This window comes from Eulemur rufifrons, chromosome 4 (genome assembly GCF_041146395.1).
Source record: "Eulemur rufifrons isolate Redbay chromosome 4, OSU_ERuf_1, whole genome shotgun sequence".
NCBI lineage: Eukaryota > Metazoa > Chordata > Mammalia > Primates > Lemuridae > Eulemur > Eulemur rufifrons.
This window is the reverse complement of record NC_090986.1, coordinates 79,784,749-79,856,837: the sequence shown is the minus strand read 5'-3', so window position 1 is coordinate 79,856,837 and position 72,089 is coordinate 79,784,749. Positions and strand designations below refer to the sequence as shown.

At 43.5% G+C, this 72,089-nt stretch overlaps 1 protein-coding gene across 1 annotated transcript; it reads right to left on the bottom strand.

Annotated features, from left to right (window-relative positions):
* Positions 1-19,282: 19,282 nt before the first annotated feature.
* WASF3 (WASP family member 3) lies at positions 19,283-66,479 on the bottom strand. Its single transcript, XM_069467438.1, has 9 exons — positions 66,470-66,479; positions 53,493-53,635; positions 37,804-37,938; positions 35,471-35,624; positions 32,320-32,437; positions 24,307-24,473; positions 23,193-23,462; positions 21,517-21,881; positions 19,283-19,440 (listed from the first exon to the last, which is right to left on the bottom strand). The coding sequence occupies exons 2-9, from the start codon at positions 53,623-53,625 to the stop codon at positions 19,283-19,285; spliced, it is 1,500 nt and encodes a 499-aa protein (XP_069323539.1). The 5' UTR covers positions 53,626-53,635; positions 66,470-66,479.
* Between the last annotated feature and the right edge of the window lie 5,610 nt (positions 66,480-72,089).

Sequence of the window (72,089 nt, the reverse complement as noted above, 5' to 3'; positions counted from 1 at the left end):
CACCACTTCCAGGTGGCCCTCCCAGCTTCCCCAGGGCCCCTCTTCCCTGCTGAGGCAGAAGTAGTCACTGCTCTGTCTCCTTATACTGCCTCCTGGGGCGGTGGGGGGTGGGGGGATGATCGGAGAATGTACCTTTTGGGGGAAGGAGATCCTTGGAAAAAGTTATCTAGGTCAAGGGACTCACGTGGAAAATGGAACCATGGACTTTGAGTGCCAAACCAGCCCTGGACTACCGAACTCGGCTTGAAAGTAAAGGATGTCAGTATTCTGGGTTTTCCCCTAACTCTCACATGCACTCAGTCTTACTTGTACAGACCCGCAGGCTCTGCACCTAGAGCGTTCACCCAATTTCCAAGACCAGTTGAGCCCTCTATGAAGGGGGTCCCCTGGGGCCGGCTTGGACTGGCTGTGTTAGTTAACTGCAGTGAAATGCAGGCGGGAGACACCCTTTTCAACCCCTCTCTCCCCGCCCTCGTCGCACAGCTAGGATTGCAATGAGGTGGACCCAGTGCTTCTCAGATGGGATTTGCATAATGCATTTTGATTAAATTCGCTGGCTAATAAGTTCATTCAGCTTGATGGAGGAATACTGCAGTCAGGCCTTCAGGGAAATGCATCCTGGCCCGCAACACATTTGAGTCTTGTGAGGACATATCCGTTTGCTAGGGTTGCTGGAACAAATGACCACAGAGTGGGTGGCTTAAAATAGCCACATTTATTCTCTCACATTTGGAGGCCAGAAGTCCAAGTTCAAGGTGTCAGCAGGACCATGCTCTCTCCGAAGCCTCCAGGGAAGAAGACTTCCCTGCCTCTTCCAGCCTCTGGTGGCTGCTGGTGTTCTGTTGCTTGTGGCAGCTTCAATCTCTGTCTTTGTCTTCACAGGACCCGCTCCTTTGTGTCTTCTGTGTCCTCTCCTGGACAGCTGTCCCTCTCTCTGGCCCAGAGCTGCAGGGAGTCTGCCCAGGGAGATGTTTTTCCTCGGCCCTAAACATGTACGTAGCTGGAAGGGAACGCCAGGCTCTCCCTGGTGTGTGGCCCCTGCTCTCTTCTCGTCTGACCCCCATGGGTCTGCAGAATTGTGACCTAAGACTCCGCCCAGGCCACCCCGGCTGCCACCCCAGCCCAGGCCCGACAACAGGGCTCTTTCCCAGATCCTTATCTTAGCAACGTCCTCTCTCAGTCAGAGTTCATATTTACAAGAACAGAAGCCCACCCAGAGCAGTTCCAGCAGAAAGGAGACTTTTTAACAAAGGTATTAGGAAGCTCTGGGAGGTCTGGGGAACCAGGATGGATGCTGCCTGCCAGAGCAACGTCTGGATCTTCTGCCACTGGCCCGGGACACAGACTTGACCTGCTGTCATGGGCCCTGGACACGACTGCTGAACCTCTGTCCTTCTGCCTCTGAGATCTGGGATCCCGCCTGACCGTGGTCCCCACACACCTGTGCCCTGTCTGCCTGCTTCCCCATGATCTCTGAATAAAATGAAGTGGGGTATCGTAAATGTCTATCAAAGGGAGAATGATGAAATACCATGCAACTATTTAAAATATCTGTATTTATTTCCATGAAAAAGAGTCTCGTGGCATACTATTGCGTGATAAAGCAGATTATCATCATAAACTGAAGTATTTAATGAATAACAATTGTATGTAAGTACATGCACACACATATATGAAAGATATCTATATGACTACTTATCAAAATGCTAACAGATAAATAGTGTATGATCCTACTTATATGAAGTATCTAGAAGACAGAAAGCAGAACAGAGGTTACCGGGGCTAAGCAGGTGGGGGCAGGGAATTATTGCTTAATGGGTACAGAGTTTTTGTGTAGGAGGATGAAAAGGCCGGAGCTGGTTGGTGGTAGTGGGTGCTCAACATGGTGAATGTACTTAATGCCATTGAATTGTGTACTAAAAAACGGTTAGAACAGTAAATTTATATTATATACATTTTACCACAATAAAAAATCAATTTAAAACTTTAAATGGACTCCCTTACTGTTCCCAATTTTACTTGATTTTTCTTTTTGCTGTTGAAAACTCTTGAAATAAACATTGCTGAACATTTAAAAAAGTATTAAACAATAGCTACCCCTGAGTGTGGCTATAAGGTTGTCTTGGTTCATTTGTGTTGCTACAAGGGAAGACCTTATTAAAAAACAGCAGAAGAAGAGGGAGGAGGAGGAGGAGGAGGGGGTGGAGGAGAAGAAAGGAGAAGAAAGAAGAAGAAGAAGACGACGAAGAGGTTTCTCTGGCTCCTGGTTCTCAGGCTGCACAAGAAGCAGGGTGCCAGCACCCGCGTGCGGCGAGGGCCTCGGGCTGCTTCCACCCACGGCAGAGGGCTCCGCAGAGCCAGTGTGTGAAGGGACCACCTGGCAAGACAGGAAGTGAGAGAGAGAGAGAGGGGAGCGAGGTGCCAGGCTTTTTTTAACAACCAGCTCCTGCGGGAACTAGCCCAGTGAGAGCTCACTCCCCCACGCCCCGGGGAAGCCAGTCGTCTATTCACGGGGAGCCACCCTCATGGCCCCAACACCTCCTGTTAGGCCCCATCTCCAACGCTGGGAATCAAAATTCAACACGAGCTTTGGAGGGGACAAATAGCCAAACCATAGCAGAGGTATTTTTATTTTAATTTGATATACTCTTCTGTATTGTTGGTAGCATCTCTATCATCAGAAAGAAAAAAACAATTTCTTTCAGGAAGCAAACCCGCGTAGCTGCTGCGTGTGCCATTGTGTTTAGTGCTTATCTACATCTCCGGGCTCCAGGGCTGGGAGCGGCATGGAGGGCCGAGTGGTTTCCAGCACCCAGCGCCCACCTACAGACAACAGCCACGCAGACGGGCAGAGAGACCTAGGGGGGGAGAGAGGAAGGGAGGCCCTGCGGGCACTGAGGCCCCAGTTCCGGCCCCCCAGGCCTGGTTCTGTAGCTCTTCCTGCAATTCTGTGGCCCGATGCACAGTCTTCCCAACTAATCATCTCTTTCTGCTTGAACTAGTTTGAGTTGGGTTTTTGACTCTTGAAACCAAAGAGGTCTTGACGAATAATCTATGTAAGAAACAAAGAACCAGAAAAGATCACCATCTACTGTTTCTTCATTATAAAGGAGGCCTCCGGGGTGATCCAGGGGTCCTGATGCCCTGTCAGTGACCAAGGCTTCTGCTACATTCTCTCCAGGGCTCAGCAGTTCAGGAAAAACCCCAGCACCTGTCCTCTGGGGCCCCAGGAGTCTCTGGGCGCACAGCAGAGCAGAGCAGAGCAGTGGGGGGAGGAGGGGGGTAGCTCCCAACTGAGGACGCAACCGTCCTACTAGGCCACTGCTTTTGCACATCCTCCGTAAACACTTATGTAACATCTCGTCCTTTCCAGGACTGCCATGGTGTTTGTTTTAACCTGATTTCAACCGACAGAAGTGTGGTGTGGAGAGGACAGCTGGGATTTGACCCTAGGATTCACTTCCCTTAGAGCATCAAGACAAAGGAGATGCTTTAGAAATGAGCACTTATCACATTTCCCTCCCTCCCCAGCCAGGCGATTGTAGGACAGGCTAGGATGCTGGCACAGAGCTGAAGGCCAAGTCTACCCCCAGGATACTATTTCTTGGGATGCTCCATGGGAAGTTCCAGTGCATTCTCCCAGGTCATTTTCTTCCCATATCAGCCCTGCCCTCCCTCTGAATCCCCTTTCTCTTCCCTAATTGCTAGTCCCCACTGCTGCCCAACCCTAGACCCTGATCAAGGACCACTCTCTATTTTGTAAAATCTAAGACTCAAAGCCAACCCTCTACCACCGCAACTTTTTATCACTATCCTTACGGAGAGATTCTAGAGGAATTAAAAAAAAAATGCATGTGTCTCTATAGGACCACTAAATCACATACATGTACACACAAACAGAGGTGGCTTGGCTTTTGTTCAGTGTGTGCAAGAAAGTGTGTGAGTAGCTTCAAAAGGACATTTGGTCTCAGCAAACTAGTAATAGAGGGGAACTTCCTCAACTGGATAAAGAACCTCTACAAAGCAAAAACAAAAACAAAAACCTAAAGCTAACATCATACTTTATGGTGGGAAACTCAAAGCTTTCCTGCTGAGATCAGGAACAAGACAAGGATTTCTCCTCTCACTTTTCCTTTTCAACATTGTGCCAGAAGTCCTAGCTAATGTGATAAGACAAGAAAAGAAAACAAAAGGTATACAGATTGGAAAGGAAGAAATAAAACTGTCTTTGTTCACAGATGACATGATTGTCTATGTAGAAAATCTGAAAGAATCAACAACAACCAAAAAAAAAAAAAACAAACCCTCATGATAGCAAGATTGCAGGACACAAAGTTAATACACAAAAGCCAATCACTTTCCTGTATACCAGCAATGAACAAATGGAATTTGAAATTAAAAACACAATATCATTTGTACTAGCACTCTAAAAAATGAAATACTTAGATATAAATCTAACAAAATATGAACAAGACCTAGGTGAGGAGAACAAAAGGACTCTGGAGGAGGGGCAGGTGGGTTAATATTGGGACTTGAGCAGGGTTCTCAACATTGGCTACACACTGGAATCACCTGGGGCTTAAAAAATGCTGATGCCTGGGTGCGCCCGCTTGCCCCAGAATGCTGATGTAATTGGTCTGGGGCACAAACTGGGCACCAGGAATTTTTAAATCTTCCCAGATGGTTCTATGTGCAGCCGAGGTTGGGAACCACGGGCCCAGAGCACCAAGGTCACCCCTTTGCCATTAACCAAGGCCTCTTACCTGACAAACAGGGAAATAACCACATGTGGCTTTAAATGATCATAACATCAAGATTGCACTATGCTGAGAAAATCCAGCTATCTTGCTGTTTTGCCTGCCTTAATCATTAGAAAATTGTACTGCCTGGCATAATTTGGAATCCTAACGAGAGCTGCTTTCTTAGTCTTAATTGGATTCCAAGTTACATTAATCCTTTATAAAAATCTCTCAATATATTATGCTTACTATGCCAAAAATATTTTGTTAGCACTGCATTTTAAACAAGAGAGAGAAGAGAAAAAAGAACAGAGCAGATAGCTCATTTTAAAACACTCTCAAAAAGGCAAAAACAACCCTTCACACACACCACACTGCAGGCATGGATGTAGTCCAGGCTCACTTTGTGAAAACAAAACTACTGCTAGCAGGAAACGGAAGACACCCGCCCAGGAAGCAGCGACCCTGGAGGCGACCCCGCTTATCTGTAGCGGGTCCCTGCCTAGGCCACCTGACCTCTGAGCCTTCGTTTTTGGGTTGGGAAAGAGAAGAAACCTAACTAGTTTTCCACTACCTGATACGGGTCAGGCACTAGGCCAGGGACTTCATGTCTGTTGTCCTGCTTAATCCTTCCAGCAACTCTACGAGATAAATATAAGACTTGCTTTAGTTCTGAGGAAACTGAGGCCCAGAGATAGTAAGTAAATGATCCAAAGTCACACAATCAGGAAAGGTAGAACGGGATTCAAAGCCTCACTCACTCGAGGAGACAGACCCGTATAAAAACTTTTTTAAAAAAAGGTAGGTGAACTAATGAATAATACTTCTCCTCAGGCAACTTAATCCTTGTATCAGAAAGTCAGCCATTCTCATAAGCACTAAGCTGACTTCCCCATATTCCATTTGGTAAACCATCACTCCAACTCTAAACCATCCTTCCAGGGCTAAACCACTGCTTCAACTCTAAACCATCCCTCCAGGGCTAACCCATCACTTCAACTCTAAACCATTGCTCCAACTCTAAACCATTGCTTCAGCGCTAAACCATTGCTCCGGTGCTAAACCATCACTCCAAGCCTACACTGCTCATTGGAACAGATGAGTGGGATTCATTCCCTGAGGCTGGAAGAAGGGGCACCATTCCCTGACTACGTTGCTCCCCATACCTGGACAAACCAGGGTTCTATTTTTAAGAAAGAAAGGACAAAGGCAGCCAGCAGGTCTGCCACAGATGATTCTTCAAAGGAAGCGGAAGGCGAGGCCCTCTGTGATCTCACTGTGCTGCGTTTGCCTGCTCATCTGTCACCTGCTGTCAGGGAGCCAGGCCTGGGACCCCCTCTGGACCCTGCAGCTCCAGGACTCGGTGGTGCGTGCTCTTGCCTTATCAGCAAGCCTTGGAGGGCACCAACTGCGTGACTGCTTCCAGGGGCTCACCTCCCACCCAGTCACAGGGCTTCCTTCTATTGCAACTGGCACGATTCCAAGCACTTTAGGTATGTCAGCTCCTGTAGTTCTCACAACACTACTAAACATGGACTTAAAAAAAATACATGCCCATTTTGCAGAAACGAAGGCTTAGGGGTTGAGTAACTTGCCCAGGTTTACCCAGCTGGTAAGTGGCAGAGCTGGGTGCAAACCCAGTTAGTCCTGGCTGCAGAGCCCATGTCATCCCCATCGCCCCGCTATGACAGGGAGAGGATGATCCTGCAGACAGGGACACAGGACGGAGGAGGCGAGTGGGATGACAGGAAGGCAGAGGCGGGAGTGGTGCAAGTGGTCGTGGCAGGAACAGCTAACACTTACTCAGCACCCAGGACACGCCAGGCACTATGCCAGGCACATCGGCCCTTCAGTCGTCACACTCACCATGAGCAGCAGGTACGACTGTGAGTCCCATTTTCATTATGAGAAAACTGAGGCGGCCTGGGCCGTCTTCTCCCCTGCGCAGTGTCGGTGGCATGAAATAGCTGCCATGGAGGCTCAACACCACGGAAACTGGCAAACGCTACAAATCAGGGCTTCGTAATTCTCTGTTTTTACTTTACACCTGCTCCGCTGACATAGCAATGAAGGCCCAGGTGGGACAGGTAAAAAGACCCAAAACGCTTCCACCGGACCCCCTCCCCCGCAGCCTCCCCTCCCCAGGCTCCACGCAGTGGACGTTCCATTTGATAGGACGCGCCTGCTTGCAAACAGGGATAGTGCTGGGAGGCAGAAGTTTCAGGTTCAATCACTCTAATTCCGTGCCCTTCACTGAGAAGACTCAGCTGACGGGGAAGGAAGGCCTGGTGGGGGTGGGCTGGGGGGCAGGCGCAGCGGTGGTGCCCCCCTGGGGACTGTGCAGCCAGGCAACCCGAGGGCACGAGGGAGCAGGGCAGTGAAAGGGGCAGGGCGGACAAGCGGGGAGGGGGACCCCAGACACCACTTCTGGACCTGCAGGAGTACTGAGGGGCCCTGGCCCTATGACACCTGGCACCTGTGCACACCTCATTCTAGTCCTTTTATTTTTTGAGACAGTCTCCCTCTGTCACCCAGGGAGGAGTGCCGTGGCCTTATCATAGCTCATTGCAACCTCAAACTCCTGGGCTCAAGCGATCCTCCTGCTTCAGCCTCCCGAGTAGCTGGTATTACAGGCATGCACCACCACGCCCAGCTAATTTTTCTGTTATTTGTAGAGATAGAGTCTTGCTATGTTGCCCAGGCTGGTCTTGAACTCCTGGCCTCAAGCAATCCTCCCACCTCGGCCTCCCAGAGTGCTGGAATTGCAGGCGTGAGCCACCGCGCCCAGCCTCATCCTAGTCCTTTCAAACATACTCAGACACCGGGAGGCCTCCGAGGCACCACTGACACCCTGTGGAAAGCCTTTGAACTTCTCTGTAAATTGGCTTCCCAGAAGGGCCTGGCGCTGTGATCAAAGGCTCACAGTAACACACATCACAATGAGGACGGAAACATTGCCTAGCGTTTGCTCCCCAGCCCGTCAGCCTGGGAGGAGTCCTCATTTGTCACTGAATTCAGGTTTGTGGTAGGCAACATCCTCACCACCTCACAGGGGAGGAACCGAGGCTCCCAAAGGGCGAGTGACCTGCCAGGGCCGTGCGGTCAGTGGGGGGGGGGGGGGGGGGGGAGGAGCGGGGCAGGGGCGTGACCAGAAGGACTGGGATGCCAGGGTTCCTCACTTTGTATCCCACTACGTCCGCCGGGACCCTGCCTGCAGGGCCCGTGCCCTGGCGGGCAGTGGGACCGGTGAGACCGGCACACACACTGCCACACACACACACGCACACACACACACACACACACAGCGCACTCAGAGCTGGCGCCTTGGCGGGTCTCGGGCCCTCCGCTCTGGGTGCCTTGCCCCGGGGCCCCAGCAGCCCCCTTTCTCCGCCCTGGCGAGCCTGTGGCTCGGGCAACAGAGCCGGGATGCGGAGGTTGGCGAGGAGCTGTCCGAACAGACCTGGCCAGTGACGCCGTTGGCAAGGCTGCCCCGCCGCAGGACAAGGGGCGGCCTCCACCGTCTCGCTGTCGGAGGCAGTGGGGGTCGAAGGCTGCCTGCCCCCTGTGCTGGGTCACCAGTGCTCCCCAGCCCCCATCAGCCCAGCGGGGGGGGGGTCTCTCTCTTCCCCCTCCGTGCAAGCACGTCCACAGCGCCTGTGACCTCGCTCCCCGGGCCTCCCTCACGCTGAGCACAGCCGGCGCAGAGCAGGCGTTTAGCAGATGCTTGTGGCAGGGGGGACATGGGAATGAACAACCCAGACGCCCTAGTGTGGGAGGGGCCAGTGAAACTTTGGAGCTGCAGGTGACAAAAGATGTGCATCCCCCGGGTCCCCCGCCCTAGCTGTGCTCCCAGACCAACAGCCACAGTGGAAACCGAATTCTCAAACACACCGCAAATACCACTACCCAGTACTTCCCAAGGCCTTTACCAGAGATGTGTATTGCAAATATTTTCTCCCCATCTGCGGCTTGTCTTTCCATCCTATTAACTGTGCCTTTAGCAGAGCAGGTGTTTTTAATTTTAAAAAAGTCCAGCTTATCCATTATTTCTTTCATAGATCATGTCTTTGATGTTGTACCTAAAAAGTCATTGCCAAATCCAAAGTCATCTAGATTTTCTCCTTTCTTCTAGGATTTTTATGGTTTTGCACTTTACATTTAGGTCTAGGATCCATTTTGAGTTAATTTTTCTGAAGGTCATAAGGTCCGTGTCTAGATTCACTGTTTTGCCTGTGGACGTCCGGCTGTTCCAGCAGTTTGTTGAGAAGACGCGCCTTTCTCCATGGAATCGCCTTTGTGCCTTTGTCAAGGTCAGTTGACTACAGTGTGTGAGTCTTTTTCCGGGCTCTCTATGTGTTGCCTCATCTGTCCATTCTCTTGCCAATACCACACTGTCTTGGTCACTGTAGCTTCACAGTGGGTCTTGAAGTTGGGTAGTGGGATTTACACCTTCAGCCCCCTTGGTTCTCAGGCCTTTGGACATAGATGAATCACACCACCAGCTCTCCTGGGTCTCCACTGGGCAGAAGGCAGATTCTGGAACTTCTCAGCCTCCATAATTGTGTGAGCCAATTTCTCGTAATAAACCTCTTCCCATATATATCCTATTGGCTGTTTCTCTGGAGAACCCTGAATAATGGAACAACATGATCCCCATGCTTTACTGTTTTGAGCAATAAGATAAATTTTATGTTGGTGAGCAGGAGCCATGTCTTTCACTCTACATCACCATGCGTAGCATATCAAAGAGGTTTTTTATATTTAAAAATAATTAGAAAATTTTTTATAAAGGTAAACAGTCACATGATTAAAGGTACTGAAAAGGTCTGCAATAGAGATCTCCCTTCCACTCCCTACCTCAGGGGCCTTCCCCTAAGGTAATGCTATCACTTTCTTGTGGATCCTTTCAGAAACATTTTATTCACATATCAATAAAGACACATATTCTTTTTTCCTCTTTTTAAATCTATTGACTAGCACATATACACATTTTTCTGCTCCTTGCTTTTTTCACTATAACAATATATCTTGAAGATCATGTTATTCACTGAAAACATCCTCATGCCTTTAGCATTTGCAGAACGTTCCATTGTGTATATACAATGATTTAATCAATATTCTGTAGCTAGAATGGTAAGATTTTTTCCAATCTTTTATTTCAAACAATGCTGCAGTGAATATGTCATTGTGTCCATGTGCAAATAAATCTGAAATAGATATTTGTTCCAGTTACTAAAGCTGTATAACAAATTACTCCAAATATAAGTAACCTAAAATGGCTACCACATTTATTTTTGCTCACAAATCTGCAATTTCAGCAGGCAGAGCTCAGTGAGATGGGTCGTCTCTGTCCCACTGGACAGCAGCCAGGCAGCTCTCTGGCTGGGGGCCCCAGTCCTCTGGAGTCGTGCTCACCCAGGGGGCTGGCAAGTGATGCTGGCTAGCGGCTGAGACCTTAGCTGGGAGCAGACCTGCACATGCGGCCTTTCCGTGCAGCCTGGGCCTCCTCACAACCTGGGAGCTGAGTTCCAGAAGTGGGATTCTAAGAGAAAGAGCCAGTCAGAAACCTCATTGCCTTTGAGGGACTAGCCGTGGAAGTCAGGCATGCAGCCAGGCAATTCCAAAATCCCGCTGGCTTCCAGGAAAGCGAAACAGGGTATACCTCTTGATAAGGAGTGGCAAGATTCTGGAAGAGAATATAGGTCCAGAAACACTGTAGTCACCTTTTTGGAAAATCCAGTCTGCCTAGGATATATTTCCAGAAATGGAATTTCTCGGCCACGGGTATGTACAGTTTTAATTACGATAGGTTTGCTAAGTTACCCTGCAGAGAAGTTGTACCGATTCACGTTCAGCAGCACTCACGCATGGGAAAGGTAAGTAAGGAGTGAGTGAGCGAGTGCATGGGCTGCACCTGTGAAGCTGGTCTTCAGAGGTCGCACTTCATCCTCTGGCCACTGGAGGGCGGTGTTTCCCCGCGGACGCACGGGGGCGCCCTCCGAGAGATGCGTTAGCACTTAGCGACCTTCGCTGGGGTAGGGGAGCCCAGCGTCTTCCAACACGCGGTCCCTGTGTTTCACCTAGCGCGATGCCCCTGCTCGACTTTTAGAGGGAAGACAGGGCTCGAGCTTCCCATTTCGTGTGCTTTTTACATTGGGGGATGGGGACTGACCCTTGTGCAAAGTCCCCCCCGGGGAACCGCAGGCCCAGAGCTCAGAGCTCACCTGTCCCCTCTTCAGGGGCCGAGGGGGGTCGACGCAATTCTTTCAAAGGCAGATTTACAAACGGTTTTAGTATTGAACCTACGAATCAGATACACAGGGACGCAGCTCCGCAGAGGTGGTAACTCCCCGCGCCTCCCGGGACGGTCTGACCTGAGCCCTGGGCCTGGTCAGAGCCCAGGGAGGACCTGGGCCCAGGTGTGGCACCCGGGGCTGGGCCCCCAGGGAGACCCCCCCCCCCCGCTCCCCACCTTCCGGCGGGGCTGGCAGGGTGGACCCAGCCTGCGGCTCTCTGGCTCTCTGCCCACGTGCGTGGCCTGCCGGGGCCCATCCCGACGCCCCCACCCCCTCCCGCGCTCCTGTCCCCGCCCGCCGCGCACAGCCAGGGCCACGCGCTCGCCCTGTGGGCCCCTGCTTGCTCCTGTCCCCGCCAACACCCTCCAACCGCGCGGGGAACCAAGCAGGCGAGTGGGCAGTGCGGCTTCGATGGCAGGGTGATCCCACTGCGCGCAACATTTTTAAAAACCAGGTGATCCGGGCAGATGTCCCCTACCCACCTTGGTTGTGTACCTCAACCCCTCAACCGGAGGTCGGGGCGGGGTCAGGACGGTGAAGCCGCGGGGCAGCCCCGGGAGTTCAGCAATTCGCTTCCAGCCCGAGCTGGGCCCGTCCTGCAGCCGCGTCCACAGAGGCCACCTCTCGCTCCAGGCTCACGGACGGCGGGTGTCCGCCGGGGCCTCTGCAGTCACCCGCCAGGTGGCAGTCAGGGCTCAGCGTGTCCAGGCGGAGAGCGTGGGTGGCGCCGGGAAGGCGGCTGGAACCGCAGCTCTGCCCGCGGGCCGTGTCCTCAGCTGTGACACGGGTGCAGCCCCACGTCACTGAAAAGGTGTGCGTACTAAAGCAGACAGTCCAGCTCACGGCCGGAATGCTGCTCCGCGGACAGTTCCTTCGTCCAGGCGGGAAAGGCGAGCGAGCACGTGGTCGCACTCGCGCTGGGCTGAGACCACACCCTCTCTGCGGCGCGCACCAGTCCCGAAGCCCTGGGGGTGCTGGGCCTGATTTTTCTGTCCTCTGTCCCTGCAGGGGAGGGTCAGGGCATACTCACTGCCCCCTGCAGCGCCCCGGCCGGGTGTGGGAGGCCCCGGCCCATTGGAGCGGGGGTGGGGCGCGCCCCCTTCCCGGCCCTGGCCTTGCCTCTCGCGCTCCCTGTTTGACACCCACGCAGGAGGCCCCACCGCCTCCCCTGCTAGTCCTGAAGGGAGACACTTGTCCTGATCTGTTTTCACAATGTCTTTCTCCCAAGGCCTGGGGACAGACTGCGCTGCTCTTTCAACGCTAGGCTGGGGATGAGGCCCGCGGCCCGGCAGAGGGGCAGTGTCCGCCTCCCGCCCCCTGGGCCACACTGCGCCTTGCTGGGTCACCAGGCTAAACACAGCTGTGGCCTTTGTCAGAGCAAGGTCGAGGCCCACACCAGGGAGTGACTCAATCTCTGGCCATTTGTCCTAGCAGAGGGCAGACAACCATGATTCCTAGGTGGGGGCCGACCCAGGAGGTTAATTCTGTTTCCCATTTAAAGTCAATTAAACGGGAACGCAGCCCCCTGGGAGGGCTCCCTTCAGATGGCCTTCGGGAGCAGCGCCGAGGGAAGCTGGTCCACAGGGGAGGAAACCGTCCTTCTGCACCTCTCTGCAGCTCACCAGGGGGTCTGGAAACGCAGGGAACGTGGAATCAGGCCGCCAGACGGGAACTCAAGGATGGCGATTCTGCATCCCCGCACCCAGGGTCCAAAGATGAAAATGACCGGATCATAACTCAGCTCACCCCCGTGGGTGGGCTTCATCTGCCATCAACCCGTCACCACAGTTGGCGCCTGCAGGCTCCGCCTCGGGTCTGTGAGGCCATGACAGTTGTTCCACCAAGAGCCCGGATCATCGTCGCAGGTGGCATCTTTGGGCTCCTATCAACCATGCAAGGGCAGGTACCGAGCCTGGCAGAGCTTCTTAGCTTCGGCGTGCCTGCTGAAAATCACTCCATAAGGTTACTGGAGACACCGTGGACCCCGGGGTCCCCTGCTCCAGGTTTTGATTCCGTGGGTTTGGGATAGGGCCTGGGAATCTGCATATTAACCGGCACCCCAGGAACTTCCGAAGTTGCTGATGTGGGAACGACCTTGGAGAAGGCTCAGTCTCAGCTGAGAAGGCATCGAGGGGGACTTGTGACCCAGCTCCTCCCCTGGCATTCAGGGGCATCTCGGCTCAGTCACAATGTAGAACCACTTTGGAGAGGGCTTGCTCCTTCATTAACTTCCATGGGCTTCTGCACCCCCAAATTTCCCTGAAGCCCGATGTGGCTGGGTCTGACGGGGCCGGCAGTGGAAGCACCGGGGGAGGAGAGGAGAGGGGATGGGCCACCTGCTGGCAGCTTGGGGAGAACAGAAGCACGGCAAGCGACATGGGGGCCACAGGGACCAACGGCCCCTGCGAGGACGGAAGGAGCCTGGCAAATGAAGGTCGTGCAGGTGGAGGAGGCTTTTAGATGGTGACGTGACAAGCCACCCAGAGACTAGGGAAAGGAGAGACACAGCTGCTGGAGCCAACGTAACACTGCATCCCTGTGCAAACGGAAACACGGTGAAGAGCCCCGAAGCAGAGCTGCGGACACCGCGTGGGCGCCCCGAGAGGGGACGACCCAGGCTCGCACTCGCAAGGGTGAGTCATCTAGTGCTGACTCACGGTGACACTTTCTGCCCTAGTCCCCCATGCACGTGCCACTGAAACTCTCCAACGTGGAAGCCACATGAACGCCCAGGTCTTTGAAATATTAAAAGACATTTCAAAGGAGCTGAAGGTTGGCACCCTAACTTAATTATCACAATCTTAAAGTCTGAACTGCAAGAGTAGAAGGTACATTTGGAGACACAGTCACATACACACGTGCACGGGGATGTCTTATGAATGCAAATGCCAAGTGACACCCACACATTCAGGATATGCAGGCTACGGTTTCAAACTGCGCGACTTCTGTGTAAACTGGTTTTAGGCCGGAGTGGCTGAAGCACATCCTAGAATATTAAATACTTTTAAATGTCACTTCATGGTAAGTGCCACTTTGCAGGCTGAAAATAACTCTCAAACGGCATATTTTCTTAATTTTTCTTCATGGTAAATCATCTTCCAGTTCACCACCTCTAACTAATCATGGTGCTGAGTCTGAAGCTAATTACTCAAACCACAAGTGCCCAGGGCGAATGCGGTGGGGGATTTAGAAAAACCACACGAGCAAATGCTCACGGCGCCGCGCTACTGTTTCGGCAAATCAACGTCCAGCTGTCAGCTCTGCAAGGAAAGTTTACTTTGAAAGCAAAGCTCTTTATCATCTGTGCCCCTACTGAGGTAGCTTTACAAGTCACTCATACCTCATAAATACGTCCTCTCCAGCTTGTGGCAGGACTCTGTATTAGGACAGTCTCCGCAGGATCCACAGTGAGGGGACGGTGCAAGGGGCTGCAACAACGCGAACACACGCAGTGGTGATGTCCAGCGGTGGTTTTCAAACTCTTAGGTAGGGGAACCCTTTTTTCAAATGAACCCGCTAATAAAAAGTAAATATTCTATTCGTATAGATTTATTCTGGAATCTAAATTTGTGTAACACTCAGTGAAAACTTTTCATTAAGGTTATTGGGTGAACATTAAAACTGAGACATTAAAATCGGCAAATTTTTAGCAAAATTTAAAAATTTGTTAGTCTGAATCCCTACATTACTCGTGTACTGTTTCGCTTGCGCAGTTTTGAGAACGTTGGGATTCACAGAGATAAGGAGACACCCACAAGTGCTTCACAGTGGACGGTGCGATCCTTGGGTACCGCTTAGTTAAATTAAAATGTCACGGGTTTTACTGTGCGGTCCATGCGCTCCCCTGTGCCTCCAGCTGCTTCCGCTCATTCCCAAACCTCAGCTTCCCGTGGCCCACAGACTAGACTGGACGCTCCCCATTCCGCCCCCAACCGGAGCACACGTAAGTGATCTAAGTTGCTTATCTGACAATATTGAATGTCTGTTTTTCTCATCAGACGACAGCTCCGTGAGGACAGACTGGCCTGCTCCCTCTTCTCCAGCAAGCGGCTCGCAGCCGACAGGAACAGCCCACGTCCCCTGCATGTCTGCGCGGTGTTCGGCGCTCTTGGAAGTGTTCACGCACATCCACACGTTTAAACTCTCATCCGGCTCCCAGATGCTTGTTGAAGAAACCTCTCTTTTTGCCCTCTAACAACAATCACTCGGTAACTACTGATCGACACCGAGTAAGTGCCCGGCGCTGTGCTCCAGACACAGGGTGTCACAGGAAATAAGGGCCCCGAACTGCCTCACTGAGCTCGCTCAGCCTGGTGGGGAATGTACCCCACGGAGGGAGCCACGCATAAACGACAAGCCCTGATAAGGAAATACAAGGTACTTGGCAAAATTCTCCGTGTTTTAAAAAGTTGCATGCATCGTACTGTTTGCTAAAGAAGTGACTCAGAAATCCACCCACTCATCCAATCATTCAACACGCGGCTGGTCCCCCTCTGAGACCCCGCGCTGTGCTGAGGCTCTGGTTGCGTGCGGCGCGTGCTGTGGTAGAGGTCTCCCTGCGTGCGTGGGCAAGCGAAAGCAGCGGCCCCGCGAAGCCTGCCCTCCAGCCTGGCTCCCCCAGCACCCGTGCTTACCCCCACCACCATTTCCACTCCCACCTACCCCCACACGCAATTCTGCCCCAGGACGGAGTTTGTACCTGCCAAGGTCCTCGAGTGAGCAACTCCACCTCAACCCTGGTCTTCTCATGCGCACGAGAGAGAATGCCTATTGCAAAGGATTATTTTAAGGATTAAGTGAAAACATCTCATAGCAATAAATGCTACAGAGTCTTAGTTACTATCACGATTGAGTCTGCGTGTGGTTAAGTCCCTCTTCTCCGCCTCTACCGCTCTGCGCACGTGGCCTCCGCTCCCAGAATGGCTCTTTCTTCCTCACCGCACCAGGGCTTCCCGAGTCACTCGCATAATTCTCTCTGAACTCTTGTTTACACAAAAGTCATTCAGAAACTCAAACAGGAATCAGAAGAGTATCTTATGCATCTAATAAGGAAAATGCTAAATAATCCCCCCATACATAACACCCAACTTCTCCTCCTCAAGTAAGTCAAACATACAACACTGTTATAAATAAGCAAAACCTTTTAGGGTTAAAAGTGTAATTTTATTTAGATGTTACTTGTACATAATCTATAGTAAGATATACAAACAGATAAAAATTGTTTAACAGTTTTTTCTTTAATACCACTTTAAATTCAATTTACAACAGCATTGGTAATACTGCAAGATGACAGATACTCTGATTTATAAAACAAAAATTACTTGCTACTCTGGCTGATACATTCCCACTAGTCTTTAATGGATTAAAATGTATCATGTATTTTAGTTGCAAATTATTATAAAACTTTCACAACCTAGCCTTTTGGTGCTCATAAAACATTTTGATGTTGTAAAAATTTACTGAAATGAACTGTTAATTTTCTAATAGTACCTTTAATAAAGAAAAGCAAGTGTGCCCAGGCGTACGGTGTGGGGCTAACAACACATGGCCCTTTGCATTCTGCTCAGCCACCTCGTGTGTGTGGCTCGTATGTGGCACCGACCGACCTTCCCCTCCCCTTTCCCTAAGTCTGTGCCGTCGGAAGAAAGCTGGGAAGAAATTAAATTCAAATATACATGGAGAAATAAAACTGGAGGCAGTTTAAAATGACCTTACCATTTGTAAGTATAATTTAAAACATAAAATTTATAGGAATGAAATATGCTTTTAAATGCTTTTCTCCATTCTAAATACTTTTCGAAAATAAAACTGAAAATTCAAAATCTTCACTTTTTTCTTTTCATTTAATACCACATTAGAAAAGATCCAGATTTAAATTTTAGAATAAATTGAATTTGTTGAAAAAATACTCTAAAAATAACCTAAATTAGATTTTAGTCATTTTCTATTCTTTCAAAGGTTATGGAACACAACAGGGCAAAAGCTTTTTCACTAGTCATAAAATCAAACTGAAAATAACCTGTTGATGAGACTACAAGAAGACAACTAATAATTAACAGGCTCATGAATATTTATGAATAAAGTGCCACTAATTGTATTGTAATAAGATATAAATAGAATAAACCTGACATGGATAGTAGCTTTAATGTGTTCTCTGCATCCTGAGAACAGAAGGGCCATAAAAAACAAAGCATCACCATCAAACTGAGTTCTAGGATTATACAGGTAACTTTAATACAAAAGTGACAATAAAGACAAACCTATTATAGTAAGGACAAAGTAAGACTTTAAAAGTAATAAAAGTCCCGAGAATAATGCCAACACAGTAGGCCCTTTTTGGGGAAAAAAAAGGGGGGGGGGAGAAATTAGAGAGAAATGTAAAAGTTCATTAATAACTATTACTATATATGTTCAAGAAAATGATAGTGACAGCCGAATGGTGACCAGCTCCAAGGAGAGGAGCTCAACAACATGTGCCCAACAGCTGTTACAGCTGAGAAAATAGATAAACCGGATAAGCAGTCTTGGAAAGGGGACGCAGACATTAGGTTTTCAGAGGTTCAAAATCTATGTCACTAAAACCCAATGTACATGCTTTATATGACGACTGCCCACAGGCCAAACAGGCGTCCACTTGGAGACACAGCTGTGACCTGGGGCTGGGCCGAGCTGCTCAGGAGAACTCGGTAACAAAAACCCATTAGCTGCCGTCCTGTTTACAGTCCTCCCATCACTGCAAACAGCTCTGCTTCGAGCTCAGGATTCTTCCCTTCGTCATAATGGAGTCACCAAGAGCTGCACTCCATTTGAAATACTGCAAGCAGGTAAGAATCCCTCCATCAGGAAAGGGTCGTAGCATATTTTTGAAGTCTAACAAAGCCTGAAGCATTTATTTATTCTAAACAAGCAGCTACCCTTCATTCAGAATTACAAAATAGAAGCTCTCATTCTTGAGTTTCCCAATGGTTCACCATGGCCACAAAAACAAGCCCCACGGGTCCCCAGCGTCTCCACGTGGGAGGAACAACCGCGAGGGCACAGGCGAGAGCAAAGCGCCCTGCGACAGCTACGGGGCTGATCACGGTCACCCTGTGAGGTACTTTTTAAAATTGAATGTGCCAACAACAATAGGAGGAAAGAGAGCCGTGTGCTTCTAGGATGGGGGAAGGCCCTCTTCACGGGAGTGATCCCTGCTCTGACCCCAGCACCGTGACAAGTGAGTAGCTGTCACTATCTACTTTCACCCAAACCTAAGCTTGTAGCGTTCAGCCGAAGGGGCGCGAGCTGCCATCTGAAGCACTCTCTGTGGTGCACAGAGGAGCCAGGAACTGCTGTGGCCTCACTGAGGACCCGGCTGCCGGGAAATAAAAGGAGGGGGTCTCTCTGCAGCGTGGGCCCCACGCGGCAGCTCTGCCAGCCAGCACCGCGGCTCCCGGACCCCTGGCGTCCGCTGCGGCCGGCTGGTGCCCACGCTGGCAGGGCTGGCGAGTATTCTGAGTGTCATCCCCAGTGGCCTTGAAAGGAAAGAGGACTCTGTCCTTCATTGTCATTGCTACCGAGCTGCTGAAACCTCTTATAAAAATCAACAAGCGTTTACCAAGGGAGCCCAGCCTGAAAGGGCCCTCCCGACTCCGCGTTAGACAAGCGTGTGCGAAGGCAACGAGGTCATTCAGCTCAGAGGCTACCAAGCAAGAAACTGAAAGCAGAAACATTCAATTCTCCTTTTTTGTTAAACCTTTCTCTCCAGAACCAACTTCTTCAGAAACCCATTTTAAAAGAAACAAAAAACCCAAAATGGAAAACAGTATCACTTACTGGTCGGAAGACATCACTCTGACATATCATGAATCTTGCAGAGACCTAACACCGGGCAGCTTCACAAACACACAGCAAGTCTGCAGAAGTGTAAGGATCAATAAGGGTAAATCCAAACTGCACTAAATACTCCCATGGCTGAGAGGAAAGCAGGTGCTGTTTTCAGGACAATGCAATAGTGACAGCGTTATTTCCTCGTGTGCAGCACGATTTGCTATGTTTAGTGGCACTTAAGTATTACACAGTAAATACTGAAAAAACCCAGAAGTTTTGGATGTGCAGAAGCAATATCACATTATTCATACAAAAGGTGCTACGCTATGGGATTAGAATACCACTATCTGGGTGTGGAGACCACTTAAAATCTTCAACACACTCCGAACATGCGGCCTCCCCGCTGTCCACCTGCCCTGCGAGGCCGCCCCGGCCCGCTCAGTCGGACCAGTCGTTCTCGTCGAACTCCGAGTCGTCATCGGAGTCGCTGTACTCCACGGCAATGCGCCGGGACAGGATCGTGGCCACGTCGTTCCCAACCGGCTCCCGCTTGGCTTCCTGCTCACGCTGCTCCTGGACCTTTTTCAGCTGAATTCCTGGAGACACGACACATAGTTTAGAATGAAATCCCTTTGCATGCTCCAAGTTAAGGAAAAATAAACCGACAGTCTACCGGACTTGTTTTGTCTATTGACACAAAGTATTAAAGTGTTGGAAATTTGAGGGGAGAAACACATTTCATGACCAAAAACATGTGCACTCAAAGTCATAACATTTTTTATAAAAAAGCAATGTGTTAAAGCATAAAAAAGTTAATTATAATTTCAGTGCACATGAAAATCAGCAAAGAAAATTCTAGAGCTGCACCATCCCAGATGGGGCTACATGTAGCTCTTTAGGCACGAACTGGGTATGCGCCAGTGGCACCACCCGGGACGGTGCGGGCTGGACCGTTTCCATGGTCACAGAACACCTGACTGGACAGCGCTGTAATCCATAGTTGGAAATAGTTCTATCCGACTAGCTCTCAGCTACCCTGAGATCTAAGAAACTTGTTTCAACAACTATCGTTGAAAATGATATAAAATACAATCATCTACATTCTTGCTTAGTTACAAAGTTATCTGATGATTTAATCTTTACCCATTCATTTCTATAACCTTTTGTTTGGCAATAATTTCAGATTTATGGAACAACTAGAAGACCAGTAGGAAAACATTCCTATACACTCTACACCCAGGTTCCCCAACTGCCAACATTTGACCACATTGTTTCCCAATCTTTCTGTCATCCACACACGTGCACAGACACTTTTCCATGGACCCTTTGAGAGTAACTGGCATATATCATCCCTTCATCCCTAAAATACTTCATGTGCTATTCTCTTAAAAAAAAATCAAAATCAGAAAATTAACATGGGTATAACACTATCTATCCTACAAATATTATTCACATTTTGCCAAGAGACCCAATCTAATTGCAAATGGAAAAATCGTTCCCCAGTTGAAGATCCAAGATCACCTGTTACATTAGTTGTCATAGTTTGTTCATGTCCTTTAATCTGGACAGTTCTCCAGTCTTCCTGTGTCACAATCTTCCATTTTTGAAAAATACAGGCCACTGTTCTGTAGAATGGGCCCCGATTTGGGTGTCTCAGGTATCTCCTTGTGATTAGATCCAGTGACTTACACGTATTAAAAAAAACAAATCCAACACTGTCCTACTATGACCCCAGATTTGATACCATGAGCTACTGTACCTCTGGGACTTTTTTCCTTGACAAAATAAAAGTATCAATGACATTCAAGACACACAGAAGACCCTGAGGTCCTGAGGAGGGCGTGTGTGCCACACCTTGGGCCTGATCCATGGGTGCTCACGCAAAACACGGAGGCAGCAAAATCACAGCTTCCTCTGAGGATGTCACCAACACTGACTCCCGGCTGCCAAGGAGCCGTCCGAAGTCACTTCCTGATGAGACGACTACCTGTGACCAAGAGTGTGTGCAGGTCCCCACCATGGAAGAAACTCCTGGAATAGTGCCAGATCACCTTGGTGACCCTCAACCAACCTGGGCTGTGGCCTGGTTAAGAATGAACGGTGTGGCTGGAGGTTTTTACGGCGGGGTCTGAGGGCAAGCCAAGATGGGCCAGGGGCCGGGCTCCCCACCGATTCCACCCAAGATTCTCTGCTTCTACACGTTTTGTGGTCTGGGGGGGGGCGGGGGTCAGTGTAGGACTTTTATCTGACAAAAGGGTTATGCTGTTAAATAAATGCCAAAAAAACCCCTGGCTTAGCATATCAACTATGACAAGTCTAGGACATAACGTAGATTGTTTTTAAAAAACTAACATCATTTTCTTTCTTTTATACTTTTACCCTTAGAGTAGAATGCTGAGAAGAGATCCAATTCATTAATTGATCATTTCTGTTATCTGATTTCTGGTTTCTAGTGCCATGTAGCTTCCCCGAATTCTCAATTCTTTATCATAATGTGTTTACCTTACACTGGCAAAAACACATTATTAAAAAAAATCAAACAAGACCCCTTTAATTCTAAAGACTAATTTAACATGGGAGTACTAGCTTGAAGACAACACGGCTGTACCTAATTGGAGACATGAGGAATCTCTTCCCAAGAGCAAGGCTGTGTATCTGGGGTGCTCACTTACCCATCCGAATAGCAGCAAGGAGATCGCTCCGGGCATCGCTAATTGGTGGCTGTGCAGGCTCCTGCCGCTTGGCCTCAGCCGCTGGGGGGCCATGCATTGGGGAGGACGACAGAGAAGACCCCGGGCCAGGTGGTCCTGGTGGGGGAGGTGGTGGGCCTGGGGGAGGCGGGGCTGCGGCCAGGAGCCCGGAAGGAGGGTGAGGCGGCGCCGTGTAGGTGGTGCCGGCTGAAGCGGGGAAGGGGGGCTGCATGGGGATCTGGAGAGGGCTGACGAAGGCAGTTTGTGCAGAAGGAATCACGGGCGGTGGGGGGGGAGGAGGTGGTCCTGATGGGTTGTAATACTCAATTATCTGTGCTGGGAGCATCCTAATGGAGAGATGAAACACAGAGTCACCCAAGGAGCAAGAGGGAGGGTCACAGCCTCTGAGTCCTAGCATGCCTAACAGAGAGGCTTCCCCAGACACAACACATACTGTCACCTGAACTCAAAGCATGGCGGGATGCAAGTATCCACACTTTGGGTCAGTTATTTTCACAGTTGTACATTACGATGGAATTCAAGTTCTTCTACTGAAATGCACCAAAAAGAGGACCACTCGAAAAGTGAAGCAATTTTCTGTGCAAAGCTAGAATAAAGGAGTTGACTGCAGGGGTGGGAACTGGCACCACCACCGCATCCCTTACCCTGGGCATCTCAAAAGCGGGTGGCTCACAGACTTGCCTTGGAAGGGGTCTGTGGTCAGCCAGGTTGGGAGAATCCTACCTTGTCTAGCCGACCCCCACAGAACTCCAGTGTCCAGCAGAGTATCAGAAGCTTTGAAAAGTTACACAGCTGAGCAATCTGCTGACTTCTATTCAGAAAGGGTTTTCCAAACCAACTGGCCCACTTTCCAAACCACCGGACTCTCTTTGCCTGGCACAGCCTCAAAACACACTCTGGGAAGCCTGACTTTGAGAGAACCCGCAGGTGGGAAACCTCCAGGATTGTGCAGTCAGGGAGACAAGTGGTGAGGGACGCATCACTCTGGGTGGAAGAGCACACATGGTGACACGGGTGATGTATACGCAACTTTCCTGGGCACTGACTCTGTGGGGACAAACCCTTTAGGGTTATGCCAGAAAAAGAGAGCACTAGAGTCTGACTATAAAAATAAAGGTGGGCGCCTGGACTGATGTTAGGAGGTGTTTGAATTCTACCTGCCAGAGCGAGGGCAGAATGATGTCTGTGTGCCAGCAGGTCAAGAAAGGACAGTATTTGGCCAACCCACAGGAGCTGGCTTCCCGGTCTTCCCATTTGTGCTAAGAGTTCTCTGTGACAGACCCAGGATGTGTAGAGACACGTAAGGGTTTGGGATGGGTTCGCAAAATTGGCATTTCATCCTTTATCAATGCCTTGGCTTACAGAGCCACTCACACCCACAGGCGTCAGTGTGGAAAGGCAATGTGTGGCAGGAGCACAGACACAGCCCCGAGACTGAGCTGTAATGACACCGGGGGGCGGGGGGGGGTGGTGGCAGCAGGAACCTGCACCTGCTTTATTCAACATGGAATCTGGCAGAACCAATACTATCCGTGTCCAGCCATTCTTGATGATATTCTGGGCCCCAAAATATCAAAGCTGAAAATTCTTCTACCTCCCACAGCATAGGGATTAGAGCACAAGGCACACGGAGTTACCCGTAGTCTGCTGGAGCCATTGGCGCGGAGGCCTGGGACCCCTCCGGGGCCTGTGGGGGCGGCGGGGGCGGCGGCTGCTGGGGTCTGTTGAGGGCCATGTGCCTCGCCGAGGCGGAGGGTGGCCGGAGCTCATGCTCGGGAGCCTGGTTCGCAGGCCCGTGCGGTGGCGCGTCACCAGCTGCCGCGTACGAAGGGGTCGCTGGCTGGGGGAGCAGAGAGTGGTTGGGCGTAGCTGGGTAGGAGTAATCCGTGACATCCGACGCGTGGGACCTGACGTTCCAGAAAAAGGGGTGGGAGACATTGAAGTTAAAAAATCTCCTCCAACAGGCACAAACATGTATTTGAATAACAACATCGCCAATGCACAGAAATCAGACATTTATTTCCGTAACTTTCAACTAGGCCCAGCCCCATGAGAGCTTCCGAGCAACAACATAATTACTATTTTAGCAGCAAGCCCCGGTGTTACATGGATTCAGAGGCACAGCTTTGAAGTGAGTAAGTCAGACAGATCGGCAAGCAGGAAACAGCACAGCCTCCTTTTCGTGATATTTCTGCATACTTTTTCTCTAAGAGAGAAAGCTACAAGAGAAATTCCATTTAATTTAGAAACAGCATCTAAGACAGCTAGGATTTCGGTGGCAATGAAACTGACAGCATATAATTAGAAAATATAAAATGTCAGGTGAACTGGATAAATATTAACAGTAAGAACAGAAAAGGAACATGAGAATGCAGTACAGTGAATCATATTTTTCTTAAACACAGAAAGTGTATTTAACCAAAAGAGAAAGCAGCAGTGCGGTGCGCTAGGGGAAGGCCTGCTTTCCACAGTTTTCCGGGCACGCACAGTCGAGTGTGAACTCTGGAAGAAACGGGACGTGTTAGTGCAGCAGAGCTCGGGAAGCGGCGGGGTGCTGGCTCCAGCCGCGCCCTCGGGAGCAGAGCCGGGACCTGCGTGCGGCAGCCGCGCAGCGCGGGGCGTTAGTAACGGCCACGCGCGCCTGGCCCGGGTTACAGGACGCGCTGTCAGTAGGGGCTGCACATCCTCTCATGACGGCTGAAGCAGGGGGTGGCCTGAGGCTGGGAAGCCAAAGAAAGCAAAACGACAAACCCTCTGGGCATCCTGTCCTCTTTCGCGCTCCCTGCCTGCTCCAGGCTCCTCGCGTCACTCATAAACTCAATGCCCATTTTCCTTCTCTCCCACTCTTCTTTCCTCGTCCTGACTTTTCTCACATTTACTTGCTGGTTTCTGTGAGCGTTCAGCTTGTGTTTCTCCCGCTGAAGGAAATATGCAAACACACATTGGGGATGTAGAGGCAGCAGCGGAGACGCAAACTGAATTTCCATCTCTGGGACTTCAGACAGTAGCTTTTCTTAACTGGAGCACCGCGTGGCACAGAAAACCTTTCTAAATGAGAAGAGACCGATTTCCCCCCCTTCCCCCTAACTGCAGTATAATATAAGTAATAACTCATTTATTCTACCCTAATTGTGGCATGAATTCTAGATTATGGTGCACGTATGATTATGTCTTCTGAACTATGCAAACTACTAGCAAATGAGTTAAAAATATTTTTCATGGGGGAAGAATCTGACCTGTATTTAGATTTAGTATGTTTTAAAAATATAAACACCTGAAACTCGAGTCACTGACAATGTGTGCTTGACTCCGTGCGTGACTGTGTGTCAGTGACCGTGAGCAAAACTTTCTAAAGGAAACAGTCATGCAGTAAAACACGGCGCACTCCTCCTGCGACGGCGGCAAGGAATCGCACATGCTGTGGCCTAACTGCGGGTGCTGTCCTTGTCCAGGAGCGTGGGACACTGGGCGGATGGAGCCAAGAAAAGGGGCTGGCCAGGTGGAGACAGAGGGAAGGGAGAGGCAACGCAGACCTGATGTCGAGATTAGCGCAGGTGATGTCTAGAGGGCAGGACTCTGGTGAGGGGAGCTGGCGTGAGCACAGAGGAGAGGGGCTGGTCAGTGGGAGAGGGAAGGTCCGCAGAACAGGGGGACGCCAGCGGGCAGGGGGGTGGGAGGAGCAGGCGGCTGCTGGGAGACGGAGCGCCTGCCTGGCGGGGAGGCAGAGGTAGCCACAGAGGCGAGGCCCAGGTGGAGGTGAGTGGGGGTTCCTGAAGCTTTGTGATGATCAGTGATCACCTGCCACAGAAAAGAGGCTCAGGAGGGCTGCAGGTGACACTGAAACGGGAAGAAGTAAGCACAGCATCCAGTGATCTCCCAGGGCTTTCGGGTGGACAGGCGGACAGAGTCAGGGAGCTGTACCAGCACCCAGAACAAAGGTAAGAGAAAGTAACGAGGACAGGCAGGCACACAGGTATGATGCCCCCTGAGGAAGAGTGACAGAGAGCTGGTTATACAGCAGGCACACACTTCCCCAGCTCTCATGGTACATTCACGCTTAGGAACAAGCCATTCCTAACAATCTAGAGAGAGAGAGAGAGAGAACATGTAAGGTTAGTTTTCGCGGGCTGGGTAAAGTACACTGTTCACACGAATGGCTTACATGCCTACCATGAAAGCTGGTATCAAATTTCCCTCTGTATCTCGAATACACTCACATGAGGGGATACAGCCACTCATAAGCATGTTTCTAAATAATACGTAAAACATGAGATACAATTTTGAAGTCGTAAGAAAAAACATAGGATGATTCCAATTCTTTAAAAGAAAAACCATACACATGTATAGAAGACTAACGAGAAAGAAACTACAACGGACACAGTAGTTCCTCTGGATGGTAGGGTTATGGAAAATATTTCACTTTAATTTTCTTCTTTAATTTCCAGACGTAAAAAGCATGCCTTATTTTATAATTTTAAAAAAAGTAACACAGCTTAGTAAAGTAAAAAATAAAAATTTCTAAATTAATTTAAGGGGTATAATCCAAGTACAATGACGGATTATGATCCGTTTATCTGTTAGTAAATAATGTATGCAAATAGTGAGGCCATGGGAAATAGTATGAGACAAAAGGAAATTGTGAAGAAGTAAAATAATTCTATTTGCTTTTTGAAAAATAACAGAAATGAAGATAATATATCTAAGCAACAAACACAAAGGCAGAATACTAAATAATCTGAATGACTATTAATTTTATCCCCAACAAAGAATAATTTAATCTCAGATGCTGGAATAAATATTAAATTCAACTAAGGTATCAAAAAACCCCATTATTTTCCCAACTGCACCTATTAAAAAAGTATATATGGGATAAAAACAAAGTGTATGTTTTACATGAATAAATAATCACAACTAAATTATTTGGAAAAAACAAAAAGGCAAATTGACATCATGGGAGCTATTAAGTTCGTGTATTTCTCACTACCCAAAGAACTGTGAGCAGAATTGTATGTTAAAATTCAAACTTGAGGCCGGGCACGGTGGCTCACGCCTGTAATCCTAGCACTCTGGGAGGCCGAGGTGGGCGGATCGTTTGAGCTCAGGAGTTCGAGACCAGCCTGAGCAAGAGCGAGACCCCACCTCTACTAAAAATAGAAAGAAATTATATGGACAGCTAAAAATATATATAGAAAAAATTAGCCGGGCATGGTGGCGCATGCCTGTAGTCCCAGCTACTCGGGAGGCTGAGACAGGAGGATCGCTTGAGCTCAGGAGTTTGAGGTTGCTGTGAGCTAGGCTGACGCCACGGCACTCACTCTAGCCTGGGCAACAGAGTGAGACTCTGTCTCAAAAAAAAAAAAAAAAAAAAAAAATTCAAACTTGAGGCTAGAACTCAGTTAAAGCTCTAATAATTCTCTAATATTTAACATGTACAGAAAAATTACCCAGAAGTTGACTTACAGACCTTCCTGGGTAGCAATATTTAAGGCGCTGTAACTACCAAATAAGTCTTTCATTCAAGCACACACTTATTTAGCACCTTCTATATGTTACAGTTTGTGCCAAACACTGAGGTTATAAAGGTTAAAAAAAAAAAAAAAAAAAAAAGACACAGATTTAACCCGAGGTCCAGCTTGCTGCTGTTTTTGAAACAGTCTTGAATCACATATTGTAAGATTTCTGTATTCAAATTTTAAAATGCTGATGGAAGACTTGAGGCAAATGGAAGACTACTTTACAAAAGCAGAAATAGAAAATGAATGAAAAGTTAACATTGCCTAGTCTGTTCCTGTCATTCAATAAATCTCTGTTGTAACAACTGTGACTTACTGGGGACATTACTCACACCTGCAAGAAATATTTTTACTTAATTGCTAACAAATTTTTAAAGCGAACTCCAACAGAATTCTTCTCCTGAAATCAGAATACATAAGTTATCTGAAGTAAGAAATAAATCTCTCTTGTTCATCACTTTTTCAAAGGGTCATCAAAAGGAGCAAGGAAGTCACATTAGTTACCACCTACCAATCATTTTTAGATACCAAGTGGCAAAGGAAATTCAACATCCCAAGCTAGAGAGAAAGGATTAAATGATTATTAAAACAAAAATTTAAGTCATTAGCAGTTACCCCAATTCAGAATCAATGTTGAAACAACTACATCTAGATTAACTGAACAATAAATTTAAGTTAGAGAGATTAAAAAAAAAAATCAAAGGAACTCAATGTAAAATAATATTCCCTTAAATTATTATTTTGAAAACAAAATATAATTTTTAAATATCGTGGGCCACATAAACCCCAAAGCTACTGTTGCATTTCAAATCATAAAAAAACCAGGACCCAGTGGCCCACAGCATCAGGTCTGAGGGAGCTGTGACACACACACACACACCTAGTGTCTGGGGACAGGGATCCCTCGGAAGACGCTCCGTGGTACACACTCTGAGACAACCTGTTGTCGGGTCTAAGCTCTTTGTCATATGCCATCATATTCCACTCCTGGCGCCTGTTTCTGGCTTTTCTAACCTTTTTCACCTCACGGGTGGTGCCATCTATACGCTTTTGCTCCTGATGTCCAGGAAAGGAAAGAGAGCATGCGAGACAGAAAGGAAAGGAAAACAGCAGGTTAAATGCAGTTGTCATGAACGGGAACCAAGCCTGACGTACAGACGAGACATTTGCATTCCATCACCCTCATGTTAAGAACATTCTAAAGCAGCATATTCCTCCTTACCCAATGGACCCAACAACAGTAACTGATATGCAAACTCAGCTCCCCAACCTAACTGAACTAAAGGTAACTGCGCTACGCTACAAGGGTTGCTTACCATCATTTTTGGTAAAGAACTCTTACTTTTACTAGGCTTGTAGCTGGTTTGAAATCTACGCAAGACCTTCTGTATCTGTGTTATACAGGTGGAATACCTGGCAACACCATACAGAGAAAGCATTTCTCACCACACACTTTTGCATGACTTGTTAACATGCAGTTATCTTTCAAAGAAAATAACTCACAATGTTCTATTCCTAATTTCTAGATGATTATTATAGAATATTTAAGCTAATCCTGCAACTAGCTTAACACAGAACAAGATAAAAACTTACCTGCGCACAAAGAGCCATTCTTGTTCCAGCCCTACTTTGCAGCAAAAACACAATTCAGTAAGTGCTTAGGTCCTACCTAAGTACTTCTTTAAAGGTGAGGACAGTTACTTCTGTGTGTGTCTGTAAGTTTTTCCTGTTTCCCTCATAAGATTTTATGATCCTTAAGGATGAGAACTATGTGCCTCTATTTCCTACGCTTCTCCCGTATCTTACAGTACCTCAACACGCTGTTTTACACAGAATACACAACTCAATAAATGCTGGCTAAATGATCAAATCCACTGTCAAGCTGTGCTTCTAGTATTTAGTTATGTTCCAGGCACCGACGGCACAAATGGCAAACAAACAAAATAGACATGGCCTCTGCCCCCACGGAGCTTGCAGGGCAGTGGGGGAAGCCTACACGAGGACACAAACGGATGTACAATTATAAACCGTGGTAAAATGTAAATGCATTTATATTTGAAATATATCTATACATTTTATATTTTCAAATATTTATCTAGTGTTATATAAATATTTTGTATCTGTATATTTAAATATGTTTACGTATTTAAACATCTATGCGTATACGTGAAACACCGTCCAGTCTGCAAGTCTGGAGGTGCTCTGGAAGGACTCAGACAACGCATGAGTAGCATTAACTCTGCAGAGGAGCATGGGTCAGATGCTTGCCGGGGGGAGACGACAGACTGCGAGGGCCATGAGGAGCAGGGACAGCACTGCATTAGGAGAAAGGAAAGAAGGTAAACAGTAAACTGAGGTGAATGGCCCAAGACCTAAAAGGTAGGCAAGATCCTAAAGGCCAGGCTCTACGTTGTAGAGAGTAAACAGGAAAGACAGGTACACCAGTGAAAAAGCTACTGAGGTGGTCTAGGTGGGAAGATGGCAGGTGGCTCAGGGTATAGTGAAGAAGGAAAACTGTGCTGTTTTCAGAGGTACTCAGGAGGCTTTGGTAAAGAATCAACAAAGGACATCAACGTGAAATTCACAAAAGATATAGAAGTGAGGAAATATCTGCACGTAAGTACAGAGGCAACCACTGCAGTATTGTAATGCAACAGTAATGGGTAATTTATGAAGCATGTATATTTTGAAATAGTATACAACTATTAAAAAGAATGATGTGCACCTTTAATAATGTCAGTGTGTGTGTGTGTTTAAGTCGTGTGTAGTCCATCTATATAAAAGATACTTTTTGTAAAATGTGTATGCATATATTTATGAATGCTTGAAAGGTCTAAAAGGATGCAGACCAAACTGTTAACGGTGGTTACTTACTCCGAGGGAGGGGTGTGCCTTTATTTCCTTCAGTGCTATCTGAGCATTTTACAACTAGTATATATTATTTGTGTACTTTTAAAAAGCAAAAGAAATAAAGGGGGTGAGAAAGATTTTATTGTGATTCCAATATGCCTCCTGATTAAGGACCACTATATTAAAATAATTAATAACTATTACCTTTACCTTTTAAAAGACGTATGCTGACATATTTAGGAATTGTTACAGTATCTGTAAGTTTCTTTACAATGGTTCAGACTCCAAATCTATCAACGTGCATATGAGACACAGACACACATGCGTGCGCTCGAGCCAACCACGACAAAATATTAACAATGATGAACCTATACGCCAGGTACACTGGCCTACATTAAAATCACTACAATGTGCCAAAATGCTTCCTCTCTCAGATGATCTTAGATATTTCTACCTGGCCCCTCGATTCTGAAGTATACCCACCTACCTCATTTTTCCCCAAACCCAGCAACCCCGCCTCACCCCCCCCCACCACGCACCCTTCGGATCTCAGCACGAATGGTGCCCCCTCAGAGGGTCCTTCTGTGACACCCCATTGCACATACACTGTCACCCTGCCAGGTCAGCTCACCCAGGGTGCTCTGTACTCTTCCTCACAACACTTACCAACAGTGCAACGACATACTTAAAACTTTGTATTTATTTGCATAATTATTTTTTAATGTTTTTAAAGCATCAAATTAAAGGAAACAAATATCAAAGACAATGAATTTTTTTTATGCCCAAATTTTCTAAACTAATTTTTCTTTCAGATTTGTCAACTGCAAATTGAACATGACTTGGGATTCTAAAATCCTGGGAAATGAAGACTATCTTGCCTCATTTTTTATTCCTGTACGAAGACTGGTGTTAACATTTTGAAACTGCGTTTCAGAGGGCTGTGTGACTACTCAATGCCTGTGCCCCCACTATAATCTCCATGAGGGGGCTAACCTTGTCTTTCCCACCACTGCCTATCAAGCATTTAGAAGACATTTAACAAAGAATCATTATATAAATGAATGAATGAGAAATACCTATCAGAATTTTATGTGTTTGAGGAATGTGGAATGAGATAAAATAGTCAAGGAAATGACAAATGGTTTTAAGGACACACTAGCCATGCATAAAGCTGTTTTCCCTTCAAGGAGAATAGCAAAAAAAATTAAATTTTTTTGCCAAAAGTATGTCTAAGAAGGAAAACCTCGAAGGCCTTTTAAGGGACAGGCAAGTTTTAAAGAAAGGTACTCTCTTAAAAGACCTGGCATTTTGTCCTGTAACTATAAAAAGTGTGGGTATTAAGACAAACATGGCTTAAACATCAGTTTCTTTTCTGTTCAAAAGATCAGTATCTTCCTTTCTTTGCTTGAATACTTTGTAAACTACGCAACTTTTCCAAGATTTCCCAATTAAATCTCCCCAAGCCATGAGCACAGAAAGAGCGTGTTAATAACCAAGTACTTGGAATCCTTTCCCGCAATCTAGTGGTAGTAATATCTTACATCTGCACAGTCTGTTTCTATGTTTCCTTTTCTTAAATCCTGTTTCAAATTTCAAATTCTCCCCCATCCCAAACTATCACTCCTATTGGGCAACACACCTAAATGCCTCAAAACCTGATGCCATCAACCCACAAAATGCTAAGCATTTCTCCTAACTAAGCATCCTAATATTTGTCAAGCCAACTAGATCATCATTTTAAAACACAGCAGACATATAAAAATATTAGTAAATACTTGCTCTTAGAGAATTAGTCTTTTCAGTGGCTTAAGTCTAATTTTGGGGCCCCAAGGGGACATTTTCAAAGCCTGAGTAGAGTGAGCTTTCCTCCTGAGACTGCTGGTTTCTCCACCCTCACCCTGGCAATTTTCTCATCTACCATTACACTTCCCGAAAGGGAGGTTCGTTTTCAGTAAATACTATCGCTGAACATGCGGATCACACAAGCTTCTCAACTGCAGAGAACACCTCACCCAAGTCTTAATTACAGGTGGGTGGCAACCCAACAATTAAGAATGTTAAAAAGACAAAGCTCATCACTGTGTTTGTTGACTGCTTTATGAAAGTCTGAGCGAGCAGAAGGAGAAAAGTGATAAAACATAGTTACAAACAAAACTGAAATTTTAGCCACCGCTTTTGTTAAAGCAAAGCAAATGCTATAGAGCAAATCAGATAGTATTTATTGAAAAATAGTATTACTGTGTTAGACTGAATTGTCAGGATCTTCATGTGAAAAATGCAACCTCCAAAAAAACTTCAGCACTAAAGGTAACATCTCAACCATTTAAATAATTTACTGATTTATTTCTAAGCAAGAATCCCATTTACACATATGCACATTTCCCATGCTGAAATTACTTACCTTTTGACGCCTTTTCTCTTTCCTCTTGTCTTCTGTGTCCTGTAGCATTTTTTCTTTCCAGAGGTCAAAGAAATAGGAAGGATCAGTATAGAACTTCAGCCCGTCCTTCTTATCATCTCTGCAAATCAATGTATTGCCAGGAAGGGAAAAAAAGATTATTAGATACTTTCATATATAGGTAAATATTAATTTAATTTTAACTCATGGGATTGTAACATATACACAGGGCAGCTAAGTATCCTATGCATAAGTAAGTCTCCAAATTTCCTTATTTGAAAAAATGTGAAAACATGCAAGAACACCAACCTACTCTAGAATAATTAGGTTAAAAGTACTCTTGCTTATTTAGAATTAAGTATAGAAAATTGTTCTTAAAAAAAATCACAATATGGCTCATAAAGAGCAATTTTTAATACTTCAATTATTTCAGGAAATGTTTTGTTTATTCCAACAGGAAGCTATACAGAGATGGATGTATCCTTAGTACATACATTAATACATTTACTTCTACTCTAGAGCTTCAATATTATTAGGATACAAATTAATAAGTACTCTATCCCTTTTTCTCAATAAGGTTTGCCCAACATCCATTAATCCAAGAAGGAAAGAAGTAAAATGTTCATAGTAAGTGTGACTAGAAAAAAGTGATGAACTATGTATTTTCAAAGTGGAAGTAACCTACAAAGAAACTTCATTCACCTGTAGCCATTTGATTTAAAGTACTGCTATAGTTACTAAGGTCTAAAGAATATTTCAAGCCTTTATATAAGTTACTCATTTATCATAAAACCAATAATGCAGCTAATAGGAATCCAAAGTTGTCATATACATCAACAGTAATGTTGATACAAAGTAAACATTCTATTAATGTTTTAAAATAGTATTTGGCCTGTACACTTCCTTCAAGAGAAAACAGAACATTTACATTTCATATTAGTATTTGAACAAGTCACTTAAGGCACTAAGGGGAAGCAAAATCAGTTAAATGAGTACAGGGAAGAGTTTATGCCCAAACTGTTAAAGAAAGCTTACTGAATTATTCAGGAGAAAAAACAAAAAAAGGTTTGTCCTTAAAGCCCCTGAAATGCCACCTCCTGGTAAAGCCTCTCACCATCCAATACTAAGGCCCAGGTTTCTATAGGACTATTCTAGTCACTGTGTCTGAAAATCACTAACAAGCCAGTGTAACTCTATACTTTAACCTTTAATTATTTAAAATCTTCCCTTTCTAATTAATAAGCAAGCTGAATGATAGATATTTTATTAACAACATTATTGTGAAAAAGAGAATTTTTTCACTAAGATACTAAGGCCTTGAATATAGGCAAGGTTATAAAAAAGCTATAAAACTAAAAGTGTATAAAATGCACATTCCTTTTTTTTGTAAATGGAGTTAGTACTTTAATGATGGCAGGAACTCACTTAAGTAAACCAGTGTTAACCTTGATATAAGAATATAAGCAGCTATATCCTATGTCTACAGCATCTAAACACTCCATTTTTCAGTCACTTTGTGCTTCCTGTAATAAAACACTGTTGTGTGTTATGTAAGTTCAAATGCAAAAGTTTATATATTTTATATAGCGCAGATATTATTATATTAATGAAAAGCAGATTTGGGCTGCCACTGGTATTCTTAAACACTATTAAAAAGTCAAAGACATGCTTTATTTTCTGTAAGACTGAAAACACACACACATAATATATATGAAGGTCAAATCATTTTTTCATGCAATTAAAATTCTACCATCACCACAACCAAATACTTCAACATGATCTCGATTAATCAAATGTAAGTATAAATTTATTGGGTTTTCTGGTTTTTTCCCCTTTAGAACAGAATTTTTAGTGAGGTTTCTTAGTAATGCCAGGTAGGAAAAGTTTAATGAGCGAAGTCACACTATACTATGTATATACTGAAGCTCCCAATGCTAAATAAAACTGAAAGTGCCCTAGAAAAATGCCCACTGAACAAAAACAAAGTCAAAAGTCAAAACAGGCTTACAATGCTATTATTCACACATATCATTAATTTTTTAAATGAGTGTGCTAAAACCTTCAGAAAAGTAAGCTTGTTCCACAGAAAGGCATGGCATCTTGCTCCCCTCCCACCACAGTTTCCATGTGGTCACTTACGTTATTTTGAGACAATCTCTCTGTCCATGCAGAAAGAAAGGGATACTGTCTGAATAGTGCTTTACCAGCAGAGCTGATATAAAGGGTAACTCTAGGCATCTCCTTGTGGACCCTGAGAAAGGCCAGGAATTCAGACCAAAAAAAACTCAGGGCACTGCCCCCAAGGGCAGGACCATGAAGGGCAGTCACGGAAGGGGAGAACTCACAGGAGCATCACCAGCAGAGCTGGCCCTGGGGCAGTGAGGACCACAGGCCACCACAGCTTGTGCTGTCAGACGCTGAAGGAGGAGCTCGACAGGAGGGCACAGAGATGGGGAGAGGGACAGGGCGTGCCACAGGGACAATTAGACAGTACATGAGAAAGGAGACAGGACAGGAAGTAACAGCAGATACGGGAAGAAAGCACTGAGGTGGAAGGAGCAGGACAGGTGTTTTCAAAAAGCGTTTTTAGGTACTCTCTTCATATTAATTTTTTGTATATTTATATGATATGTGATAATGTGTCCCACCATTTTACAATAACAGAAGGTTAATTTGCTCACTGTATTTTCACTCTTAAAAACCCCTAACACCGCAGAATACATTTTTCTGAATTAAATAACAAATGTCTCTGCAGTGCTGAAATGCTGAGACAGGTATTTTGCAGCATTTGAAATGAATTATGCAGCTCCTTTCACACTGACTTTGAATATGAGAAACAACATAACCACACATAATACTGTTATGTACTATACTCACTTCTACTGAAGATACCCACATCTACCATTTACCTAGAGAGCTCACACTTCTCTAGGTAAAGGTATCTGCATTTTGAAATACTAAAACTTTAATAATTCTGTACCAATGACTAATTTCACTATGTATAATGATGCAATTATTATTTTCAAAGTTTGAAAAAATTCTTAATTTTAACCCAGATGAGCCATCAAGAATGTTCCCACACAACGCATCAGCCCGGCTCTGCCCACCTCTCCCTGAGCCTCTACAGAAAGGCTCTGGGCACAGGAGGCCGTACCTGTATGGAGTCAGGATGTTCAGAGGTGGGGGTTTATCACTCTGGTTGTAAATGTCAGCAACAGGATTAGGAATGCTGTTCTTTGAAACCACCTGCTGGTCTTGGACTGTGGAACTTTTGAAAGCTTTTTTCATGTTGATATCCTGTAGTGACACTATTTGGAGAAAAGTCCCCCGAGTTGAGTTATACAGAAAAAATTTTAACTGTTTAGCAGTAAGCATCATTTAACTCACAATCATAAAAACCTCCTAGAATAACCAAATAATGTTATCGTTCATTTAAAACCATGCTTAAATAGCATGGGCATTCCCTCTCTCTTATAGATAAGTTATCTCTGAAATTAGGTCAAATCATGTTTTTTTTCCTTTTATAGCGATCTAATTATTTCATTGAACCTAATATTAGAGCATCCTTCTTTATTTAAATTGCACTTCTCAGAAGCCACATAGGAATACAGTTATGAGTATAATAGGCATGTAAATATATATTTGAGTATCCTAAGGAAAACACCATTCAAACAGTTAATATTAGTTTAAATATAATACACGTGGGAAATACTTCTGCAAAAATTACCCAAGTGTAAATAACATATTAAGTTTTTCTGAAACTGTTACAACATTAAGGAAAGATGGCAAAGCTTTTCAACACACACACAGTCCTAGAAATTAAGAAGCTTGATCTATGATACAAAATTACAATAAGGAGTCAGGAAATCAGGGCTGAGCCTAGTTCTTTCTTGTGTGTGTACAGTACTCTACATTTCATTTATTAACTCATCTGACTTGAACACGGACTTTTTGAGGTGAGCAAACTGGTCCTATTAACCCACTTAACTCAGCCACTGCAGCTGAGATTCAGGGATAAGTTTCCAAGATCTCCCAGCAAAAAAGTGGCAAGGCCAAAATAGAACACAGATTTCCTAACTTTTAGTCAGCTGTTTTTTTTTAATCTAACATCCACATGGAGGAAATAAGGTAAAATCTTGATCAGAAAGGGATTTTAAAGATATGACATGTACTGAAAAATCCCACAAAATTTAACTTATAGATTAATCTTTTTCAGGGTAAGATTTATCACAACCATTCCAATTACAAGAGCCAAAAAAAGCTGAAGGAAGATGAATAAATATTAAAAATCACTTGTGATACCAATTTGAAAAGTGAATGTTTAAAATGTTAAGAATTCCTTATCTGAATAGACCACGTAGTTATTCAAATTTTTATTTTTTAAATGAAAAACAAATTTTAAAAATAGAATTAAAAAGAGCGTGTTTTTTTAACTTCCTACTTATTGAAAGTCAGTAAGAATGTTCACAATGAATAGTAAAATTTCAATGTTCTACATTTTTATTATATTTGTAACTCACTGATTTAATTTTGACCTTTGAAAAAGATCTGAACATGAGCAAACATATCTTTTTTAAATGATGAAGGATGAATTCCACAAATGAATAATATTTTTTTAAAAAGTAAAAGCTTTATTTTTTTTTACCAATATTACTACACAGAAGTAGTACAAAAATCAAATGTTGGGATCTTTTTAAAGCACCAAGGGAAACTGTAACTACCATTATTTGAAGGTAAAAATAAATTTTAACATGAATATTTTTCTCAAAGTAAATATGAATTGGTATATCTTGTACTTTTTTAGCATATTTTTTCCAGCCTAACCTCAAGTCTTTCATTAAAGATACCGAAAGTAAAATTTTTAAAAACGAATTGTTGACAGTTTTAATTTTATTGAAACTGACACAATTTCAGGGGATATCATCAGCTAACTACATGCTTGCCAATATTAACATTATTTGAAAACCTGAAGCCTAAAGGCCTTCAGTAAATGCTATTTCTGAGAAGGTAAATAAAAATTTTAAATCAGCAGAATCACTATGATTATTTATCAACCCAAACAAGAGTGTCAGGCTGAAGCCTTTGCTCTGTCACACAATGTGTGTATAACCCTCTCTCTTGGTTGGAACATGTCTTTGGAGTGATTCTGCGATTCTTAGGTAAGAAAGTACTTTCAAAATGACTACCAGTAACTTAAACTAAGACTTATAATACTGAATGCATTTGAAGAAGTCTTTAAAACAAAGACTATACTTGTTATTATTTTTTTTTTTAAAAGAGCATGGAGTACCAGGTAGACAAGATATGAATCTTTTTATCACTAATTAACCCAAAGTTGTGGGGTTTCCCCCTCACTATTCTTCTAGGAAAAGACAAGATGAAATATCAGCATACTACCCCAAGGAAGAAGCAGTAATTACACTGCAATTAATTGCTACCATCTTGTCAACATCACTTCTAGCTCACTGCTTTCATGCAATTACCTACCCTCTTCCACTGTTGAATCCAGCTGGGTAACTTTGACAGCGAGGCGATCAATTCTGTCTTGAAGAGAATTTGCTCTGATGTAGAAGTTGTTAGCCTCATTAAACAACTCACCGAATATGTCTTCGGCATGTTTGCCTGTAGAGAGAACGAACGGAGAAACCCAACTGTCGAGAAGCTGATGAAGCCGCCCTCACACATCCCCACCCGTCTTACTCCTGTCAACGCGAACGATTTTGTGCAAATGAGTATGAAAATAAAACATCACAGACCAAGGCTTTAGAACTTTCAAAATTTATTAGAGATATTCATATAAATCTGAAATTGACCCCTAGTTGTAGAATTTTAAAATATCCCAGATAGTACAGAATCCTTATAGCTGCATGAGCTATCACTCCAGTTGTTTCCCACTAAATACAACTTTTTTGGAAACAAATTAAGTTCTCCTTTTGCATGCTTTAAGTATAAACAATCTCAGCAACCAAAGTTTCCTCTTATTCCCAAAGGTAATTCAATAAATCATGTTGGCTTTTAAATTTAGGATTTTATCTCATTCACAATAAAAAACATTAGGGATCTCATATTGTGCCTGACACTTTCCAACGGCATTAAGTTTTTCTAATTAACATTTTGAAATCTAGGTATACGGTGCTGACTCTGGCGCTCTCTAAAAATTGACATTTTGAATTCAGTTAAATTTTCCTGCATGGGTCACCTCTACAGTCTTGTGAGTGCCAGGTATAACTCCCACTTTTCCTAAAATGTGTGGAACATTTCTGAAAGTTTAATAAGAATCAGTATCTGCTTATACTGAATTTCCAAAACCTAACACCATTCTTTTATTCATTCAACAAAAATTAATAGCTGCCTACTCTGAGTGTCAAAGGCACACCTACACTTTAACTTCTCTGACAGAGATACCTACCACTTCTATTTTCATTTTCTATCCATTTATTGCTCAAATGAGAAAGAGAACCTGAATGTTCCAGGATGAAAACTTCACCGAGCAAGAGTAACGCTGAAGTTGTCACTGCGCTTTATAGTTTGTACGCTGCCCTCAGAGCCACCTTCTGGACTCGGCAATAATCCACGAGGCTGTACTCTGTGAGGTCCGACTGTGCGGTGTTTGGCCCACCCCGAACACTGCCTCCTGTACACACTAGTCCAATGAAGGAATGAGCGAGCCCCAGAGGTGAACAGGGAGTTGGTGTCTGCATTTTCTGGGTGACTAAACTGGGATCAGAAAGGTGATCTGTCCAAATCCCGTGGAGACTAAGTGGCAAAAATAGATGAAACAAAAACTTGGTCATCTTTCAGTTCTCTGCTTTTATCATACAAAACTTCCTGGGCTGGAAGTCATAAATTATTTCAAGCCATGAGACACTCGATAATTTCTTATCTACTTAATGAAATGGACTAAAATATTTTACTGCTTAAAAGGTTGCTCCTAGATACTGGGCAAACATTTATGAATTTAAAATTAGTATGATTTCATATATTCTAACTGTGCAACTGTCTTGAGAGGAATTTTCTCTTAGAAAATAAGAATAAATACATCCTCCAACCTCCACCAAAAAAAGGGACAAAACCCAGATTTCCGTTTTCAGCTGAGCAGTAAACTGTTTCTCTTAAAGCCCACAGCATGGTCTTCTGAGTTTCCTTAAAATTCTGTCAATGGTTTCCACTCTCACGACATGGAAAATGGTTCCACAAATGCAAAAAAATAACTCTTCACACAAATGATATATAATACGTTTTTAAATAGGTCACTAGATATGGTACCCAGAATTAACGTGTTTACTGCCTAATGAACTCTTTTCCTGAGCTCCAGACTTGTGTACCTAATTAGCTCTCAAACATCTCCATGTTGATGTCTGTTGAGGACCTCAGACCCTGTATGAGTTCCAATACGAATTCCTTTTCAACTTAACTCAAACTCGCATCCCATAATGGATGGCACCAACCATCCAATATGAAGCACAAGCCACAAACGGTGTCGTCCGTGACCACTGGTTCGCTCTACAGCTAACTGAACGCCAGATCTCGTTCCTTCTGTCCCCACGACACCTTATCTCAGACTCTCATTTCTCTCCTGAATTACATCAAAAACTTTGTTTTTCCCTCTTCTAAATTTACTTCCCACCCCCAAATCCATTAATCACATTACTGCCAAATAGATTTTCTAACAGAAAGAGCTGTGCCATTTCTACTGAGATTCCTTATTGCCTCCCCCTCATTTCGGGATAAAATCTAGTAAGCCTCGCGCAGAAGGCCCTCTGCACCTGGCCTGCCCCGTCCTTGTGCTGCGGCCAGAACGAACGACTCGCCAGCCCCGCGCCCTATCCGCGCCCTCGGCTCCGGCCACCTCACCCTCGTTCTCACGGTAACAGCGACCAGCGACCAGGGACCAGCGACCAGCCACGGTATCAAGCACTCACTGCGGCAGCCCAAAGCCTAAGTGTTCTACCTGCTTATTCCTTTCTTACAGCTCTATGATTTCAGTCAACACAGAAGAAGTGTTTTGTGTTTATAGAAAATAATTAATTAAAATAAAAATGCATTTAAGAAAAGAATGACAGAAACCCCTCTCACGACTACATACCCGTAAGTATGGCTACCACTGTAAAAACGCAAGAGCGCTGGTGACATGCGGGGAAATCGGGCCCCTGTGCAGGGCGGGTGGGAACGCGAGGCGGTGCAGCTGCCGTGGGACCCGTCTGGCGGGTCCTCAAAACATGGAACGCAGAACGGCCGCGTGTTCCCGCAATTTCACGTGTGTGTGTGTGTGTGTGTGCACGCACGCGTGAGCACGTGTATCGACAAAGAAGTAGAAACAAGGACTCGCAGAGACGTCTGCACGCCCCTGTTCACAGCAGCAGTGGCTCCCAGCGCCGAGAGGTGGAAGCGCCCCCTGTCCACAGCGGACACAGCAGGAACAGAACGCAGCGCGCACGACGGGATTCCATTGAGCAAAGGGAAGGAAACGAGGACGCATGCTACGACAGGGGTGGGCCTTGAGGACATCACATTACATTAAGTAGGTGGGGCCTACTGAGAGGTGCTTGGGTCATGGGGGGGGACCCCTCATGAATGGATTAATGCCCTCCCCTGGGGTGAATCCTCCCTCTGTTACCGCCCCCCATTTCCCCCAAGAGAGCCGGGTGTTATAAAGAACCCACCACCTCCCTCCCTTCTCTGCGCCTCCTCTGGACTCTGGCTCCCGGGGTATTCTTTTATAGCGGCACAAAACACTAAACTATTACTAAACAGCACACTAGAAAATGATTTAGTAAATGTTATAATTTACAATTAAAAAATTCAAAAAGCTTCAAAGAAAATCATAAAAATCTCGGATTCTGCACTCAAAAACCCTCTCTCCCCTGCCCTCCTCAGCCCACACCGTGCCCACCTATTTCTCTCTACCCCTTGCAGGGAAGCTTCGCAGCAGAGCCCCCCACCCAGCAGAGCCCCCCACCGCCCTGTCCCAGAGCCCTTCCCCACTCCTCCTGACCACTCCAGCTCCCAGCTGCCCTATTCCCCTATGGAAGGGTTTTCCCAGCTCAGCAGGCCACCTCCTTGCTAAGGGGAAGGCCAGTTCTCGGCCTCATCCGGCTGCTCAGTGGCTCTGCCCAGCGCTACCCTGATCCCTGGGCCAGCCCTGCGTGTCCCTCCCACCCTCACTTGGCCCCTGGGCTCCTTCTGCAGCTCCCTCCCTCTGCAGACGGCAAACCTCGCAGGAGCCCAGGGCTCAGGGTCTTGCGCTTTTCTTTCATTTAACAGAAATTCTTTTTGCTACTTAAAAAAGAAGCTAATTATTTCTGCTTCTTAACCTAGTGTTTTAATAGTCCCAAGAACTCCACTTTTAAAAACTACTGACACAAAAAAAGTTCTGTGTTAAATATTCCAACCTCTTCTCTTTTCCATCAACATTCACTTGGGCATCTCATCCAGTCTAGTGGCTGTAGACACTCCCTCTATGCTCATGTCTCCTAAATTTCTATTTCCAGAGGGACCTCTCCCTGAAATGCAGACTGATACATTGAACTCTTTACTGAACATCACCACCTGGGTGTCTAATAAGGCAAACTTAACCTGCCCAGAACGGGGAAGTCCTCATTTCCTCTCTCCAGCCTGCCCCTCCTTCTTCTCCTTCCCCATGAGAAGCGCCAATTCCATTCTTCCTGTTGCTCAAGCCACAGACCTGGTGTCACCCTCCCATTCACCCACACCCAGGCAGGCTCTCCAGCAAACCCTGTCACACACTCATGTTTTCAGAATATATCCAGTTCCGACTGCTCTGAACCACGTCCCGGATCTGACCCTGCCCAAGTCACAATCGCCTCTCACCTGGTTTCCCTACCTGCCGAGGGATCGGTCTCCTAGCTTCCCCCACACACCCGCTCCAGTTCATTCTCAACCAGCAGCCCCAGCCATCTTGTCAAAACTCACCTCCGATCCTGTCACTCCTCTGCATTCTCAAATCCTTTCCATGCCGTGCCCTCTCACTCTGAATAAAAGCCAAGGGGCCTTGTGATGGCTTCTAAGGTGCTATACGATCTAGCTCCATTTACCTCTTAGCCTCATCTCCTGTTATCCTCGCCTTTGTGCCTCCCACTCCAACCACCTGGCTTCCCCGCTGTTTCTCAGACACGCCGAGCATACCCTCTTCTCCCCAGGCCTTTGCATTTCCGGTCCCTTCTGCCTGGACCATTTCTGCCCCAGAGACTCACGTGGTTTCCTCCCCCACCTCACCCAGCTCTCTACCCAAATGTCACCTCTACATGAGACTTTCTTTAGCAATCCTAGCTAAATTGCATCACCTCATCGCACACATAATCACAAACACACACGCCCTTATCCCTCCCTGCTGTATTTGTCTCCTCACCCCTTATCACCATGTAATAAATTATGCACTTCTACATATTCACCTTGTTTCTTGTCTGTCCCCTCCACTAGACTGTATGACCCACAAAGACAAGGCTTCTCCCCAGCTCTGCACACTGCTGTATCAATCCCAATGTCTACAGCATGCCTGCCTTATAGTCGGTACTCAGAAAAGATTTTGGAATAAATGAATAAAAACTCACTATCACCTGGTTAACTTAGGATGCAGACTGGGCTCTGGAGCAGATGCCCCGTCTGTGCTACCATGACACCCTAAGCTTACCTTGGTCACAGGACTTGTCACATAACTCCAACCCTGTCTTCATCCACCTGCGCTCTGAGGGTTTGAGCTCTGCCTCTTCCCTCCGCCCTGCCCGTGCTGAACCAGTGCCCAACTATCCACTGAACAAAAAGCACGTGGTCTATACCAGTGTTTTCCTGTTAACAAGTACACAGCCAACAAAGGCTCCCTGCTCAAGGAAGTCTGGGAAACACTGGGCTAAAAAGATTAAACGTGTTTCTATGCCTTGGGGCATCTCAAAATCATTAACAGGCTAATGTGCACTGGTAATCTGCAAGAGAAGCATCTAACACATAGTTGTTTTCAAAGTGACTGGGCCTGGAAACACATCTTCCAAAACTATTGTTTTATGAAACTGATAACATCTTCCAAAACTATTGTTGTAGGAAATCCACTTGGGGAAATGCTGGTGATCTGTAGACAAGCACCATGTTCCAAATACTTCATGTACCAGTCTATCAGTTCTTTATTTCTGAATGTCTGACACTGTCAAAATGAAACCATTCGATTTTTGTCTTTCTACTTGACCATTCATAGTTTATAATAAATTATACACAAACATATATTCCAGTGCAACTCTAAAAACTCCCATCCCTTCCCCTTCAGCTATGCAGAAAACTAATTATAATAACAGGGACAGCACATATCACCAAGAATTTAGGAGCGTACACCATATTCTTGCATAAGTTACAGCATTATTCTCAAAGCACAGTAACTACTGTTGAGAACACCACTCTGTACTCTCTGCTAGATGCTACAGAAGCAGAAAAGGATAAATAGCATATTCCTCCACCTTCAATGCTTAACCCTATTTGGAAAAACATCTCTTTGTGCCCATGTGTGCCCACTGTTTAGCTCCCAATTATTAGAGAGTACATGTGGTATTTGTTTCTCCATTCCTGAGATATTTCACACTAAAACCCCCAACCTAAGCCTTATACATGGTATCCATGTAACAAAAACAGTAGTACCCCCTTAATATTTTGAAATAAATTTTTTTTTAATTATCTGGGTTAAAAAGGGGGGAAAAAAAAACAAACCTGCAATTGATACTGTATTTCCACTTGGAAGTTCTCAATTTATAAAGAGACACAGAAATTAAAGACTTGCATAATTAATATTTTGCCAGCTGCTGAAAGCTGACAAGTGACTAAAGGGAAGAAAGTGGAAGGAGCTATATTTTCTGATGAATAAGAATAAAGTGTTGCAATTACAGTCTCCAGCTTTGCAAACAGCAACTGATTTGAAAAGCTGAATTCTACTCTTTCAATGGCAAGTCCATTAATAGCTAAACTAAAATAATTCTGAATTGAACTAAAGACCACATTGAAGTAAGTGCAATTTCTTCCTTCTTTATTGACAAAGTTTCCACTTCTGGACTTCATAGTACCACAGAAACTCGTGTTCAAGTATGTCAGGTTGAGGAATACACCTCCAAATTGCCAAAGTGTAAAAATTATGCATGGATTTTCAACTATATTTAAAAGTGATGATTTATCGGAAACAATCATGGTGTCATACATGAATCCTTTCTGTGGAGCAAGAAAGCAGTCATAACTAGGGCTTTCAAAATTTTTAGCACACACAACTAGCACCCAGATCTTGGTTTGCCACGATTTTGGATATTCATTCTCCACTAAAAGAAATCAGGCTCCTTAAAATGACTCCACGGCTGAGGGTAGAAAAATACAAGATGATCCTAGAATATATTGCTGTGCTGGAAAAAGTAAAGTGCTCAAAGATTGGGGGAGACATGTCAAAAGAACACAGGAGCCTGCTTGGAAAGCTTCTACTGGCCAAATCTGGGAAAATGTGAGCATTGAGATGGAGACTATGGATTATAGCCCACGGAATAAAATAATAATCCATCAGTCCACACTGATACAAATGAGTAAGTAAATAAGGAAAGAAGCGAAAGCAGTTACAGCAGAATGCAAACTAACTGATGTCGAAGAAATTACAGAATAACAAAAATCAGCATCTTGCAATCACCACAGCAAAGCCGGGCAAGAATCAAACCTGCCAGAATGGACGCTGGGACTAGTGGTTTATAGACGTGGGATAGGAAATGGGATATTTACTTAGTCTCAAAGTGTCTCTCCGTAAGATATTTATTAATTACACAGGGGAAGAAACTTCACACCACAGAAACCTACACTAATCAACCAATGAAACTCAAATCTCCAGCTATGGTGCAGGCAGATATTTGCGCTTCCTGATCAAACGCCCTGAGGAGTTCGCACCATCGCTCTGTGATATTTCTGTCAACATCCTGAATCTCACCCTGAGGAAACAGAAAATCCAGACCAAAGGACATTCCACAAAATAAATGGCTGGTTCCCTTTAAAATTATCAAGGCCATAAAAGCCAAAGGAAGACTGAGGTACTACTTATGATTAAAGGAGACTAAAAGGAGAATTGTATATATACACATACATACACATATATGGGGAGAGAAGAAGAATTCTGAAAAAAAAAAAAAGAAAAAAGAAAAAATATGATAAAGTAATAGCTGACGAATCTGGGTGAAAGTGTATGAAAATTCTTTACACTATTTTTGAACTTTTTAAAGTCTGAAATCATTTCACAATAAAAAGTTAAAAAAGAAACTTTATTACAGTATCTGTAATGTCCAATTGTTACTGAATTCCATAAAATAACAAGTCATAATCACTGGGCTTTTGGGTCTTTCCTCCTTTTTAAAGCTTTATTTTTTTTCTACTATGAACGCAATCCATGCTTATTGTAAGAAATGTAGAAAATACAAGTTAGTAACCAATAGGAAAAATGACCCAAAGTTCAATCAAAGACTCTAATGCTAACATCTGATTGATTATAAAACTAATACCTGCTCATGGTAGAAAATTTGGAAAATTCAGAAAAATTAAAAGAAATGTCATAATTAACCACAATAAACTTTTTTGTGCTTTTTATACTATTCTAAGCATTTTATAAGAACTAAGATGACACTGATTATTAAGCAAATTCAGTTTTTCAGCAAATATTCAGAAGCACCCAGTGTGAAACAGGCACTGTCCTAGAGGCCTGAAGACACCGAGCAGTGAACACAGCCCAAGTCCCTGTTCTCATGAAGTGTATATTATGGTTGGGGGAAACAGACAAACACACACAATAATACGGTAGGTGATATAAGTGCTATGAAGAAACTAAAACAGTGAAGACCATAGAGTAGATGGAAGTGGGTGGAATTTCGGTGGTCACAAAAGGCCTCTCTGATAAGGAGGTATCAACCGCCTGAAGAGAGGGAGGCTACCATGTGAACCTCTGGGGGAAGAACCTTCCAGGCAGAAGGTGGCAACATGCTCGGTGTGTGTGAGCAACATGAGGGAGGCCAGTGTGGCTGGAGCCCAGTGAGTGGTGGGAAAATGGCGAAAGAGGACAGAGAAATAAATGTCCTTCCCTTTGGGGGGCTGGGGTAACTAGAGCAGAAGCAGGGAAATCAGACAGGAGGCTACTGCTGGGCAGGTACGACACGGTGACCTGGACCGTAACAGTGAACACCGGGGGAGCTAACAGGCACACAGATTTGGTACATACTCTGAAGATGACTGACCTCATCTGCTACTGGAATGGATGTTTGATATGAGAGAAAGAAGAGACAAATCAAAAGCACTAGAAGAACAGAGTTCTCACTTGCTAAGACAGATGGAGGATTGGGAAACGGAAAGGAAATAAATCACAAATTCAGTTTTAGACACGATGATTTGAGATGCATATTAGAAATCCAAGTGAAGATACAGAGTGGGTAGTGGTAGATACAAGTTTGAAGTCCAGGGGAGAGGTCAGAACTGAAGACATAAATTTGGAAGTCATCAGCATAAAGGTGGTATTTCAAGCCATTGGACCTGAGGAGAACACCTAGTGAATGAGAACAGGCAGAGTTTAACCGCCAAGCCCTGACGCACCCATCACAGAGAGGCTGGGAAGATCATCGAAGAGTAGCTTGTGGGGCAGGAAAAACAGTGAGGTGTCCAGAGGCCAGGTGAAGAAAACTTCTCCAGAAGGAGGAAGTCATCAAAGAGTTAAATGCTACTAATAGATCAGGTACCAAGACTGACCGCTGGATTCAGCAACATGGAAGTCAAGGGTAATGTTGACAAGCGCAGTTTCGCAAGAGGGAACAGGACAAAACCCTGCAGAGAAGTACAGGCAGTGGAGATGGAAGAGTTCTTCCAAGGAATCTCGCTGTGAAGGGGAGCAAGAAATGGGCGACTGGGAGAGGACAATCTGAGGCTTACTTAAGTTGGGATATTGTTCTATATATTTGGCAAGAACGATGGGGGGGATGACAGAGAGGAGAGAGAAGTAAATGCAGTCCCAGAGTGAGCACGAGGGTGGGGGACCCAGTGCTCAGGTAGAGGAAACGGCTTTAGACTGAAGTATGAACAGTCCACCCATCTTACAGGAGGGCGGCAGGGCATACCGGGCAGAGGCCTGTCAGTGGGGTGGTCTGTCAGAAGGGCCATGTTTACTTCTCCTCCGATTGTTTTGTTTTACCAGTGAGGTAAGCAGCACAGTCGTTAGCAGGGAAGTGTGAGGTGGAAAGCCAAGGCATGAAATAAGCACTCCAAGAGCATAAAAACTAATTAACAAAAAAATTATAGCAGATTGCTGAGCAACACGGAGGGCTCACCTGAGGAATGTGCTCATGATTTCAAATCTTTCTTTTTTTTCTAATATAAACATTTAAAGCTACAAATTTCCCTCAAAGCACTTCTTTAACTAAATCCCACAAATATGCTGGTATTTTGTGTTCATTACCACACAGTTAGAAACAGTTCCTAATTTCCCTTTTGAATTCTTCTTTGAGTCAAAGATTATTTAAAAAGGTATTGCTTGATTTTCCAATATTTTAGAATTATCTAAAAAAAAACTACTATCTCGTTATCATCACATGCTGTATATTAATCTTTCTAAACTTCTTATTTTATGGCCTACGAGATGTTCCATCCGGGTGAATGTTTCATGGGAAATTAACAGAATATGTATTCTACAGTTTGGGAGTTTAATACATAAAGATCCATTAAGTCAGATTGGCTGGTAGTGTTTTTCAAACCTTCTGTATACTCACAGATTTTTTTTGTCTACTTGTTCTTTCAATTACTGAGGGATTCTCATCAAAATCTCCAACTGTGACTTTGAGATTCCTTATTTCTTCCCTTAGTTGTGGCTGTTTTTAGTCATGTACTTTGGAGCCCTCGTATTAGGTACATACACATTTAAGATTATGTGTTCTTGAACCTCTTATTACTACAAAATGTCCTTTATTTTATTAATATAATCTACTTTATCTGATATTAACATAACCACACCAGCTTTCTTATACTTTGTCGGGTGTATTTTTTCCACAATTTTCTTTAAATTTGTATCTTCATCCTTAAAATGCACATATTTGAGATTCACTTAATTTTTTTTTATTTAGCCTGATAATCTCTGCTTTTTAAGAGGGTGTCTAAAACATTTATATTTGAAGAATTATTGGTCTGGTTGGGTTTAATTCTGACATCTGGGTATTTGATTTGTTCCTTCTGTTCCTTCTTCCTTTCCTGCCTTCTTCTGGGATAATTAATTATTTTAGGATTCCATTTTATCTCTTCTATGTGCTATTCTTGATGGTTACTGGAAATCACAATTTGCATCCTTAACTCATCACAATCTACTTTCAGATAACACAGTATTTCATAAGCAATATAAAACACAACAATGTAATTCCATTTACCCCTCCACATTTAGAGCTCTTACAGTTACATACTTTATCCTTACATAGGTTATAAACTCCATAATAAATTTTAAACAATCTTTTAAACAAACAGATATGGACATACAATATTTAATGACCTTTTATATTTAATCCCATATTTTCTTTTTTCTGATAATCTTGATTCCTTCTTGCAGATCCAGCTTTCCAACATTTCCCTTTAGCCTAAAGAAATTTTTTTTAGCATTTTTTGTAGTACAGGTCTGCAGGAAGACTAATCCTCTCAGATTTTGTCTGAATAAAATACATATTTATTTCAGTTTCATTTCCGAAGGATATTTTCATTGGTTATGGAATAATAGAATGACAATTTTTTTCTTTTACACTTTATCCTTCGTTCTCTGGTCTCCATTGTTTGTGAGAAGTCACTTGTCACACTAAACATCGTTCCCTCCCTTTATATAATGTATATTTTTCCTCTTGCTCCTTTTAAGATTTTCTATTTATCTTTGTTCCTTTAGCAATTTTATCACGATGTGGTTTTAATTTATACTTTCTGGAATTTGCTCAGCTTCTTATATCTGTTGATTGATAACTATCACCAATATCCAAAAATTCTCATCCATTATTTCTTCTGCTCTATTCTTTCTCTTTCTCCTCTTCTGCTACTTCAATTACATATTGTGTTAGACCATTTGATATTGCCCCATATTTTGGATGCCCCAGGTTTTGGGGTTTTTTTTTTTCTAAATTCATTTTCTCTGTGAATCAGTTTGTATAATTTCTACCGACTTGTCTCCAAGCTTACTGATGACTTCTGTTATGTCTCGTCTGCTATTAGGCTCGTCAAGTAAATTCTTTCTTTCTGAGACCATATATTTTTCAACTCAAGTATTTTTAAAAATAGTTTCCATTTCTCTGCTGAAATTCCTATTTCTTCACAAAGGTTGTTCACCTTTTCCACTATTTTCTTCAATATATTTTTTTGATTCTTAGAATTTCCCTCTCTCTGATTACATTATCCATTTCTTCTTGCACGTTGTCTACTTTTTCCATTAGAACCCTTAGCATACTAATCATAGCTAGTTTAAATTCCAAGTCTGACAATTCTAACATCTCTGCCATATCTGAATCTGGTTCTGATGCTTACTCTGGCTCTTCAAACTGTTTTCTGCCTTTTATATGCCTTGCAACTTTCTGATGAAAACCAGACATGACATACTGGCTGTGGGAGGGTGAGCAGAGAAGTGGGGAAGATTGAGATGGTCCATTCTCATCTAGACCTACTGAATAATGGTCAAATATCCAAAGGCATAAAAAAAGATTACATTTTGACTTTATCATAGAAATGAATACTCAGTAAAAGTATTCATTCCTATGATAGATTCATGTGCTCCTAAAACTTTACTTTAAAAGTATCTAATGATTTAAAATTAGAAAATAACATTAAAATATTCTTTTAAATTCTCTTATTCTTCCCAACGACTTTAGATCATAAAATGTATTAACACCTACTGGAAAACCCACAAAAACTAAAGAGTCACCCAAAACATAGATGTCATTTACCATGTGCGAGTGTTGTCTTATAGAAGGCCATAATAATTACGTTTCCTACTTTATGACCATGTTGAGTTTATAAATTACAAACAAATTATAAATGTTTTTAACTTCTAAGTAGAAAGCAATTCAATTTTATCTGCCATCTGTTGTACCTACAGGGTTACTCAGTAAATAACCACTAATAAATAAACTACTGATAATCTAATTTGCTATTCTACCACCAGTTAATAACTCAGTGTATCAGTCAATTTGAGTTGCTACACAGAATACCATATACCAGGAGGCTTATAAACAAAAGAAATTTATTTCTCAGAGTTCTGGAGGTTGGGAAGTCCAAAATCAAGGTGCCAACAGATTCGGTGTCTAGTGAGGGTTGTTCTCTGCTTCAGGACAGTGACTTCTTGCTGCATCACCACATGGTGGAAGGGGAAGGTATCTCTTTCAGGCCTCTTTAATAAGGCACTTAATTCCATTCATGAGGATGCCAGCATCACAGCGTATCACTTCCCAAAGGGCCCAGCTCCAAAGACCATCACATTGCGGAGTAGAACTTCAACATACGAATTTTGGGCAGACATAAACATTCGGTCCATTGCACTCAGTTTTCTTAGTTTTCTAAAATTGTATCCTTGCCATACGTATCACTGTACTTCTCTTTTTGTGAGGCTCTTTGGACTGCAAACCCCAAATGCACTCAGGAAACTTGAAGAAAGGGAGGGTTCCCTCTAAGGACACCCACACAATACACACCCTGAGTAGGAGTAGAAAGCCATCCTGGGCAGGTCTAGGACCAGGTGCTGTCTCCACCTTACAGGCCTCAGGGTCTCTCTCCCGTTCAATTCCCATTTCTCTCTGCACACTCTTCCTTTCACCTGTCCTCACCCACTGATTTGCTCTGCTTTCTTCTATGTTCTGCCTTCTCTACAACCTTGGCTTACAGGTGGGTCATGGTGGCTTCTTCAGCCCTGAATGACATTGGAGCAGTAGATCCCACCACGAATTAGCAAATTCATTGTATTTCTTAGTTCAAACTTCCTGAAAGAATCTGACTCAGCTCATCTTTCACCCAAATATCTAACTTCATGGGTCATCTTTGGTGCATACTCCAATCACAACTCTGGGGCGGTTCCCAGCATCTTGCTTTAAAGCTCCCCAGGTAATGCTGACAGAGAGGCAATGTTAAGATCCCTTGAGGCAGCCTAACCGAGGCTTGGGGCAGGTTACCCATCCCTGGTCCAATCATGAGGCTAGAATGGATTATGTTGTGCAAAACATAACCAAGGCTAGAGTGGTATATCAGTTTCCTATTGCTGTCATATCAAATTAGCACAAACTTAGTGGGTTCTTACAGTTCTGGAGGTCTGAAGTCTGAAATATATTTCACTGGGCTAAAATCAGGGTACGGGCAGAGCTGTGTTCATTCCGGAGGCTCTGGGGAAGAATCCACTCCCTGCCTTCTCCAGCTTCTGAAGGCTGCCAGCATCCCTTGGCTCGAGGCCCCTCCTCCATCTTCAACACCAGAAATGGTCGGCTGAGTCCTTCCCACATCACATCACTCTGACGCTGAATCTTCTCCCTCCCTCTTCTACATATAAAGGACCCCTGTGATTACACCGGGCCCAACCAGATAACCCGGGATAATCTTCTCTTAAAGTCAGCTGATTACCAACTTTAACTCCCCCTCGCACGTGACATAACACAACCACAGGCTCTGAGGACAAGGACGTGGACATCTCTGGAGAGGCCATTATTATCATGCCTACCACAAAGGGTGTGTGGAACACAACATACCCTGTGGGCAGATTCATTGAAAAGAGACCGTGGCTAAGAGGGACCGTAAACACAGCTAATACAACACTGTGCTGAATATTACAGCATGAGACACAGGTTGATTATTAAAACTTTAGCAGTTTATGTTGGTTTTCACCACTTCTACTTTGTGCCAACAGACATTTCAGCCATAAAAACAAGAGACTAAAGCATTCCTACAAAAACATATGAATGCAAACAGAAACATTTTACCCTTCAGTAATTTACAAGAAATCTTCATTGTAATTATATGAATTTATATATTTTACCAAAAATCAATTGTAATTAGCTTAGATTCCAGAAGAAATCTATGTGAAAAAACATTTTAAGTAATTGACAAGTTACTTTAGTCTTAGCCAATCAATGACTAAAATATATCAAAAATATATCATTAACAATACAGTACAATTCTTTTAAAGAAACAAATACCCACAATGTTTCTTTTTCAAAATAAATAAAAGTACTTGAGTTGTAAAAAAATTCTGTGCTTGAGGCTACCAGTAGGTGGAATTTCATGGAAGATTTTCTAGTTATTAACAGAGTTTCTGAAAAATTTAACTGTGAAAACCTTTCACCAAAAATGCCATCTAAACCATCTAAACCAAAAAGAAGTAGGTAAAGTGAAAAAACAAGATCATTATATAAATGTAAAAGGTAGGAGAAAAATATTGCAACTTCAAAAAGCTTTGAGGGAAAAAGTATTTGCATGCTTGAGTCCTAAAAAATGGAATATTCCTTGAGTATTTAATATTAAGATTCAAAATTAGAATAATAGGAAGTTTTTTCTTTCTTATGCATATATTTGCCATACATCTATGCATACACATACGTACAAGGTACCACATACATGTAATAATCAGCTTATTTCCTGACCTCAATGTGGAGTTCAGTACCTGTATTTTACTTTTAGCAGGTAAAAATCAGCACATCTTATTGCTTTTCGGCTTTATTCTATGATTCATTTGGATTATCATTCAATCAACAAATATTTATTGAGTATTTACTATGTGCCATATTACACATGCTAACTAGTTTTCAATCTACTAAATCTTTTAAAAAAATCAGTCCTGTTCAAGTTTAACAAAACAATTCACTAAAGTCTGAAAACAAAAAAAATTACCAACTATCTTATCTTCATTTTTAAAAGCTTCTAAAAATTAACACTATTTTAAATCTACACATTCGGTGTTATCTAATAAACTGTGAGCTGGTAATAACTTGACATCTCATCACCTAAAGCTGCGCGTCACGAGCAGGTGCGACGGTGACTCTCGCAGGGGGAAACGCAGAGGGAGGGAGCTTCTTTCCTTTAAGGCTGCAGGCTCGTCTTTGGACAATCACTCTAGCACTAAACTGAAATCAGTTTACTAACAAAAATTAACAAAATGTCACTGGTAATCAGAAGGAAAGATGACTTACTCAGACTGCTCAGCTGGCGTATGATGGCAGCGAGGGTGCTGTTGGTGACACATTCAAGTTCACTGGTGATCCCTTCCGGCAGAGCCCCCCGGCACAAGTGCCGGGGTTCGATGTTCCTCTTCACTAACGGCATGGCTCACAATCTGAAAATTAAAAAGACATTTTTTCATAAGCTCATATTCACACTTTAACAAACCTGGAGTTCTAATTCCCTTGAAAATGAACTATTTCCTAGGAATTTTCATTATCTCATCATTTTTACGTGAATCAGCTAAAATTCAACCAATGGTGAATTACTTGAATGACTTTTATAGATGTCAAAGAGATATATATGTGTATATATATAGCATCATACGATTTTTATAAAAAATAATACATGTTGGATTTCCAGTTAAGCATACAAGACTGAATACATGTATTTTTACCTCCCTCCCTCTCCACTGAAATGCTGAGAGACAGACAAGGCAAAAGCCCACCAGTCCTACAGTGGGTGGGGGAAACAACAGCCACAAACCTGTGGACAGAGCTTAACCACTGACACAAGAAAGCCATCACGGCCGGGCGCGGTGGCTCACGCCTGTAATCCTAGCACTCTGGGAGGCCGAGGTGGGCAGATCGTTTGAGCTCAGGATCGAGACCAGCCTGAGCAAGAGCGAGACCCCATCTCTACTAAAAATAGAAAGAAATTATATGGACAGCTAAAAATATATATAGAAAAAATTAGCCGGGCATGGTGGTGCATGCCTGTAGTCCCAGCTACTCGGGAGGCTGAGACAGGAGGATCGCTCGAGCTCAGGAGTTTGAGGTTGCTGTGAGCTAGGCTGATGCCACGGCACTCACTCTAGCCTGGGCAACAGAGTGAGACTCTGTCTCAAAAAAAAAAAAAAAAAAAAAAGAAAGCCATCGCCAGGCTGCCAACAGGGGGCAGCAGGGAGTGAGCCCACTGAGACAGGGAACCTTGCCCACCCTCCCTACCAAAGGCTCAGGAATAGGAGGCACCAGGTATCTGTGAAATGGGAACTGAGGGGAAGAATACAGGAGGGAGGGCTTTCCAAACTCCATTTAAGAATTCCTTGTCTCTCCCTGGGCTGCCCCTCCTCCGGCAGCATGTTTTACTCTCTGGAAAAGGTGAGTTAGAGAGTCTGGACATGGGACTCTGGGCATAGCTGAGGGCAGGGGGAAGAAACGCACTGGAAACAGGAGAATTAAACCAAGGTCCATACTGACTGGCAAGACAGCTCCCCCTTCGCCAGCTCAGCTCCCTGCTCCATGCGGCTCCCAGAACTCGGGCAGCCTGGCGTTTACTCCCCACCCGAAGACCGGAACATTCCTTCCTGGGAAATGGTTAAAGAAAAAAGATCTACAAACACTGACACTGGGGAGAGGGCTTTCCCCTGTTGCAACTGCCAGCTAGGCAGTAACACTGTCAAAAATCTCCCCAAGCACACAATTTCCACTAGCTTTTAGTGCCTCAGGCTTTTTTTTTTTTAAGAAAGTACAGTCAAGGGTCTGCCAGACACTTCAGGAAAGCCTTCCAACGTCCTGGGAATCCCATTCACCTCTCTCCTGGAAAAGTACATTGTAAATAAAATCAAATCTCAACTTTCTGTTTAAGGAGGTATACAGAGTCTCAAATCTGCTACTCATACAACCAACCAACTCTTCACACAACACTAGAAAATCCAATGACTGGGATATATTTTCGTTTTGACAAGATTATCATATTACCCAACTTACAGGAACAGAAACACAGAAAGGCCTGGCACCTTGATGACATGTGTTAGCAGTTAATCCAGCCCTGAAATGCCAATCTAGAATTCTTGTTATGTGAGACAAATAATCTCCTATTTGTTTAAGCCACTGTAGTTGGGTTTTCTGCTACTTAAAGTAAAACTTATCCCCAACTAGTACAATCATTGGCTGGTCCATGGTACCTAAAGAACCTGGAATGTGATAAGCCTGCACTAAATCTTTGCTTTTCTTCCTGCTTTCTTTATAACCTTCGGTTCTCTCGCTCAGTAAACACTGAGCACCTACCACATACCCAGGAGCGTGTCAAGTGCTGAGGTTGTGATGGTGAGTGAAGATGGACAAGGTCAAGTCCCTCCACGTTGGAACTTGTTATTCTAGTGGGGCAGAGAGACGTGCATTAAATCACACAGGTTAACACACCTTCCCACTGTGACTGGTGCTGCGAGGGGGACTCAGAGTTAAGAAACCTTTTGGGGAGGGGGCTGCTGATCTCTCTCAGGAGTCACGGGCAGCCTCTCCGTGGACACGTCTGCTGAACTGAGACCTGAAAGACAAGTAAGGCCTCGCTCACCCAAGGTCTGTGGCGGAGGTGACATGGACAATGAAGCGCAGGAGGGCAAAGGCAGACGGCAGGTATCAATGAAAAGCTCTGCTGGATTTCAACGTTTTGATCATATTGACTGTTTCTGCCTTATGTCCACCAGGACGGCGGTGAACACACTGATCATTTCAGACTCACATGCTACCTCACCCACTGACTTGGGTGCACTGCCTCTGGCTCATCACTTAACACTGTGCCTCAGTTTACTCCCTATAAAATGGGGATGATAACATTTCCCAATTGGGAAATGGGGAAGTACCTACCTTGTGGCTTGAGGATGTAATGAGTTACTACATGTATAAATCACTTAGAACAATAGTACCTGGCATATAGTAACTCACAAACATAAGTGATTATTATAATGTTAATCATTATCTCAATTTTAATACTAAAACAGGAACAGTTCACTGGTTGAGGAGAAAACCTAACCTCAGAAAACAGGCAGGAATATTTACATAAAAGCATTAAAGGAAAACATACACACCCAAGGTAGAAGGTCTAAACCGTAAGAGTACTCTAATGTACGTATTATTTTCCCTGATAGCCTTTATTTTATCTGACACTAATTCAGTTTTGAACACTTTGAAGAGCAAGGAGGCAAAAGAAAAAATACTGGGTCAGTCATTACTCCTGAAAACACTTTGCAATTACAAAAACAAACACGTAATGAACTAATCCAGTTAGTCACCGACTTAAGTACCCCTCTCAATCCCCTTGTTAGAAGAACTACAGCCCGTCCAAGTCATTCTTCAAAGTCAGCCTATATGCTAAGAATAAAACAAAGGTTGCTAATGAAATGTTTAAGTATTATTAGAGGTTACATAAGAGATTAGTGTTAGGCCCACAGTTTGTCCAGCTTTTCTGGGAAATGTCTCAATTTAGTGAGAGACAACCTGGTTCCCGTAACTGTGAACTAGATTCCAGACACAACTGAAACTGGGCCAGGGTCCTTCCCTAGGAATTTGGAAGTGGGACCATGATATCAGCTTGGTCTGGCTGTTCTCGTCAGCAGTGGAGACAGGGAACTCCCTCCACATGGAATGGAGACTGACAGAGTTAGTCCCCAGCAAGAAACAAGAATGACAAAACTGAGAGAATCCGGCAAAGATGAGCGACAGGCAAGGGCTCCCCAAGGCTGCGCCCAGTCTGAGCTCACGGCAGACCAGGAGAGCACGCTCCCCCCAACCCCGTCCCGTCCCCTGCGCGGGTCAGGCTTGCACTGTGGGTGGATGGCTCTTCCAGCTTCCCAGCCCCCACCCTCTTTCCTTTCACACAGGTGGTTTCCTTAGTCAAATCCTTGCAGCTGTGATCCCATCTTGGGGTCTGATTCTCAGAGCCAGACTAACACAAGGGGCCTGGGAAGGGTCTGAGAAAGCAGGTGGTGAGATGGGGGTTGAAGACTTGCTCACACATCACTCTGCAGGTGAGAGGGATGCCGTCCCAGCTGATAGGTGGGGCTACAGTGAGTCCCTGGCACAGCTCATGGCTCATTGCTAAAGATTTCACTGGCGGTGACCTGGAAACGTCCTGGTGGACGGATATGCTGTGTCAGACATAATAACAGACACTTGGAAGATTCAGAGGGAAAAACAGAGTCGGCTAATAACTGCTAAGCTGTACGGCTGCCTTGCATAGGGATAATGAGAGACAGAACTGCTGTTAACAGGTAAGCGTGAGAACAGGGCCTTCCTGGTGGGTACGACATGGCCCTCACCACGACCCGTACTGGAAAGGCTGAACGATGGAGAACTGGGGGCGGAAGGCCCAACTGTGAGCGTCAGAGCGGGTGCTCGGCCACGGCAGGTGTTGGCACGCAGTCGAGGCCCTGAAAGAGAAAATCTGGCGTCCTGAAAATGGGATGGGGAATTCTACATGATGCCCAGGACGTTGTTGAGTCCAAACGCCTACCCACAGCGCCCCCCCCCCCCCCCCCGAGGACCCTCTGGGCTTGTACTCGGCCAAACTGGAAGATTCTGCAGAAACCCCTCTCCTACGGGGCGGTGGGTGCCCTCCCCACCGCCCCACACGTGCTACATGCATCCCTTCTTCCTGGATGCCAAGCCGGTAACAAAAGACAACAGCTGCGAAAGTGCTGGGCCTAAGAGAGCAAGGAGATCAACACCATCACGCTGACTGGACAGGCCAAGCTCGGGGGCTGGCACACTGGTGCCAGGCTCAATCTTGGGTAGGATTGTGTACCTGGACCTCAGAGTGGTGCCTCCTCAGGTCCTGCGGCTCTCTTCCCAATGGCAACTAAACTCCGCCTTACATTTGTCCCTGTCTTGGGCATGAGAGAGTTCCTTGTCCCTCTTGCGCAGAAGCAGACCTTTGCTTTGCATCAATAAGAGATCGCAGACCTAAGAGGTTGTCCTGCTTTTGCTACTACCCTTTGCTCCAGAAGCAGAGGATCTTGCTGGTCACAGGGAGCAGGAAAGGAGGTTTCCTAGTTGTCTGCCAGAAGCAGATCTTTGCCGAGTCCTACAGGATAGAGAGTCTGTTGCCCTCCCAGCAACTTTTGTGTCACAGGAGAGCAGGCTCTGGGGAAGCAGAGATTACATCATGCTGGTTCCCAGGGGCAGCCGAGATGAACTCCCACTCCCACAGGGCTGCAGCACCAGGGGAAGTTCTGTCTGGCCTCCAGGCTGCCCCGAACTTCTCATGAGCACCTGTAGAAAAGAGCTTATCAGTAAGTGCAAACTGTCCTTGTATCTGGGGTACCTAGTTATTCTAAACTGACGTTTAGAATACAAACATCAGCATTCAAACTTAAGAGTTCATTAACATTTTAGCTGATTTCTTCTTCTGCACTTCTACGGTGATCACTTGTCCCCCCTGTGCTCTGCCACATGTGAAACAGCGCAAGTGTCCTCTCTCTCCTCCAGAGCGCTTGCCACTCTTCGGGATTTAAGAAAAGTTATTATTTTCTAGATCATCTGGCCTTTTCTCTTTCTTAAAATAAAAACAATGTCCTCTTATATCCTAACTGGGAGAAAAACTCCACCATCACAGTAAGAACAAGATGAACATTATCAGCTTCTTCATTTGTTAAGACTTTAAACTGGTAACTATTTTTGCAAACTAGTATTCTTGATGAGTGAACATGTGAGTACACTCTAAAAATTTGTGTGTGCAGACTCTAAAGTGAAAAAACTATTTTGGAAAGAAAAGACCACCACCACTACTATATTAGCATGGATAACAGCTTTCATACATAAAATACACTTTAATGAGCCACATAAATTAAATTGAAACCCACAATTGTGATCACCCCCAGTCTGTACTGCACTACAGAAAGGGCTGATGGGATGCAGAGTAACACAGTAACTGAACTAAGTCCTTATTACTTATTTTAAAACTACATTACTCATGGTTAGAGCTAATTGAGGGTACAAAATTAACTGCATAGATTTTGTGATGGATTTCTTTCTCCACTTTGTAGCCATCAAGACTATCGTGCGAGTTTTGAGAACATCCACAGTTTGCAGAACCTGACGGTGCTAATGATTCTGTCTTTTCTATTTCTGATGTGCCGGTAACCTTTGCTCCGCTTGCTGCATGCCAGGCAATCAGAGTGCAGTGCACGGCAGAGCTCAATCACGCGGTAGGCTCTATTACACACCCAGACTGAATGTGTGCATACTGCAGATGTTTGGCTTTTTAATCATGTTTCCTCGCATGTATGGCTCTTGCCCTCAGAGTGAATGTGATCCAAGCATACGTGGCCCTGTCTCAATGCTCGCACAGAGCGAGTGACACAATGCTGGCCCGAGCCCTCCCTCTGACTTTTCGCCTCACTGTACCCTCTTCCTCTGAAGGGCAAGGGCTACGTCTGCCTGCCTCAGTGTCACAGCACCCTGCCGGGGGTCAAGTGCCTATTGACATTTCCCAGAAGAGAGTCACTAATGACATTACATTCCCAAAGCCAAAGGAAGGGCTTGGACTTCCTAAATTCCCAACTGTTACGCCATCTTTGAGAGCCACATTGCCTTACCACCCACCTTTTAAAGCTTTAGATGAAAGTTGTGATTTGGGAGCAGAGGAGGAAGAAAGACTGCATATGATGTAATCAATAGCATTTTGCTGGGACAAATGTTTACATTTTGCTCTTTGGAACATGGTCTGCATGTTTCTGCAGCATGAGAGACACTGAGGTAGAGTGAAGCAACACTGGATTAGGACTGGGGACCTGGGTTCTAGTCCCAGTTTTGCTACTAACACTCATGACCCTGTGCAAGTTTCTTAACCAGATGGGCCTCCATTCCCCTCCTGAAAAGCAGATTTGCTCTCTTCAGTTCTCCCCAGCTCTGGTATGCTGTTTCCTTCCAGTTAGACATCCAGCTGGCTTTCAGGAACTACCATACTCCATCCAAACAATTAGTGTGTTTTTTCACTATGCTTTAGCCAGTGGAAATACAAAAACTACACAGACAAAATAAAATCCCTTTCCTCAAGGAGTTAATGGCTTATGAAAGATACATATAAATAAAGTCAGAATACAGTATGACAAGCACTATGAGGTTTTTCTTTATTTTTTTTTCTCCCAAAATCACATTTATTGAGCACTCTATGGAACAGATATTGTGCTAAGTTAGTTCTTTTTTTTTTAGTGGGAAACTTTCCTTTATTTAAAAAGGATATTCAGCCAGGCAGGGTGGCTAATGCCTGTAATCCTAGGACTTCGGGAAGCTGAGGCAGGAGAATTGCTTAAGGTCAGGAGTTCTAGGCCAGCCTGAGCAAGAGCAAGACCCCGTCCCTACTAACAATAATCAGCCTGGCATCATGGCACGGGCCTCTAGTCCCAGCTACTCAGGAAGCTGAGGCAGGAGGATCGCTGGAGCCCAGGAGTGTGACGTTGCAGTGAGCTATGGAGCTGTGGTGACACCACTGCACTTCTAGCCCGGACAACAGAGCAAGACCCTAAGGAAAGCGGGAATGGGTGGGAGAGGAAAAGGAGGAGACGAGACCAGACCAGACCAGAAGAGGAAGGAGATGAGAACAGATGAGGGAAGAAACTGGAACACTCATACACAGCTCCAGAGAATGTAAAATAGTTTTTGGAAAACAGTCTGGCTGTTTCTTAAAAAGTTAAATATACGCTTACCACATGATCCAGCCACTCTACTCCTAGGTATTTACCCAAAAGAAATAAAAGCATTTGCCCACATAAAGACTTGTACATGAATGTTCATGCAGCTTTATTTACAAGAGCCACAAACTGGAAACCACCCAAACATCCATCAACAGGTGGATGGATAAACACCCTGCATGACATCCGTGCCGTGGAGTAACATGGCAGGAACTACTGACACCTGCAACAGAGATGAACCTCTGAATAATTACGCTGAATGAAAGCCAAAGAGTCCACACTGCACATTTCCATTTACATAACACTCTAGGAAATGCAAACCAATCTCCAGTGACAGAAAGCCGAGCAGTGGTTGTCTGCAGGTGGGGGACAGCGGGAGCGGGGATGACCAAGGGCCACAAGGAAACTTTTCTGGGTGACGGCACATTCACCATCTCAAGTACGGTGATGGCTTCATGGGTGTATGCATGTTTCAAAACTTACCAAACGGGACATTTTAAACAAGCATAGTTTATTATATGTCAACTCTGCCCCAACAAAGTGGTTTAAAAAATGGATCTCTGCAGGTAGGTAAGAGAGTAAGACACATTTGGAAATCCCTGAACATTTATTTAATATTTACTTTTTAACATGATGGTCCAGAAAAATAAGCCAAATGTTAGCCACAGAACATGGGACTAAATAGCATGACAGAAGAAACAAGATGTTAATTTAGCAATGAGACAGGCACAGCTCCAAAAGAACTTACAAAAGGCCACTGCTAATGGACATAGTATGAACAGCAAACAGAAATAAAAACTAAATTCCTAAGAAAACCTTCCTCCTCAAGAATTCCCTCAGTGAAGAGAATCTGCTCCACCAGCCTAACTGGTGAGGGCACCACTTAAAACAGTCTGTGCACATAGAGCTCTTCTTTAAGAGGCCTGAAAACCTAGCACAACAGCCAAACAAGCAGATGGCGTGGCAAACAGAAGCCCCAAGTTCTTCGACAGCTGAGACCCGGGTAAGTCATTTAAGACCTTGGTAAACCTCAAAACCTTATTTAAAATAGGAAAGCAATATCTGCCTGGTTATCTCAAAAGGCTGTGATTAGATGATACGCCTGAAACCCCCCCCCAAAAAAAAACTACAAAGCAGAACACAAAACTAGACTGTATTCGTATTAAAAATAAATGTTTATGTGACAAATTAAAAAAAATTAACTACCTCCATTTTCACATAAATTGAAAGAAAGGTGAAGAAGTCATTTATCAAAACTACAATTAGCTTGTAATCACATTACGATACATAGGAAAAGCTCATAAGCTGATTATTACATTATTATTATTTATAATCCACATTAAATATTTATTAAATTATGCTCTTTTAAATAAAACTAAAATCGTTATCTCCTTATTCAACATACAGTAAAAACAGAACATAACCATTTTATAAACACAACTTTAAATTTAGCTAAAGCTTCATTTCGTTCATCATATAAAATACATCAATATATACCCAGAAGTTAAAATTGCCAAGAGTATTTCAACTTGCTAGATAGAGACAACTTTCTAAGAAATACTGATTTCAAAGAATTTAAAAAGTTCACAAAGAACTTTTACGTATTCAGAATCCATTATGACCTATAACTGCAAAGTTTAATTCTCAAAAAGCTCTAGTTTTTGTTTCTAACCATGTAGTTAACCATAAATTACAAGTCTTACAAAAAATTAGAATCTCCCTTTAAGAAACATATATCATTTATTTTTCTCTACCTTACCAATCAATTTTTGAGAATGACATTAAACACAAAAATTACAAAAGAAAATCCAAAATGCATTAGAAATAAATGTAAATTCCAAGGGGAAACAAAAAATTACAAAATTGGATGATTTTCCAAGTCTGTAAAGAAAACACTCACCATACCTTGAACTATCAAGTTGAACCATGTGAAATCAACATTTTTTTTTGGTTACAATGGTCACATGTTGGCAGTATCACGTGAGTGAACATAACACCACAGGATATGGTCAAAACAGCAGTAAAGCTGTGTGAGCCACCAGGAGCTCCCCAGCATGTATGCTAACAAACCTGGGTTTCTGTGGTTTTAGAAACAAGAGACATCTCGATGGCATTACTTTTGGCAACTAGAAACTACTCATGAAAGAAAGACAAGACAAATTAAATCGTTATTTTCATCAACTATTCCCAATTCTCTGAGCTGTAAAAACAGGATGAAAAATACTAGATGGTATAAGTATCTCAAATTTGCAACCTATGTGCTTGTCCTCAAAACATTCGATGCTGGAGCCTATCAGCTCCATTCTTCTGAACATAACTCAACAAATAAATACCAATCACCTTCAAGAAGGATCAGTGTTTCTGGGTAACTCTATAGAAAATCAACCAAAAAATTAAAATAAAGCCAGTGGTGGTAAACCAGTTAAATGATGACATATAGGAGCATTTTATATACACTGTGTCACTTATGTCCCATTACAACTCTCAAGTTTGGTATTTCCCCCATTTAACAGATTAAGAAATCAGGGAGTAAATGTAAGAACTATCTATCAGATGCCGAAGTCTCACGTTTCTGCAACAAAGTTTCTCTATTAGAGTCAACATTCCCAAGACTACTGTCTGCTAAAATCTTTGAGTATTACTTTTAATGTTTCCAGAAGCTCCCCAAGATTATTATCCTCCTTTTACAGATGAGGGAACTGAGGCTCAAGGATTTAAGTGGATTTTGCACGGTATGTTTTTAGCATTTGAACACAAGATTATCTATTAATCTCCCCATACCATTCTATACTTTACCATTCTGCCCTACCAAGTACTCAACACCATCTGATAATGGTAATATTTCATTAAAATAGAAAGGCACACAATTATTAAACTACATATTCATTTAAATTTATAAGCATTCCACTTAGGCTGTAAAAATGTTTCATTACAAGAGACTTAGAAATAATTCCAGTGAAACCATCCAGAGACACTGATGTGTTATCACATAACTATCCCAGGCCGATAGCTGGGACCAGAATTCAGGTTTCCTCAACTCTACAATGTTACCCTTCATTAAAATAAGTAAATATTGGGAATTATTGAGCAGAAATCAATAAGCATAACATTAATATGTGGCTTATATTGTTATAGAAAACATGTCAATTTATTCCAAGGCATAGCAAGTACACAAAGCAATTTTAACTCATCCAAAGCTAAATGATAGTTATAATACATTTAACAAATATTTCTGTTTTCCGTTAGAATTTAAGAGGACATCTTAACACTGGTTCCGGCAGCCCTTTAAGTTAAAAAACAAGAGCTAAAATATTTAATGGAGTTTAAACCAATGATTAACATTTAAGTACCACACACAGCTTTCCCACCTATATTAGAAGAAAGATAATCCTGAAATAAGACTCTCCCAACAGATGATGCTCACTTTTTACTTCCAAGTAAACAGTAACTGAAAACCACAAGTGACATAAATGTTGCCCTGCTTTTAGGACTTTCACATTCAGATCATAAGCACAAAAACCAAAATATATTATCTAGTGACATTCAGCATCTATTCCCATCTCCTCTGTCCTCTCCCGTACGTCAGAGGCTAAGCCTGAAGACTAAATCCACATTTCTCAGGCTCCCTTGCTAAAGGAATTCTGAATTTGATTTATGTCTTCTTTCCCTGTCCATATGCCTTTTCCCTTGCTTCAGTGCACTGACTGTATTTCCAGTACAACGCCGAACAGGAGTGTACTCCTGGAATAAACAGCACTTGGACGTGATGTGGTATCCTTTTTATATTAACTATATTCAACTTGCTAATATTTTATTAAATAAAATCTCTCTTTTTTTGGATCAGGGTAATACTACTGGCCTCATAAAATAAGCTTGTGTTCCCTCCCTTCTACTTTCTGAAGAGTATGTATATTATTGGTATTAACAGTTGGTAGAATTCACCAATGAGACCACGTGAGCTTAGGGCTTTCTTTGTGAGAAGCTTTTTAATGAGAAATTCAATTTGTATAATAAGGAGTAATTCAGCTTATCCATTTCTTCTTGAGTGTGGTTTGGTAGCTTGTATCTTTGATGAAATTTGTTTATTTATCTAAGTTATCAAATGTATTAAGTGGTTCATAATATTCCCTTACTATTCTTTTAATATGTGTAGGATCTATAGTGATGGTCCCACTTTCTTTTCTAATATTAGGAATTTCTATTTTCTCTTTCTTTTTGTTACTGATAGTCTGGCTACAGGTTTATCAATTTTATCTCATCAAATAACCAGCTTCTGGTTTCACTGATTTTTTTTTTCTATTTTGTTTTGTTTTCTATTTTATTGATTTCTGCTCTGATCTTTGTTATTTCCTTCCTCTTCTTGTTCTGGGTTTTAGTTTCTGATTTCTTAAGGTGAAAGTTTAGATTATTTCAAAACTTTCATTTTATAATATAAGCATTTAACACTATAAATTTCCCTTTAAAGTAGTACTTTAAGTGCATCCCATAAATTTTGGTATGTTTTCGTTTACATTCAATTCAAAATATTTTCTCATTTCCCTTGTGACCTCCTCTTTAACCCATGGGTTTTCAGAATGTGATAGTTTAATTTCAAGGTATTTGGGGATTTCCCAGATATCAGACACTAATTTCTAGCTTAATTCAATTATGGTCAGAGAATGCTGATATATTCCTGAAAAGTTACATGTAAAGTGAAAATATGGAAATCAAATTCGATTTTCCTGTGGGAAATCGATGTAATGATACACCCAAGGTCAAGGTAAGACAGGATTAGAAATCAAGTCCTCCAGCATCTGGTGTACCATCCTTTCCTCACCTTACAGAAGGGAGGGAGGGAGGGAGGAAGGAAAGAAGGAAAAAAAAAGGAAAATTTCACACACATCATCTCATTCGATTTTTATAATTCCACAAAACAAGTTAGACAGATGATAGTATTCTGCACCCATGGAAAGTGAAGCTCAAAGAAATGACTTGCCCTAGTAGTCTACTCTGTCTCATTATTCCTCAATTATCTCTCAAAAATAGAGCAAGACAGATCATTGAAATCCAATAATTAAAAAAACTCGTTTTAACTACTGCTAAAATCACCACCACTTCAGTTCAGAGTAAATTATAGTAAAACTGACTAGGTTTAAGTTTTTAAATCTTGACTTCTCATACCCATTCATTATTAGCAAGAGACATAACAAAGGACTAAACCCCAGAAAAGAAAAAGCAAATAGTCAAAAAATACAGGGAAAAAAATGAGATCTCAGTTTAATAAGTCATAAACTAGATATTCATGTTTGTTTTTTAATAAAAAAGTGAATATGAAATGAATAGATCAAGTTACGTTTTTTTCCTCTTTCAAAGTCCTGAACTGTTGATTAGGATCTAAAGCTCTAAAATATCACCTGCTAATATTTATATATTAAAACATTAATATTAAATATTCAAAAATATTAAAATATTTTATGCTGTTTTATTTCCAATTAAATTTCTAAACTGTAACGTTATAGAAATTAAATGGCTTCAAGGGTAAAAGGCACACACTCTTACCATACAATCGTTGACTTAGGGGTTGCAGTAATTTCCCTCGAGTAGCATCACCACTTTGGCTCAGATATCAGTAGTAACAGCAATCAAAATTAAAACTAAAAAGAAAAGGGGGAAAAAAACCCAAAATTAATTACCAGTAGGCAAAATACATTTATGTTTTCAACAAAGTCTTAAATTCAAATTTCACATTTCAATAATTCCATCAAGGGAGCTCTAATCCCAGAACTAGTTCTTTTTTAATTAGTTTAAGCTAGGAGCTAATAAGGTATGTGGATTCTTGTATAATTCCAACTCCTTACCCTGGAATAACCTCTGAAATTAACTTCAAGGACTCACAGTAAATAACAGCCGAAGGGCAGAAAAACAAAGTCAAGTATATCATAGGTGTGCTCAACTACACTACTCAATTCATTTACTCAACAACACACACATTTTAGGTTTTGTTACTACCTACAGCATGAATCGAATAATGCTGATCATTCGCAGAAGAACTGTACCTGATAAGAGCATTTGTATTCATTTTCCCCATAACAACATTTAAACGCAATAAAAATCTTGGTGGTCGTTTTATAAATATTTTACTGGTACGTATGGGGATGAAAAAGAAACAAAGATTTAATGATTGCCACATGGACCCTGGAAAGTGCTTCCAGGAAAGTGGATATTAACAGCAAGGACACAGAGCAATGGGATGAATGTTTACCTACGTGCCAAAGCTACCGCGGTAACAAGAAGTGTAGCAAGTGTCATACAGTTTCCTGTCATTTCAGAGATACGGTGTACTTGGGAAGAATACGTAAGAAAAATTTAGTGAACGGGCACACATCCATGCATCCAGCAAAACTTTACCAAGCACCTGGTATAAGTCAGCCCCTCTTTAAATACTGAACACACACACAGGAATAAGAAAATGCCTGCTTGTGAACGTACTCAGCCTTATGAGGGTGACAGATATTAATATATGCAGATAATTTTAATACAATAAGGTGGATGCAAGAAAGCAAGAGCACAGCAGCTCAGAGGTGGGGTGAGGTATGCCAAACAACTTCTGGAAGGTCTGGCGGTGGGTGGAGCATGGGAAAGCAGGAATTGTGCAATTTCAGCATGGAAGAAAAGCAACTTTGTGTCTCCTAGAAAGAATCATCTGGACATGCATGAATTCCGTGTAGGCCGAGAGATTTCTGAGAACCTACACAGTGAAGACTGCCACTATCCTTTTGAAAGTGTATTACTATAAAAAAAATGGAATGATCATTCCATGATACTCTATTTTATACATGTCCTATTTTTACTTATTTAAAATTGAAAGCGGCACACCACTTTCCTTCTCTTCCTTAGGAGCAGCTGTACAGCACGCTCTTGATTATGCAGAGGAAAAGAGAAAAGTGAATTTTTCCTAAGTAATTTGCATAAGCAATCACCTTATTTCCAAATACAGAAAATTATCCCTGGGTTTTAGATTATCCAGGCCTAATTTTACCTCTATCAGATCAGCTGGTTCGACGTGATGCTTTTGAGAGTAACCAGCACTACACACTTCCCGTCAGAGACGGCTGTACCTAGCTAACTGTGCCTGGGGACAAGGACAGCATCCCACATTCTATGCATCTTCCTGACGACCGTTCATGTTTAAGAACCATGCGTTAACTCTTCCTCTAGGAAACACAATTATGAATTTTCACATTTGTGTGAAAGGCTATGGAATTACTGTTTTTGTTATGAGTTATTATTTGGTAAATGCTTCATTCAGGACTGAACGTAGTGCTAACACCTCACATACATTTGACAGTCTCCACAGGCAGACAATACCTCCATTGAAAAATTAAGAAATTAGGATCGAAAGATGACTGATTCAGGGTCACACAGCTAGGAAGAGTCACAATGAATCTGACTACAAAGTCACTGTTCTTAACATCTATATACAACTGTTAAGAACAGTCTTAAATTGCATTTTTCTGTCCTGCTGAGCTGCTAACATTTCTAACATGCCAGGAACCATAAAGGTCTTGAAGAATTAACTAGACTTTGTCGAGTAGGCAGCCTCCATTTTACAGGGGAAAGCGTATCTTTAACTCCTTTGGAGTTACAGGTTAAGGTTACTAAGTGTGAAACATAGCACCTCTACTAAGTTATAGGTTAAGGTTATAAGCATGAAACACAGCACCTCTCCTAAGAGGGACATTACTGGTCAGCACAGGGAAGCACATTTACATGCGACGCAATGACTGCAAGTCTGTTTACGTCCATGGTGGAGCTCTGAGTGGTGCCAACAGCACTTCATGGTGCCTACTGCCTAGGATCACAACTGCCTTGAAATTTCCTACCTCTGGGCTCATGTCCCTGATGCTCCCCGTGCCAGAAATGCCCTCCTCTCGTCTCGCTTCCAGGTATCCAAAGGTCTCTGGCCTTCAGAATACAACCTACTATGACCTCCTACAACCACCTGTGCCTCTCTCTACCTGCTCAATAAACACGTATTTATTGTGGTTATGTATGCCCCTACCTTGGAACGACCAAAGCCCAATCCTGCACCCTCAGAACCTCTCGGTCCACCGAAAGACAAGTTGTGTAAACGAGCAGGTAGCGTTCCATGGGACCAGGGCTCTAACAGGTGTGCATATGGCATGCACAGAGTACAAGGGAGAAGGTGGCTGCCACCAGGCATAGGCAGTGGCAAGGAAGGCCTCACAGAACTGGTAACTGAATTTGAGCCCTAATTCAGGTGACAGATGATGAAGACCTAAACTAAGACAAAGGAGAATTTTTTAAAGGGAACAAATCTGAGACACACAGGTCTCGGGGGATAAAGTGGACTCTGAGTGTGGCGTCAGGTGAGGCAGGGCTGTCCAGGTGAACTTCCTTGGTGACGGAAACGTTCTAGAGCATCACCGTCCAACCTGGTGCCCTCCAGCCACATGGAGCACTGGACTGGACACTTGAAATGTGGCTACTACGACTGAGGAACTGAATTTTTTATTTTATTTCATTTTAATTAATGTTAATTTAAATAGCAACATGTGGCTAGTGGCCACTGTGTTGGGACAGTACCATTCTAAGGTTCTTAGCTTGAGACGGTTGGGGTGAAGGTGTTAACACCAATATCTGAGAAAAGAAAGACTGTGATGAAAAGCAAATGAACATTCAAATATTTTTTGAATAAAAGAATGAACAAATCAATGAACAGAAAAACTGGGTGATCTTTGTTCAAAACCCCATCAAAGATGTATCCATGTTCACTCAGGTTCCAAATAATGCCCTCAAGGTGGTCGCATCAAAATGCTGTCACGCTGTCTCCAAGTCTCAGCCTAACTGTTCCAATACTACTACCAAGTAAAAACTCCTCATACCATTCAGGGGAAAAAGGAAAAGACAAACTACATCATGAAACCACAGCAAGTCACAATTTAGGGAACAGTCACAGACCAAAGTTGAGCAAAGATAAATAACCACCTATTTTTTAAAAAGGCCTTTTTTTAAAAAAAAAAAAAAAAGAAAAAGAAAAAAGAAAAAGAAGAGGAAGAGGAGGAGGAAGAAGAGGAAGAAGAAGGGGAGAAGACTGGACAGCTCTACGATATCCAGCACGAGCTCAGGTGATTTCAAGCACATTACAGACCACTCACCATGTGAGCAGTTCACTCCTCTGTACTCTGATGAGAGAAATAACTGAATTGCTCATGAAATATCTAATTTTGTTCTACAGGGCACTTTACAAGGTCACTGATAATAAAGTTTTCCCTAGTAATATGTCCTTTGATCTTAATGATCCAGGACATCCAAAGTCAATATGAAATAAAGAATTCTGTGATATGAAAATGTTTAACCTGAGAACAGGTTGTATCTAAATAACTCATTGTTAATCTGCCAATATTATCTTAATCTGATTGTATTCGGATTTGTTTACTATTTTGGTCCCTGACCTCTCTCTTAAGCCTCCAAATTCCAGTTTTCCAGAAAATCAGAAGCCTGCGTGTATACAACTACAATACACTCACACATGCTCTAGAACAGCACTATTTCCCCACTTCATTTTCCAGTTTACCCCCAAACTAGGTTGAAAGTCTACATTCTTTTCACTTCTACCCATGACATCACGTCACCAGTGTTCTTAACTATTCACACATAAGTTTCTATTTACAAGACTGTCAGACATTATAGGACATGTAGCCACTATAAGCTTCAGAGAAATTATATCTCACAAGAATGTCAAATACAAATTTTTCAGCAAGAAATATATGCTTAGCACGATAAAACAGCAACTTTGTGCTTCTCCCGCTGGTCTCTTAGGTCGACAATCTGAGCTTCGACTCCCCAGTGCAAGAACAGTCCTGCGTCTTCTTAAATCAGAGCCAGTACGAACATGCTCAGCTGGCTCCCTGTTCAATTCAACATACAAGTGAACTCTTACAGAAGGCAAGGCAAAGGCAATGCTAAATTATTAATAAGATAAGGTCTTTGCCCCAGAAAGTTGTTATCTGGTGGAAAGGAGTAAACAAGTGTAAATACAAAATGAGCAGCAGAAAAGACACTGGTATAAGTTAAAAATAACGTTGGCTGACTGAACACCTATGTGTATCACACTGTCAGCAAGAGGAAAATTCACTTTAATAATTAATGAAACTGCATTAATTGAGAGAGATGAAGAAAAACTCTCCCAGTGTTGAGTTCTTTACTCATTCAAAAATTATTTATCATAGATCTAAATACAAGGGTCATAAAGTAATATTTTCTCCCATTTAATGAACAATAAAGGCCCAGTAAAATATGGACAAAGGGCAATCAATTCCTGACACATACTATGACTTTGCAAAGATCCATGACTGGCCCATATCTAAGGACTAACAGCCTCGGGCCAGAGACTCTCAATAGCTCAGATCTGGGCCACATGAACCACTCACTCTAAACAAAGTTTAGGGGAGGCCATTATTTCGGACTAAGCTCCTGCACTGGCCCCGCAGACCAAAGCATAATGGAGTAACCAGTGGTAACTGCCGTGTACTTAAACCAAACTCTGAACAGGCCAGTTTCCAAAAAACACCAGGAGTTTAGAGCGACCAATCAGAATAGGCCCAGTTTACCAGAACCTGGCATAATACGTTCCCTGTTTTAATCCCATAAGCAAAGTAATTTTGAAATGACCAATCTGCTTTTCATTCCTGTTTCTGCTTTCTTCAGCCCAGTTCTACCTATAAAGCCAAGCTCCTCTGCTCAGCTCACTGGAACACTCATGCTGTTTTACAGAATGAGGTGTTGACGGTTCTAGAACTGTAAATAAAAGCCAATTAAATCTTAAATTTTTTTTTAAGAGATGGGGTCTTGCTATGTCGCCCAGGCTGGAGTGCAGTGGCTATTCACAGATGTATTCATAGTGCACTGCAGCCTGGAACTCCTGGACTCAAGTGATCCTCCCACCCCAGCCTCATGAGCAGCTGGGACTACAGGCTCACGCCACGCTCAGCTCAGATCTTTAATTTTTTTAACTAGATTTTTAATTTTGTCTTTTGACTCCAGCTACCTACAATGAATCAGAAATATAACCATGAATCAGACAAAGGTGAAGCTATATACATAAAGGCACCACACCACAAGCTGGGAAGTGCGACATGGCAAGACAGAGACAGTG

Coding starts and splice junctions, on each gene's coding strand:
- WASF3 (XM_069467438.1), bottom strand. CDS start 53,625: ATGCCGTTAGTGAAGAGGAACATCGAACCCCGGCACTTGTGCCGGGGG. Junction 37,939..53,492: donor ACGCCAGCTGAGCAGTCTGA/GTAAGTCATCTT, acceptor TTCTCTCTACAG/GCAAACATGCCGAAGACATA. Junction 24,474..32,319: donor AAGAGAAAAGGCGTCAAAAG/GTAAGTAATTTC, acceptor TATTTCCTTCAG/CGGGAGAAACACAAGCTGAA.